This window comes from Pinus tabuliformis, chromosome X, assembly GCF_031772625.1.
Source record: "Pinus tabuliformis cultivar Carrire ecotype Pingquan chromosome X, CPIR1, whole genome shotgun sequence".
NCBI classification, from domain to species: Eukaryota; Viridiplantae; Streptophyta; class Pinopsida; order Pinales; family Pinaceae; genus Pinus; species Pinus tabuliformis.
In genome coordinates this window covers 1590507793-1590579881 of record NC_142308.1, presented here as the reverse complement: position 1 = coordinate 1590579881, position 72089 = coordinate 1590507793, and positions in this window count along the sequence as shown.

The window sequence follows — 72089 nt, the reverse complement described above, 5'->3', positions numbered from 1 at the left end:
AAATCTTCCTTCTGGTTTGATAGCTATTGAAGAACTTGCTCCAGAAGAAGAAATAAGCGTCCCTATTGTTATCAACCAGGTTGTTCCCTATGACTCCCAAGGGAATACGGCTGGGGTAACCACTAACCAATCTTTGGATTACAGCTTCTAGCCAAACTGTAATCAGAGAGGGCTCTCTCTTTATAATTTGTCTCTGTTCTGATAGTATTTTAGGCTAGCTATGTTTGTTCAAACTTTTGTTTTGTGTTTGGTTGGATAATGTTTCAGTCAAGATATATGTGCTCTCATTAGAATGTTATATGTCATTGGGCAATGGAGTCAGCGGTCCTTTAACTGTTTTGAGGTGTTGTAGTGATGCTGTAGAGCAAGGTTAGTGTCTGAGAAACAAACGTTCATAAAGTGATTGGGTGGGTGTATCCAGTTTATGCAAGGCAATCAAGAATCTTACAGTAAACTGCTGGAGAAAGGCAGTGAGAATATTGACCTAGGAGCATTTAAGAATTTCTAGGTAATATTCATACATATAGAATTAACAGCTACATGAGCAATTAAGAATTCATGTTCGTGGTTAATCCTGAAGACAAACATTCACAGCAGTAACAAATTGAGTACAAGGTGTAGTGACAAATCTTGCACTATTCTTTTTTCTTTACTGCTAGTTTAGCGTAACATGAATATGATTTGATAAATATAAGAAAGACAAGAACAGAGATTAAGGAAAAAACTTGTTATCTCATCAGACAGCACAGGAATTCTGCATCAACACATGAATCATCAGCAAGACACCATAGTTCCAGGAAATCACTGAGCTGATCTAGCTCTTTGTATTAAACAATTCTGAAGGTGAACAGTATACATGCCTCAGAGTGAAAAATTACCAACCCCTTATGCGTTCCTAAGGGGAGTATATATACAAAGTTTACATAAGAAAATATCTGAATGGAGTGTAAATGCTTCATTAATAGTATGCCAACCGCTGGAGTGTAGCAGCTGAGAAAGTTAATGCTGTAATAACTTTTGTTCCCTTAGCTGTCAAAAAATGGTCAGAGCCTGTTGACTTGGTGGCAGTTGGAGTCGGCTGAGGGTACGCTGTCAAAATTTGCGCATTTCTTTTACCTTTTGGGCAACCCGTCGTTGTCTATGTGCTGAGTCACATTTCAGCTGCTTTTAATGCTGACTTTATCATGTTGTTTGTCTTGTAGTGACCTGGAGCTGGCAGTGACCGAACAGCTGAAGCTAGCGTGGCAGAATTTGAAGCATTGCTTGCCACCAATCCTCTTTTGGCATTTGATGCCTCCTAATCTTTATCAAGGTCTCATCAGCCTCTGTATATCTGTAGAAATTAGGAGGAGTCTCAAAAAGATGATTCACTTCATTCTCAATAAAGAACAGGCCTTCCAATTTGTCATACAAGCTCTGTCCTGAGGGAGGTCCTGTTTGTTCAGATGTACTGCTAGATGCAGTAATCTGATTCTCAATGTATGTTGCCATTCTGTTGGAAAATTGATCCCGGGAGACTAGTTTTCCTGCACCAGTTAGGAGGCTGGGCAGGCCTTTTGCTTGCAGCACTGCCAACTTGACTTTGAATTCCTCCACATCTGCTGTGATCTCATAGCACTTCCTCTCCAAAGTTTGCACATAGTTCCTGAGAGTTAGCAACTTCTTGGCAGTGAGGACAGCCTCTGTTCTGTTGGGAATGCCTATGGCTGCCAGTTCCTCCTTTTCCTGCCTGTTCAGGAAGTCTATCATTCTGTTGGCCTGCTCTGGTCTGTTTTGCAGCAGTGTTTTGGCCTTATTAATTTCTATTTGTGCCTGGCCCAACAAGTCCATCTGTTCATGCATTGTTTTTATTGATCTCCATTGTTGGGTGATGGATTGGCCTATTTTGGCCCATATAATCCTTTTTATGTCGGCCATGGCTGTTTCTAGATTCAGCTCCTTTTCTAGGGCCTTTATCTTGTCCTTGAGGGCCTTTATCTCTCTGCCCTGTTCTGCCACAGTTACCTTAGACTTGTCGTATTTGGCATCTAGTTCTGCCAACTTTTCCTTGGCCTTATTTATTTCATTGGCCTGGAGCTCCATTTCTTTGATGGCCTTGGTCAATTCCTCTACACTTTTGCTGGCTTCTGGAGCTGTTGTTGTTCCTGCTGCTTCTGTTGTGGGGGCCACTGCTGCCCCTGAAGTTGTTGCTGTTGTTGAAGTAGTTGGAGGAGCTTGGGAAGTGGATTCTCCCTGTTTATCTTGTAATGCTCCTTCCAACTCTTTCTCCAAATCCCTGATCCTCTGGTCCTGCTGCATTAAGAGGTCTAATTGGTCATCAACCTGTTTTTGCTTTTGAAGCTCTGTTGTTTGAGGGTGCTCTGTGGGCTGCAGCTTCAACCTCTTCTTTAATGCATTCAGGTCATCATCTTTCTTCTTCATAAGGGCCTTCACACCCGTTGGATCACTACGATCATGTCCTAGATCAATGATGATCTCCTCAAGAGACTTTATTCTATTTTCTTTGGCCAAAGAGGACATTCTCTCAAAATCCAACTGGGTGTTGGTGTTTTTTAGGGACTCTTTCAGCTCATGGGCCATGGTGGCCTTCTCTACCAAGGTTGCATAAACCATCTCCCCAGCTTGCTTGTGGAGTTCAATCTGGTCCATGGGATGTATATCTCTGGCTAGGACCTCCACCCTTGTCTTCACAAAATCTGCAGCTAACTTAGGCTGCTGCCCTTTGGGCTTAAAGTGGCTGAGGAGCAATTTTTCCTCCTGAATGTCATATACCGACATTAGCCTTTCTTGCTGGGTTGGTGTTGCATCTATGAATTGCTTGTAGACCTCAGCCCTTAGCAGATCATTCTGAGCTTTTATTTGTTTGAAAGAAGCCTTAGTGCTCTTGGGCTTCTTGCTCTGCTGGGAAGAAGAGGACACCTCTAAGCCAAGCTGCAATCCTTGCTCCTGCTGAAAGGAGCTTGTTCCTGTGCGCTGGCTGTCCTCCCTGTTTTTCCTTGCGCTGTCGAGGAATTCTTCAGTAATGTCTTCCACCTCTGGGGAGTCTAGCCTTTGCCTTTTGGCTTCTGTTTGCTGGGAGGATCCACTAAGAGGAGTGGACTCTTCTCTATCTCTTTTTGTACCCCTTTCCTCATGTGCTGGGGTCTGCAAAATTGGGGCAGTCAATGGCTCAGTTTGAGGTGGTGGTGTTTGCATTATTGGAGCTGCTGGCAGCCCAGTTTGTGGTAGGACAGTTTGCCCTTGCTGCTGCTCTGCTGCCCTGTTTGCTGCCCTGTTTGCTGCCCTGTTACAGGGGCAGGCTTTTCTTTCACTGCTTCTTCCTCTGCACCCATTATGCCTTTGTCTGTCACCGGTGCTGATGTAGAGGGTGCCTGTGGTGCAGTCCTTGTGGCCGAGGTCCCTTCTCCTGCTGAGTGAGGCCGTTTGAGGGGTACCTGCTGCACAGAGTCTAGGTCAAAGGTCTTTTCAAGCTCCTTCATATTCTTAAGCATTATTTCTTCTTCAGTTAGCTTTTCAACTAAAGAACCTTGTAGCCATTCTTGCTGGTTGGCATATTTCTCAATATGTGGGTATTGACAATGCCTATAACCTAGTAGTCTGTATTTGGTTCTTCTTGCAGTGATGAAGCCCTCAGGGTCATAAGGGACCCACCGGAAACTGTATGACAGTTTATATTTGTCCTTGAGGATGAGGTCAGCATCTTCCCATCCTTCTTTTTTATTCATGATGAATGGGCCCAACTGGTGTTTGAACTTGAGGTGAGCCTTCTTCCTGGAGCTGTGGAAATGGGTGAGGTCAGACTGAATCAATTGCCTATAATATTCCAAGGCAAATATCCTCATGGGCACATACTTTGGGAGTCTGAAAGGACAGAGCTCACAGCCATAGACCCTGATGACTGTGTGTTCCTCATATAGGTACCAATCACCTATTTTACATTTTTTAGAGAGCTGCAGAGCCTTCTGTATCTCTGTTGACATTCTGGGAGGAGGGGACCTCATTAATAGGCAAGAGACTGGATACACAAATTGGTCAACAAACTCACAATAGGAATAGGGCGAGTTTGTGACATTGTGATAGACAGAGGTCCAGAAGATGACAGATCTTCTTTCCCCTCTATAATCCAGCTTTTTGATATAGCATGGAAAAGCCTCAGACTGATAATACATGAAGAGATGATAAATATAGGCTGAGTACTTGAAGACACCCTGCCTGTCCACTCTGCTCAGATGATCATGAATCTTATTAGCAATGAACTTTGCAAAGTTGTATTTGCGGGCAGGGGGTTGGCCTGGGCTGTAAACAGCCAGCAACACTAGCATGGTTTGATCCACATGCTCACTGGTGTTGTACCCCAGCACATAAGCAATCATGTCCAGGAGTAATCTGCCTACTTCAGTGAAGTGGACATTTAAATAAGGAGGTGGCCCTGTAGGCTGGCACTCAGGTCTCATGAATGTCCTGGTGACCCTTTGAATCTCCTCACTGGTCATTTTGGTACCAGTGTCCAGTAGATAGTTCATAGAGAATGGGAACAACAACTCTGTCTGGTCAAAATGCAGCATTTTGTTGATGGTCTCAGGATTAATGTAAAAAAGGACCGTCCCAGATGGGGTGCTGATGGCCCTGTGGTGCACATCATAGTTCTCAGCACATAGGCGAATGATTTCAGGAAACACATTTACAGAGGGGAGACAATAGTATGGCAGGTTTGACTCCCAGATGCCATATGTGTCATGACCCATCAGATAGTCCTCTCTCAACTGTTTGAAGGTTTGCAGAAAATCTCTGTCTCCCACATAGTCTTCAATAAGGTAGTCCTGGTCAGCAAGAGATAAAGACTGCAGGTCTTTATTGGGTGGATTCAATGGAGCAACACTGAGAGCTGTGGGTACAGGGGCAGCCATTGTATGGTTTGATTTGGAGTGATATGAGTGCACTGGTTTGCAAAGCTTTTAAGAGCTTAAGTGTTAGGCCAACTATGGACTAAGTCTGAAATGCTTTTTATAGTGAAAACACAGGCTTGCTTCTGCAGTCTTGGTAGGTTCACAGAGATTGTGAATTGCTAGGGGTGAACTGCAGAGGGTGAGTGAGATTTACTTTGGTGGAAAAATGTTGTTGGTCTACACCCGGCAAAAGGGAACAATGCCGGGCACCTCGAAGATAATTTCACAGTTTTGGCCCGCGAATTGCCTGTTTGAATGCTGAATTTGTGGTTCTGAGGGTAAGCAGGTTAACTTGGCTCACTTTAGGTAGTAGGTGCAGAGTTTATGTGGAATTCAACAGGTATTTTTATGGCAATTTACAGAGAAATGGTATGCATGGGCCAAACAGAGGAATTACGGTGAATACCTGGATGAAACGCTTGAAAAGCCTACGGGCCGAACTCTGGAGGTTGAATTGATGAATTGGACCGGTTGGATTTTGAATTTGGAGGCCTGGAGGTGCTTTGGCAGCTGCAACGGCTATCTCGTCCTTTACGCGAAAATAATATAAAAACTGCCCAAAACATGACTTTAACGACAAAATTCGGAAAAAAATGGGTAATTGGCGCCTTTCCGCCGATGACGTCATGGCGGGCCCGGGTACGGAGGATGACGTGGCTGCTGAGGTGTAGGCCAGGGTGGCAGGACACGGTGGCGGGTGGATGAGGTGGCAGGGCTACGTGGAGGGCCATACGGCGCGGGGGCGGGGGAGGGCGCTACGTCATGCTGACGTATTGATGACGTAAGGGAAGGCGGTAAGGGGATGGTGGTAAGCGGGTTCCCCGCACCACCTTTGGGCAAAGGCGGTATCGGGGAGGGGGGCTCCGAACAACCCCACCGCCTGCCACGCGTCCCTTGTACGGGGCGGAAAACCACTTTCCCCGGACGCTAAAGGTCGGCAGGTCGGGGAGCGAAAATTACCGCCCACCGTTAGATCTGGGCGGCGGAGATCGGACGGCTGGCGGGTCCTCCGACGGATCGTGCAGGTTGGGGGGGTCCCGCCGGCCTTTTTAAAATATTCAATTAAATATTTTGGGCAGAGAACCTTAGGGTTAGGGGTTTTTGCATGTGTTTTCGGGATTTTTGGGTTTTTCAAGGGTTTTATAAGGGAAAAGAGGTTTTTAGGAGTGGGTTTAGCAGGGGGAAAGGGGTTTTCTGTGTTTTTGGAGCAGACGGAAGGTGAGGGCTTAGGGGAAAGGTTGTTGCTCATTACCAGAGGTTAGAGCAGCCCCAAGACAGGGTTGACCACAGCCCCTGGTGGACTGAAGTCTCCCTAAACAACTTATTCAGCTATAGTGCCAAGGGGAGGGATATTTATACCATGTTTGGGGTTTATACACCATGGTGTTATACTAGTAGGGAAAAGGGCAGTTTAGGGGATTTAGATAATAGAAGTTAGGGGTTAATGTGAATGAGGAAAGTGAATGAGGAGTGATTTCATCAAGTGTATTTGAAAGTCACTTAGTTTAGGGAGTAGATCAAAATGAAAAGATTTTTAGACAAGAAATGTGGCTTTTAGATGAATAAGAACCACCATAAAACCTCAGATCTTTTCATCAATCTCCATAGATGAAGGGATGTTAGTAATAAGAGTGAAAGGGGAAATTTGGGAAGTTAGACATGCTTCCTTTCTTTGCTGCAACCTGATGGAGAAGGGGAGCTTCTCAACCATTGATTTTCCTTAGTGGACATTTCAGCACACATTTATTTGCAAGGAATGATATTTCTGCAACCCCAACTGCCTACCCATCTACTTGCCTAGCATTTTTTTGTTTCTTCTTGGAGGGTGCACTTGGACTTGCAGACCCCTTTTTGCCTTTTCTTTTCTTTGGCTTTTTCCTTTTGATTTTCTATCTACTGCTACCCTTATTGCTTCCAAGGTCCCAGATTAAGCAGTTGGGAGCCTTACTTCTCTACCTAAGCTACTTGTCTGCCAAGATTAAACAGTTTGGACAGACTTCTTTCTCTATTCTACAACTGAAAATTTAAAACATGGCATGATCCAGATTAGGCTGTTGGACCATCCATCAAAATTTAGACAACATCAAGCTATATACACAGATTGTTTTCTCTTGGAAATATGTGATCTTTGCATGATCAAAGCAGAGCATATTTGGAACTTTCCATTGTCAATCATGAAATATGAAACCTATTGGTATAGGTAGCTAACAGTGGCTCCACATGGGGATGGTTTTTCATTTGAAAGACCAAGAACAGCAGGTCAGAATGCCTTGGCCCTTGACTGCTCTTACCAAACTTGAAGTTTGCTGCTTTGAAATGCCAAAATTGTGTACTTCCCTTCTTGGTAGACCTCTGATCCTATTTACCTTTTGCTGATAGTTAAGAAAACTTTGAGAAATCGCATTTTTACATCTTAACAGAAAATAATATATACATCTCGATATGTACAAGGGAAAACTCAGGCTGCACTTATGGGTGGTAGTCAAAATAGTGCTTGAGCATCCTGCCATTCACAGGACCTTCATCCAAATCGGTTTCATTAAGACTTTTAAGGAAATAAGTGTTGTTTCCTTGTACTGCTTGGATAGCAAATGGTCCTCTCCAAAGGGAATCAAATTTTCCATGTTTTCCCTTATCCTCTCTTCTTGAATCCCACTTGAGGACTTTGTCACCAATGTTGAAATCTTCTGCCTTAGTTCTTCTGTCAAAGGCCTTCTTTAATTTTTCTTGTAGAACTTGAACTCTGCTGAAAACTTGGTCTCTAGTTTGCTGTAAACATATTATTTGATTGATCCTTCTTTGTATATCATTTGGTTCAGCTTGGCTTTCTTGAAGAAGTTTCATAACAGGCACCCCTAGTGATGAAGGGAATTTGGCTTCTAATCCATAAACCAACTCATATGGGCTGGTCCCAATTGATCTCTTAGTTGTTAGTCTATCTGCCCATAGGGCATTCACAAGCTTCTTATGCCAATTCTTTTTGTTCTCTTCTAGCACTTTCTTTATAATGTTTACCAGGCTTTTATTTGATGACTCAGCAAGGCCATTTCCTTGGGGGTAGTATGCAGTAGAATGGCCTAAGGTAATGTGAAATTTGTGGCAGAAATTCACCATTTTCTTGGATCTGAAAGCAGCAGCATTGTCCGTTATTATTTTGTCAGGACAACCAAATCTAGCCAATATGTTATTCTCCAAAAACTGAATGATTGTTGAATCATTTGCTTGTCTGCATGGAGCAGCTTCAATCCACTTGGTGAAGTAGTCTGTGGCTGTTAAGATCCATCTATGTTGGCCTGAAGATGAGGGATGAATTTCCCCAATGAAATCCAAGCCCCATTGTTGAAAAGGTCTCTCTGTTGCAATAGGCTTTAAGGGAAGTGGTAGTAACTGTCTCTTTCCATCAAACACTTGACATTTATGACATGAGATGGTGAATTTCTTGATATCAGAGAACATGGTGGGCCAGTAGTAACCAGCCCTTAGTATTTTATCCACAGTGGACTTCCAGTACAAGTGTCCACCACAGTCACCTGCATGAAATTCTTTTATGATATTGTCAGTTTCATTCTCAATTAGGCAGTTTAGCAATATCCCTTCATGGTTTTTCCAAAATAAATTTCCATCCATAACACAGAATTTAGAAGCTTTCATTTTTAAGAACCTACATTTAGTTCTGGACAATCCTAGGGGGCACACAGGTTTTGCAATACATAACATATATCAGAGTACCAAGGGGATTGTTCAAAGGCTACGTTGATCTTTGGAGTCGCCAGCTCCGGTTCACTGTCCAGCTGGTTGATGTCTAAGGCTTGGAAGTTTGCTTCTGTCATTAGTTTGGCCAAACCTTGCCCTTTTATTAGTTTTGTAGGTTTAATCTCAATATCAAATTCCAAAATGTTGGCAATCCATTTTCCTCTTCTGCCCTCTAGGTTTTCTTGAGTGAGTATGTCTTTTACAATAGGACTTGGCACATACGCTACAACATGGGAATAAAGGATGTAAATCCTAAAGTCTTTAATGGCTTTGACCAAAGCATAAGCTTGTTTTTCCATGATTTGATATTTTAAAGGTGCATCTCTAAGAGATCTGCTAAAGAAAGCAATTGGCTTCTCATTTCCTTGGTCATCTTTCTGTAACAAAACAGCAGCAATAGTATGCTGGGAGGCAAAAGAGAAAATAATAAATTCTCTGTCAAATTGAGGATTGGTCAAGATCGGGGTTTGGGTAAGGGCCAGCGTTATACCTTCAAAGGCTTGGTTTGCTTCAACTGTCCATTTTACTTTTGAATCTTTCTTTAGCATGTTTTTTTCCCGAAGAAAGCGAGCGCGTAATTTTCATTAATTTAGAATTGCAGAAAATTACATGTTGTAGATGCCGAAGCATATGCTGTAGTGTGGGTATACCACTTACAATAACCAATACTTCAGAGAAGTATGCAGATAGGCCCTGAGACAGGGCAACCAGAAAGAGGGTATGTAAACCCCAACAGGAGTGAAACCCTACCCATATAGCTAATAAACAGAAAATAAAAGCAGTAAATATCGATAGCTCCTTCGAAAGGCAATACCTGCCTAACTAAGCTATAAAAAACAGCTAAATACAATGGCTCCAGTGGAGAGCGCAGTAGATCGAAAAGCCACCAAGAAGAGGCACGAAATAGAAAGGAGCAGCCAATAGCCACACCCCCATCCCCTCAACTCTCCAGCTGTGACTGAGGAAGATACCGCCCAAAAATCCAAAGAAACCATAATAAAAAACCACCAGAAACAGCCATTGAAGATCCGGCACGAATCGGTGCAGAGATAGACTCCACACCACAGATCCCTCAACGCACCCGATGACTGCCAAGGTAGCCAGCAAAGAAACCAAAAAATGAAAACCACACCTCAACAAGGGAACCCATCAGGGCTCAACCATAGCAGAGGCGTTTCGGGTCTGATTAGTTCTGCTAAGTTTGGGATAAACCTTCTCAAGAAATTGATTTTTCCCAAAAATCCCTGCAATTCTTTGATATTTCCTGGGTGGGGCATTTGTAGGATAGCTTGTATCCTATCTGGATCAATTCTTATGCCATCCTTTGAAATGATATGTCCTAACAGCTTACCTTCTTCCAAACCAAATAGAGACTTCTTGGGATTCAAGGAAATTCCATATTTCCTACATGTTAAGAAAATCTGCCTCAAGTGTTTTAAATGTTCTTGGTCAGATTTTGAAAAAGGTGTGAGGTCATCTAAGTAAATGACTAAAAAGTCATGAATCTCCTTTGCAAAAGCAATATCCATTGCTCTTTGAAAAGTTGCCCCTGCATTTTTCAATCCAAAAGGCATTTTTACATATTTGAAAGTTCCCCATGGGGTTGTAAATGCAGTTTTGTCTTGATCATCAGGGTGTAATAAGATTTGATTAAAGCCTGAGAATCCATCAAGTAATGAGATCCTTGAGGCCCATACCACTCTTTGGAGGATATGATCCATCTTGGGTAAGGGATAATTGTCTTTGAGGGATACTTGATTCAAGTTCCTAAGATCCACACAAAGCCTTATTTCTCCAGTTTTCTTTCTTGTAGGGACTAAGTTTGAAATCCACTCAGAGAATCTGATTGGTGCTATGATGCCTACCTTGAACATTTTCTGTACCTCTTGTTCCATTGCTGGGAGAAGCATAGGATTGATTCTCCTCAATTTTTGTTTAAAGGGTTTTTGATCAGGTTTGAGAGGGATAGTGTGCTGGATAACTGAGGTATCATAGGACTTTAGATCCTCATAACTCCATGCAAAGACATCCTGGAACTCTTTAAAGAGGTCAATGTATTTAGGCTTTTGATCAGGAGGTAAAGATGCAGACAATCTTATTATTTTGGGCTTGTCACTGGTACCAATGTTGCATTCTTCAATGGCTGCATTTAAGGGCTGCATTTTTGGTTTTCTGGGAATATCATTTGAATCAAAGATGTCTTCTAGCGGAGTTAGGCCTGTTGGCAGAAAATTGTCTTTCAGCTCTATGATTTCATCCTCTACAATAGTTGCTTCCTCATGATTGGTTTGTTGAATTTGTTGAATGTTCTCCTTGTTGAAAATAGTTGGATTCAGCATTTGTTTTGCTGTTCTAGGTGATATTGGGTGGTTGATCTGTTCAAACTGTATTTGTGATTGACTTGCTCTGTCAAGTATTTGTGACTGACTTGCTCTGTCAGTGTCAATATTTAATCCTGCAAACTCTTGTTGCAGCGTTAAAAAATTGTTTATTTGCATATCATCCTCAAATACTTGCAAATCTTTAACATTGTTTGGAATGGAGGGTCTGTGTTTTACCTCAGCTGTGAAACAATTGTTAGGTTCCAACGGTAATTTGCAAGTACTAGCAAATGTGGCCAAACTATGAGCATGCAGATTGTGGGTTCTAGGAATTTTAGTGATTTGGAATTCAGAGAAAAAGTTTAGTACCTCAGCAACAGCAGACCTATAAGACCTTAGTCTTTTGTCATTGGTGACAAAATTTCCCTTCACTTGTTGGATAACTAAATCTGAATCTCCCATGATTGAAACCCTGGCAGCTTGGAAGAGTTTTACTAACTTGAGGCCTAGCAAAAGAGCTTCATATTCTGCCATGTTATTAGTACATCTGAAGTTTAATCTATAGGCTCTGCCTTCTGCATGACTGTTTTCTTTATTGTGTACCCAAACTCCAGCTCCTGCCCCTAATTTGTTGACTAAGCCATCAAATTCAAGGAACCATAGAATATCTTGTTGTGAAGGAGATTTAATGATCTGTTCATGGGCTGGCAATGCAAGTTGAAGTTCTGGTTTTTCATCTAGCTTGCCTTCTAGGACAGTCTCATCATTTGATTGAATATGCTTGACAACTAGAGCAGCAGCAGTGTCTAGTGATTGATTGACTGTTGTTTCATGGGTGGTAGTTCTTTCATTAGAGTCCTCCTCTTGTATGAGTATCTCGGTCTCAACATCATTATTTGAGAGAGTTGTATTGTCATTGAAGAGAATATATGAGTCTATGTCAGAATGGACAGCATATATGGGAAAATTTTGAGGCTTTTCTTCACTGCTGACCATGTATTTCATGAGTGTTTCTCTGTATAATCTTTTTGGTTGCCCAAAAACAGAGATGGTGGCATATGACATGTCTAATTGTAGGGAACCTTGGAGTTTAGCTCCCCATGATCTTGATAACAGCATCCCATACTTGGGTGGGATATCAGCAACTACTACATCCATTAGAATTGTTTTGTTTGGGTATTGAACCAGAGACACACATAAATCTTTTATGAGACCTAAACACTTGACTTGGCTGGAGTCAAAGGAAAACAGGTCCTTGTATGGTCTTGTTATATCTAGATTCAATCTCTCCATGATTGCTTTTGGCATGAGATTGTGAGAGGCACCTGAGTCAAACATTGCATTATGTAATATTTTATCATGAATATGTAAGCTGACATAAAAAGGTAATACCCCTGTGACTACTATTTTTCCATCCACTTCTAGGCCAAACAGTAATTCTGGGGTATCATCCAACACATTAACATCATCTTTGTTGCTAGTGAGTTGAAGGGATTTCTTGATCTGTTGTTTATAGATGTCATGCTTAGCTAGTTCTGAGAGAGGAACTGCTATCTTTAGTTTGCCAATTTCAGTTTCTAGGTCAAAGGGTTTTTCAGATTGGGTCTTAGGGTTGTGGATAACAGTCCTTTCCTTGTTCACTAGATCTTCTTCTTGATTTTGGGACTTGTCTTTTTTACTCATCTCTTGAGGAGTAATATTTAAATTAGGGTGAGAGGATGAAGTAGCCAAAGGCTGCTGTTTTAAGGACAATGGTTCAGTGATCTCTTCAATAATTACTTCTTTCGCAGGTGAATTTGTTTTGTCATTAGGCTCTGTGACTATGGCTCTTTTAGGTTGCTGATCATCCTTTATCTTTTTAGGCTGATTTACATTCACAGTTCTGCTCCTTAGCTTGTATTGCTTATGGACTTCATAAACAGCAGTGTCATAGCCTTGTTTAAAGTCAAAGGATTCACCTGATTTAGTTTGGAACAGTTTGATTTCCTCATCCTCATGATCTTCTTGTGTTAAGAAAACTTGACTTTCACCATCTAGACCCATTAGATTAATCTGAGAATCTTCATTGGGTTCAGTTGATGTGGAAGTCTCTGCATAATTTTCTTGGAAAGGGGGTCTTATATCTTGGTCAGCACTGGGCTTGCCAATGCCTGGGTTTTGAGTTCTCCTAAAATTTGGATTCCTAGGAGGGTTGTTTTGTTGTGCTTCCCATGATGATTTTCTCTCAACCGATTCCACTCTATCACCCAATCTTTTCATTCCATTGAGTATTGCATCCAGCTTTTGATCAAAAGCAGAGGGTTCCTCTTTGAAGGCTGTTCTCTTTTCCAACCTTGCTCTGTTTCTTTTGGCAATCAGGTTAGCTTCCACTGTGACAGCAACCTTTTGGGCCTCTGCAAGGGTTTGAGGGTCTCTCTCCTTCAACTGATAGGCCATGTCAGGGTCAAAACCATCAGGGAATTTGTACAAAGCTAAATCAGGAGGGGGTCTTAAATTTTGTGGGATTGCGTTATATACATTGTTGAATCTTGCACAATACTCCAAAACAGTCTCTTGGGGACCTCTTTTGATAGTGTCATATTCCCCAAGTATGTGCAGAGGATCCTTCTTCTTCTCCCATCTGCTAGTAAAGGCTTGATAAAGCTCATCAGGAGTTGTGATGGAATTTGCGTTCAGGGATCTAAACCAAGTTCTTACATCCCCAGTTAGGCTTTGAACGAACATCCTCATTCTCACACTGTCATCATCTATTTCATAGGTCTCAAAATGGTCTTGCATCCTTTTGGCATGCTGAACAGCTGTCAAAGGGCCAGTGGAGTCAAAATATGAGATTTTGGTTTGGTAGTCTTGGGGCAGAGCTGCAGCATTAGCTGGTATTTGCAATGGTGCATATCTGTTAGCCATATTCACAAGGTTTGGGGAATTTATAGGAGCAGCTGGGATAAAAGGAACGGTGTGTACTACAGGGGTAACAGGTGTGGCAGCACCTAGAGGATTGTTCAAGGGGATATGTGCAGTGGGTGAAGATGTGCAAGGAGGGCTTTGAGATCTAGATGGTGAACTGGGGGAAACAGGAGTAGACCGAAATAGAACCTTAATAGGGGTTGGAACTGGTTCAGGATGGGCTGTCTCAGGACTCAAATCACTAGGATTTTCCTGCCATTGATGCTTCCTAATTATTCTAGGGATTATATTAGGATTCTCAAAAACTGCTGGATTTGGGTCAGGGTTTGACCTAGTGTGTCTGGTTTCCCTTTTAGGAGCCAGCTTCTGAATTTGCTTGTTCTTGGTATTTTCTAATATATTTTTAGGATTTCTTAAGGGACTGCTCAAGCTTTTAAACCACGGTCTTGGCAGACAACAGTTTGAAAAACAATATGCTCAGATCCCAGTGGAGTCGCCAATTATGTTATCACCCAGGTTGTTCCCTATGACTCCCAAGGGAATACGGCCGGGGTAACCACTAACCAATCTTTGGATTACAGCTTCTAGCCAAACTGTAATCAGAGAGGGCTCTCTCTTTATAATTTGTCTCTGTTCTGATAGTATTTTAGGCTAGCTATGTTTGTTCAAACTTTTGTTTTGTGTTTGGTTGGATAATGTTTCAGTCAAGATATATGTGCTCTCATTAGAATGTTATATGTCATTGGGCAATGGAGTCAGCGGTCCTTTAACTGTTTTGAGGTGTTGTAGTGATGCTGCAGAGCAAGGTTAGTGTCTGAGAAACAAACGTTCATAAAGTGATTGGGTGGGTGTATCCAGTTTATGCAAGGCAATCAAGAATCTTACAGTAAACTGCTGGAGAAAGGCAGTGAGAATATTGACCTAGGAGCATTTAAGAATTTCTAGGTAATATTCATACATATAGAATTAACAGCTACATGAGCAATTAAGAATTCATGTTCATGGTTAATCCTGAAGACAAACATTCACAGCAGTAACAAATTGAGTACAAGGTGTAGTGACAAATCTTGCACTATTCTTTTTTCTTTACTGCTAGTTTAGCGTAACATGAATATGATTTGATAAATATAAGAAAGACAAGAACAGAGATTAAGGAAAAAACTTGTTATCTCATCAGACAGCACAGGAATTCTGCATCAACACATGAATCATCAGCAAGACACCATAGTTCCAGGAAATCACTGAGCTGATCTAGCTCTTTGTATTAAACAATTCTGAAGGTGAACAGTATACATGCCTCAGAGTGAAAAATTACCAACCCCTTATGCGTTACTAAGGGGAGTATATATACAAAGTTTACATAAGAAAATATCTGAATGGAGTGTAAATGCTTCATTAATAGCATGCCAACCGCTGGAGTGTAGCAGCTGAGAAAGTTAATGCTGTAATAACTTTTGTTCCCTTAGCTGTCAAAAAATGGTCAGAGCCTGTTGACTTGGTGGCAGTTGGAGTCGGCTGAGGGTACGCTGTCAAAATTTGCGCATTTCTTTTACCTTTTGGGCTAGCCGTCGTTGTCTATGTGCTGAGTCACATTTCAGCTGCTTTTAATGCTGACTTTATCATGTTGTTTGTCTTGTAGTGACCTGGAGCTGGCAGTGACCGAACAGCTGAAGCTAGCGTGGCAGAATTTGAAGCATTGCTTGCCACCAATCCTCTTTTGGCATTTGATGCCTCCTAATCTTTATCAAGGTCTCATCAGCCTCTGTATATCTGTAGAAATTAGGAGGAGTCTCAAAAAGATGATTCACTTCATTCTCAATAAAGAACAGGCCTTCCAATTTGTCATACAAGCTCTGTCCTGAGGGAGGTCTGTTTGTTCAGATGTACTGCTAGATGCAGTAATCTGATTCTCAATGTATGTTGCCATTCTGTTGGCAAATTGATCCCGGGAGACTAGTTTTCCTGCACCAGTTAGGAGGCTGGGCAGGCCTTTTGCTTGCAGCACTGCCAACTTGACTTTGAATTCCTCCACATCTGCTGTGATCTCATAGCACTTCCTCTCCAAAGTTTGCACATAGTTCCTGAGAGTTAGCACCTTCTTGGCAGTGAGGACAGCCTCTGTTCTGTTGGGAATGCCTATGGCTGCCAGTTCCTCCTTTTCCTGCCTGTTCAGGAAGTCTATCATTCTGTTGGCCTGCTCTGGTCTGTTTTGCAGCAGTGTTTTGGCCTTATTAATTTCTATTTGTGCCTGGCCCAACAAGTCCATCTGTTCATGCATTGTTTTTATTGATCTCCATTGTTGGGTGATGGATTGGCCTATTTTGGCCCATAGAATCCTTTTTATGTCGGCCATGGCTGTTTCTAGATTCAGCTCCTTTTCTAGGGCCTTTATCTTGTCCTTGAGGGCCTTTATCTCTCTGCCCTGTTCTGCCACAGTTACCTTAGACTTGTCGTATTTGGCATCCAGTTCTGCCAACTTTTCCTTGGCCTTATTTATTTCATTGGCCTGGAGCTCCATTTCTTTGATGGCCTTGGTCAATTCCTCTACACTTTTGCTGGCTTCTGGAGCTGTTGTTGTTCCTGCTGCTTCTGTTGTGGGGGCCACTGCTGCCCCTGAAGTTGTTGCTGTTGTTGAAGTAGTTGGAGGAGCTTGGGAAGTGGATTCTCCCTGTTTATCTTGTAATGCTCCTTCCAGCTCTTTCTCCAAATCCCTGATCCTCTGGTCCTGCTGCATTAAGAGGTCTAATTGGTCATCAACCTGTTTTTGCTTTTGAAGCTCTGCTGTTTGAGGGTGCTCTGTGGGCTGCAGCTTCAACCTCTTCTTTAATGCATTCAGGTCATCATCTTTCTTCTTCATAAGGGCCTTCACACCCGTTGGATCACTAGGATCATGTCCTAGATCAATGATGATCTCCTCAAGAGACTTTATTCTATTGTCTTTGGCCAGAGAGGACATTCTCTCAAAATCCAACTGGGTGTTGGTGTTTTTTAGGGACTCTTTCAGCTCATGGGCCATGGTGGCCTTCTCTACCAAGGTTGCATAAACCATCTCCCCAGCTTGCTTGTGGAGTTCAATCTGGTCCATGGGATGTATATCTCTGGCTAGGACCTCCACCCTTGTCTTCACAAAATCTGCAGCTGACTTAGGCTGCGGCCCTTTGGGCTTAAAGTGGCTGAGGAGCAATTTTTCCTCCTGAATGTCATATACCGACATTAGCCTTTCTTGCTGGGCTGGTGTTGCATCTATGAATTGCTTGTAGACCTCAGCCCTTAGCAGATCATTCTGAGCTTTTATTTGTTTGAAAGAAGCCTTAGTGCTCTTGGGCTTCTTGCTCTGCTGGGAAGAAGAGGACACCTCTAAGCCAAGCTGCAATCCTTTCTCCTGCTGAAAGGAGCTTGTTCCTGTGCGCTGGCTGTCCTCCCTGTTTTTCCTTGAGCTGTCGAGGAATTCTTCAATAATGTCTTCCACCTCTTGGGAGTCTAGCCTTTGCCTTTTGGCTTCTGTTTGCTGGGAGGATCCACTAAGAGGAGTGGACTCTTCTCTATCTCTTTTTGTACCCCTTTCCTCATGTGCTGGGGTCTGCAAAATTGGGGCAGTCAATGGCTCAGTTTGAGGTGGTGGTGTTTGCATTATTGGAGCTGCTGGCAGCCCAGTTTGTGGTAGGACAGTTTGCCCTTGCTGCTGCTCTGTTTGCTGCCCTGTTACAGGGGCAGGTTTTTCTTTCACTGCTTCTTCCTCTGCACCCATTATGCCTTTGTCTGTCACCGGTGCTGATGTAGAGGGTGCCTGTGGTGCAGTCCTTGTGGCCGAGGTCCCTTCTCTTGCTGAGTGAGGCCGTTTGAGGGGTACCTGCTGCACAGAGTCTAGGTCAAAGGTCTTTTCAAGCTCCTTCATATTCTTAAGCATTATTTCTTCTTCAGTTAGCTTTTCAACTAAAGAACCCTGTAGCCATTCTTGCTGGTTGGCATATTTCTCAATATGTGGGTATTGACAATGCCTATAACCTAGTAGTCTGTATTTGGTTCTTCTTGCAGTGATGAAGCCCTCAAGGTCATAAGGGACCCACCGGAAACTGTATGACAGTTTATATTTTTTCTTGAGGATGAGGTCAGCATCTTCCCATCCTTCTTTTTTATTCATGATGAATGGGCCCAACTGGTGTTTGAACTTGAGGTGAGCCTTCTTCCTGGAGCTGTGGAAATGGGTGAGGTCAGACTGAATCAATTGCCTATAATATTCCAAGGCAAATATCCTCATGGGCACATACTTTGGGAGTCTGAAAGGACAGAGCTCACAGCCATAGACCCTGATGACTGTGTGTTCCTCATATAGGTACCAATCACCTATTTTACATTTTTTAGAGAGCTGCAGAGCCTTCTGTATCTCTGTTGACATTCTGGGAGGAGGGGACCTCATTAATAGGCAAGAGACTGGATACACAAATTTGTCAACAAACTCACAATAGGAATAGGGCGAGTTTGTGAAATTGTGATAGACAGAGGTCCAGAAGATGACAGATCTTCTTTCCCCTCTATAATCCAGCGTTTTGATATAGCATGGAAAAGCCTCAGACTGATAATAAATGAAGAGATGATAAATATAGGCTGAGTACTTGAAGACACCCTGCCTGTCCACTCTGCTCAGCTGATCATGAATCTTATTAGCAATGAACTTTGCAAAGTTGTATTTGCGGGCAGGGGGTTGGCCTGGGCTGTAAACAGCCAGCAATACTAGCATGGTTTGATCCACATGCTCACTGGTGTTGTACCCCAGCACATAAGCAATCATGTCCAGGAGTAATCTGCCTACTTCAGTGAAGTGGACATTTAAATAAGGAGGTGGCCCTGTAGGCTGGCACTCAGGTCTCATGAATGTCCTGGTGACCCTTTGAATCTCCTCACTGGTCATTTTGGTACCAGTGTCCAGCAGATAGTTCATAGAGAATGGGAACAACAACTCTGTCTGGTCAAAATGCAGCATTTTGTTGATGGTCTCAGGATTAATGTAAAAAAGGACCCTCCCAGATGGGGTGCTGATGGCCCTGTGGTGCACATCATAGTTCTCAGCACATAGGCGAATGATTTCAGGAAACACATTTACAGAGGGGAGACAATAGTATGGCAGGTTTGACTCCCAGATGCCATATGTGTCATGACCCATCAGATAGTCCTCTCTCAACTGTCTGAAGGTTTGCAGAAAATCTCTGTCTCCCACATAGTCTTCAATAAGGTAGTCCTGGTCAGCAAGAGATAAAGACTGCAGGTCTTTATTGGGTGGATTCAATGGAGCAACACTTAGAGCTGTGGGTACAGGGGAAGCCATTGTATGGTTTGATTTGGAGTGATATGAGTGCACTGGTTTGCAAATCTTTTAAGAGCTTAAGTGTTAGGCCAACTATGGACTAAGTCTGAAATGCTTTTTATAGTGAAAACACAGGCTTGCTTCTGCAGTCTTGGTAGGTTCACAGAGATTGTGAATTGCTAGGGGTGAACTGCAGAGGGTGAGTGAGATTTACTTTGGTGGAAAAATGATGTTGGTCTACACCCGGCAAAAGGGAACAATGTCGGGCACCTCGAAGATAATTTCACCGTTTTGGTCCGCGAATTGCCTGTTTGAATGCTGAATTTGTGGTTCTGAGGGTAAGCAGGTTAACTTGGCTCACTTTAGGTAGTAGGTGCAGAGTTTATGTGGAATTCAACAGGTATTTTAATGGCAATTTACAGAGAAATGGTATGCATGGGCCAAACAGAGGAATTACGGTGAATACCTGGATGAAACGCTTGAAAAGCCTACGGGCCGAACTCTGGAGGTTGAATTGATGAATTGGACCGGTTGGATTTTGAATTTGGAGGCCTGGAGGCGCTTTGGCAGCTGCAACGGCTATCTCGTCCTTTATGCGAAAATAATATAAAAACTGCCCAAAACATGACTTTAACGACAAAATTCGGAAAAAATGGGTAATTGGCGCCTTTGCGCCGATGACGTCATGGCGGGCCCGGGTACAGAGGATGACGTGGCTGCTGAGGTGTAGGCCAGGGTGGCAGGACACGGTGGGGGGTGGATGAGGTGGCAGGGCTACGTGGAGGGTCATATGGCGCGGGGGCGGGGGAGGGCGCTACGTCATGCTGACGTAAGGGAAGGCAGTAAGGGGATGGTGGTAAGCGGGTTCCCCGCACCACCTTTGGGCAAAGGCGGTATCGGGGAGGGGGGCTCCGAACAACCCCACCGCCTGCCACGCGTCCCTTGTACGGGGCGGAAAACCACTTTCCCTGGACGCTAAAGGTCGGCAGGTCGGGGAGCGAAAATTACCTCCCACCGTTAGATCTGGGCGGCGGAGATCGGACGGCTGGCGGGTCCTCCGACGGATCGTGCAGGTTGGGGGGGTCCCGCCGGCCTTTTTAAAATATTCAATTAAATATTTTGGGCGGAGAACCTTAGGGTTAGGGGTTTTTGCATGTTTTTCGGGATTTTTGGGTTTTTCAAGGTTTTTATAAGGGAAAAGAGGTTTTTAGGAGTGGGTTTAGCAGGGGGAAAGGGGTTTTCTGTGTTTTTTGAGCAGACGGAAGGTGAGGGCTTAGGGAAAGGTTGTTGCTCATTACCAGAGGTTAGAGCAGCCCCAAGACAGGGTTGACCACAGCCCCTGGTGGACTGAAGTCTCCCTAAACAACTTATTCAGCTATAGTGCCAAGGGGAGGGATATTTATACCATGTTTGGGGTTTATACACCATGGTGTTATACTAGTAGGGAAAAGGGCAGTTTAGGGGATTTAGATAATAGAAGTTAGGGGTTAATGTGAATGAGGAAAGTGAATGAGGAGTGATTTCATCAAGTGTATTTGAAAGTCACTTAGTTTAGGGAGTAGATCAAAATGAAAAGATTTTTAGACAAGAAATGTGGCTTTTAGATGAATAAGAACCACCATAAAACCTCAGATCTTTTCATCAATCTCCATAGATGAAGGGATGTTAGTAATAAGAGTGAAAGGGGAAATTTGGGAAGTTAGACATGCTTCCTTTCTTTGCTGCAACCTGATGGAGAAGGGGAGCTTCTCAACCATTGATTTTCCTTAGTGGACATTTCAGCACACATTTATTTGCAAGGACTGATATTTCTGCAACCCCAACTGCCTACCCATCTACTTGCCTAGCATTTTTTTGTTTCTTCTTGGAGGGTGCACTTGGACTTGCAGACCCCTTTTTGCCTTTTCTTTTCTTTGGCTTTTTCCTTTTGATTTTCTATCTACTGCTACCCTTATTGCTTCCAAGGTCCCAGATTAAGCAGTTGGGAGCCTTACTTCTCTACCTAAGCTACTTGTCTGCCAAGATTAAACAGTTTGGACAGACTTCTTTCTCTATTCTACAACTGAAAATTTAAAACATGGCATGATCCAGATTAGGCTGTTGGACCATCCATCAAAATTTAGACAACATCAAGCTATATACACAGATTGTTTTCTCTTGGAAATATGTGATCTTTGCATGATCAAAGCAGAGCATATTTGGAACTTTCCATTGTCAATCATGAAATATGAAACCTATTGGTATAGGTAGCTAACACCTATCCCTGAAAATCAACCTACTATTGATCTAAGGGAGCGTGAATCCATTTTTTACAGTCCACCTAGAAGTACTACTTGGTATCTTTCTTTAACTAATTATTTGGACAACTCAGGGTTAAGTTTTTCTCCACCTCGTGCTCCTTATCCACCTGGAGGTATTTATACTCCTGTAAATATGTCAGGTCAGTCGTCTATGTTTACTCAATCTCCTGAATCTTTTTTGTACAGCGGTCCTTCTGTTCCCTCTGGGTATCAGTCACTTTCTGGTACTTTTGCGGGAGCATCTCCTCAACCCATTGAACATGGGTTATTAACTGGAAACAATGGTAATAAACCATTGGGCATAGGAGACATTTACATGATGTCAGGTTCAATTCCCAGTTCTCAACCTCAAGGTGGCCAGTTACCACCTGGGGGGCAACCTCAAGGTACACAAATTGCGTCTGGGGGGCAACCTCAAGGACAGTATGTACCCATGGTGCAATACATTCCTCAAGGTCAACCCCAGCCTCAATATGTACCCCAAGGTCAACCTCAGTATCAATTTATACGCCAAGGTCAACCCCAGTATCAGTACTTACCTCAAGGGTATCTACCCCAAGGTCAGTACTCAAGTCAAGGTTACCAACCACCCCAAGGTCAATCTTATGTTCAAGGTACGGGAAATGTACCTTTCAGTTATCAATCCTACCCTCAATCCGGTTATGGATCTCAATATCCTCAACCTATTATGGGTCAATACCCTGGAATGAACATAGTGTGGGATCCATCGCAAGTTCAACAGGTATTGCAGCCAAGTGTACAGTTGTCATCTCAAACTGGACAACCCTTAGTTTCTGGTTCACCCCAGCAACCAGTCCAGTCTAATGTTCAAACTTCTGTACCTTTGGTAGTTTCTCAGTCTGGGCCTATTGCACCTAGTACTCCATCTCAAATGATTTCTGCAACTACCGCAACATCTGTTCAATCTACCCCACTTACTTCTGGAGTATCGACAGCTCCGGTTTCTACTGTCTCTGTAACTACTCCTCAGACATCTTTACCATCGTCTGGATCCACAATTCAAACTACGGTTCAGATGCCTGTAGGACAACCTGGTTTAAGTACGGTTGTCACCAGTCAACCACAATTCACTTATCAACCGTACCAGGGACAGTACCAATACGGGCCTGCTGTCCAACAGCCAGTTTACCAGTATCAACCGTATCTTGGGTACACTTATCAACAATCACAACAACCCCAGTACGGTCCAGTTAATCCTGGTTTTCCAGGAGGATACAATATCCCGAACGCGATTCCTATTCCTAGTTATCCTGGATATCCTCCTCCTGGGACTGGTCTCGTGACCCAGAGTTTTAGGGATCCTAATCGGCAATTGTCATTTATCGCAACTTTGGATTTACCAGACTTGTCGTGCCTAACGAACGATCCAATAAATTATCTTCTGTTTTGGCCGTCAATGCCAAATAAGTTGCCCAGTGACATACCCAAGTTCGAAGGTAAGTCTGGAGAGGACCCGTCGAATCATGTGATGACTTACCACCTCTGGTGTGCCTCTAATTCCATCTTGAATGATTCGATCCGCTTACGTCTTTTCCAGTGTACTCTCATTGGTCTCATGGCCAAGTGGTACATTGAGTTACCACGGGCCTCTTTTTATAATTTTAGCCAGTTAGCTACTTCGTTTTTAACTCATTTTCAATTGTCGGTCAGATATGATAATGGTACGGAGTTACTAACTTCATTAAAACAATCGACGTCCACTTATATTTCTGATGATATTCATGAATGGAGACGTCGAAGGTGGTTAGTGAAAGTTTTTATCCCGGACCAGATCTTAGCTGAATGGTTTGTTAAATCATTGTTACCGAAGATTACTGAATACGTAGCTAAGGCCGGAGTAGTTACTGAGGAGCAAGTGATTGCTCAAGTGCAGTACCTTGACTTAGTTTATACTCATTCAGGTACGTTACACGAAAAGATCCCAGATCTTCCTAAGTCAAATCAAATCGCTGCTGCTCCTTCGGGGTCTCATGCCGCTGATGGTATGATTGGTACGGTAAACACTAAAAGCAAGAAGAAATCCTCAAAGAATTCTTCGCCTATTATAACCTTACCAGACTCCCCGACAGGAGATTCTTCTGCTAAAGTTTTCGTCGATATTCACACTGTAGAGTCATCTACGGCTAAATCAAAATCCGGTGGGAAAAAGAAAGGTAAGAAGAAGAATAATGCAGACAAAACTCCAAAGGAGAAAATTGAAAAGTCGGAAACCAATGACGAAAAACGCAAACCTCGATATCCTTGTCTTATTTGTGAAGAGGATCATTTTACAAGAGATTGCCCTCATCGGGCCGAGGTTGTGAAAATCATCAAGGGTTCCCCAACTCCTGCTGTTTTGAAAGATCCATTTCCAAAGCAGGAGAGTAAGATGATAGGTTCTTCCTCGAGTGCCAATGAAGAACCCATATTGATGATGTCTCATGTAAGGATTGCGACTCGATCGCAAGATTATGGTAGTAAAAGTCCTGTTGATGGCAAAGAAGCAGAATCTTCTCATTCTAATCCATCAACCTCAGCTCCCGGTTCCGATCCACTACAGATCGAGAAACCTAACCCGGACTTAGTAATCAAACCGCCCGCCAAGGGTGTACTTCGAAGGCTTGCTTTCAATCCACATGCGAGAGCGGCCCAGAATTACAACATTGTTGAGGATTTAGCTATTTCACCCTCAGCAATGTCGGCTTTGGAAGTGCTGCAATCATGCCCAGCACAACGCAAATTACTTTTGTCGGCTATAGGAGTTGTTTATGTTCAGGACCCGAACCTAATAATCTTTGATCTAGAAAATAGTACATCACGTTTGCCTCATCAAATGGCTTTCCAGATCCCAGTGATAGTCAAAAACAGGCCTATTCATCAGACTGTAATTGATGAGGGAGCTTCCATGTGTATTATGTCGATCCAGTGTTGGAGATCGCTTGGTTCTCCTTCACTAAATCAATCCCCGACAATTCTTAAGGCCTTTGATGGCCGTGGGTTTCATCCATTTGGTATTCTACAGGATTTGCCTATAGGGGTCGAAGGAAAAACTGTTAGTCTAGATGTGGAGGTGGTTGATGCCCCTCTAGACTACAACCTTCTCTTGGGTCGAAGTTGGTCTTACGCTATGACAGCGGTCGTTTCATCGGTCTTCCGAGTAATAAAGTTTTCATATAATGGCAAGATCGTAACAATAGACCAGCTAGCTTACTTTTCATCCGACCCAGCCTCTTCAGAGAGTATCCAGCATGTCGGTAAAACGACTATCCCTTATAAGGATGTTGGAGTAGGATTAGTTAAAGATGCCGGTTTACTGGGAACTTTTCCTTTTCCTCCAATCAACGCCTTGTCTTCGTTTGCATCCATTCATATGATTACATCAGATACCATTGTTTATGACGATCCTTGGATCGTTCCTTCTGAATCTGAGATAGACTCATTTGGTGATGCTATGCCTTTGAGTCCATATGAAATTGCCTATGAAGCCGTGCAGTCTTTAACCGACCCGCGTTCAACCAAAAGTGACCAAATGAATGTGGTCCATGAGGAATCACTTTTCACGTCAACCTCGGAGTTAATAGCGTTTCCCGAAGTTGTGTCATCTGACGAGCAACTTCGTGAAGTCCTGTGTGTATACGATTTACCATGGGAAGATCTCCATCACCAATCTTCATTTTTACCTGAGGAGGATCGTTTTGAAAATGATTTCTCATCAATCTTTACAGCTGAATATGTCAAAGAAGCTCAGAATCCAACGAAACATCCTGATTCAGAACTGAATTTGGGAAACATTTCTCGAACTATTCCCATTGACATTTTAGTCAAGCCCGGAATTGTTGAGCACATTCATATAGGTGCCTCGTGTTCAGATGACGAAATTCAGACATACAAGGCCCTATTTCAAGAATTCCACGACGTGTTTGCCTGGTCTTATGAGGAAATGCCAAGAATTGGTCCCACGATTGTTGTCCATGAGATCAAGACTTACCCGGAAGCTAAACCCGTCCGGCAACATTTGCGTCAGATTCACCCACGAAAAGCGGCTGCAATTAAAGCAGAAGTCGAGAAGTTGTTGAAAGCAGGTTTCATTTATCCGATCCCGTTAACGGATTGGGTATCGAATATTGTTCCGGTTAACAAAAAACAGGGAACAATAAGAATATGCATCGACTATAGGGACATTAATCGAGCTTGTCCAAAGGACAACTACCCAACACCCTATATCGATCAAATAATTGACGATTGTGCCAGCAGTGAAATATTTTCCTTTATGGACGGTTTTTCCGGTTACAATCAAATCAATATTCTACGTGCCGATCAACCAAAAATGGCTTTCATTTGTCCATGGGGGACATTTGCTTATTGCAAATTGCCTTTTGGGCTTAAGAATGTCGGAGCAACTTTTCAAAGGGTGATGTCTTATGCGTTTCATGACATCAAACACATTGTCCAACCGTATCTCGATGATTTGCCCACTCATTCATTACATCGAGCTGATCACCTTGTCCATTTACGAGCAATCTTCATGAGGTGTAGGCATTATCGTATTCGATTGAACCCACAAAAATGTGTCTTCTGTATAGAAGTGGGATGATTGCTGGGATTTGTAGTTTCAAAAGCCGGCATTCGCGTCAATCCCTTGAAGGTAGAAGCTATCATCAAATTGCCTCCTCCTTGGAGTCTTCGCCAACTCCAAAGTTTGCAGGGGAAAGAAAACTTTTTACGACGATTCATTCCTAACTACGCCGAGGTTACAAAGGGTTTTACCCAGTTGTTGAAACAGAACGCTCAATTCTCTTGGGATGAGATAGCTCAGAAATCTTTTGATGCACTCAAGCACGCGTTGACCCATGCACCATTGTTGCATCCCCCCAACTACAACCAGGATTACTTTTTGTACCTCGCCGCTGCTCATTCCACCATTGGAATGGTCTTAGTATAGGAGGATGAATTCGGAACGGAACATGTGATATATTACCTTAGTCAGACGTTAAATCCAACTGAACTTAAATATTCACATGTGGAGAAATTGGCATTGGCAGCCGTTCAAGCTGTCCAACGTTTTCGTCACTACATTCTACTCCGTAAAACTACAGTCATTTCGGATTGCAACCCTATGATCTACATTTTGACTAAACAATTGCTAGGGGGCAAGTACTCTAAATGGATCGTTATCCTGCAAGAGTTCGACTTGGAGTTTGAGAAATCTAAGTCTAAGAAATCTTTAGTTTTTGCAGAGTTAATGTGTGACTTCTCGCGTGCTGACACGGAAACTGTGGCAGAGGAACCCATTGCGGACGAATCTTTGTTTCTCATCAGCACTTTAGATCCGTGGTATGGGGATATCATCGTCTATCTCCAGACCCAATCCTTTCGGCCCGAGGTTTCAAAGTCGGAACGTCGGAAAATTCGATTCCAGTCCCAACAATACAAAATTATTGGCGATACTCTTTATCGCCGTGGGGCGGACTTGGTTTTTCGACGTTGCTTAACTCACGAAGAAGCTGAAAGGGTTTTGAATGACTGTCACTCTGGAGCGTGTGGAGGTCATATGTCTGGGTATGCCACAGCCCAAAAGATATTGCGCGCTGGCTACTTTTGGCCGTCCTTGTTTAAAGATTGTATTACTGCGGTCCGGAAATGCCACAACTGTCAAGTGTTTGATCACAAGATGCACGCTCCACCTGCTCCTCTCCACCTTATAATTGCCATTGGTCCTTTTGCCAAATGGGGTATCGATTTTATTACATGTAACCCTCACTCGGCCAGGGGGTATGCATATATCATCCTTGCGGTAGATTATTTTACGAAGTGGGCCGAGGCGATGCCTACATTCGAGGCAGATGGCAAGACAGCTGCAATTTTTGTATTCAATCACATTATTGCTAGGTTTGGTGTCCCACAAGTGATAATCACTGACCATGGGTGCCATTTTCGAAACGTTATGATGACAGAACTTACAGGCCAGCTTGGTTTGCGTCACGATAGCTCAACTCTTTATTATCGACAAGCGAATGGTCTGGTTGAGTCCATCAACAAAGTTTTAGTTATCATGATCCGACGAATCATTGGTATTCATCGGTCGAATTGGCACAACATGTTATTTTCCGCGCTTTGGGCGTACCGAACCTCAGTGAAAACATCAACAGGGTTCACTCCTTTCCAACTAGTTTATGGTTTGGAAGCTGTGCTGCCCATTGAATGCGAAATCCCGTCACTGCAAATGGCCATCGAATTACTTCCAGCTACTTCCGAAGAGGAGAAGCGTTTATTATACTTAGCTCAATTAGATGAGACTCGACGTGATGTTGCATTGGCGATCAAGACTCATGCAAAACGTATGAAAGCTCAGTATGATAGAAATGTGACCCCTCGAAATTTTTCGGAAGGAGACCTAGTGGTATTATATGATCAAGCTAATGATAAATTAGGTGCTAGAAAATTTGTTCCTATGTGGCATGGGCCCTACATTGTCAAGCGAAAGCTAGCAAAAGGGGCCTATGAGCTGGTAGACTTTGACGGGGACTCTTTGGGTAAACCCAGAAATGGACTTTACCTAAAGAGGTATTATGCTTAAATGATGGGTATGGAGATTTTAGTTAGGTTAGGTTTTTCTTTCTAGCTGGTGTGTTTGTTAGTTTAGACAGTGTGCTTAGTTTAGAAAGTGTGTTTTTCGTCGTTATTCTGCTTATCTTGGTTTTACTCTTGATATTTCAGATGTCGATGCCTCTCCAAACATACATTGGATTCGCTGATGGTGCTTGTCGTAGTACACGGAATATCTCTTCCGCAGCTTGGGTTATCTATTCGCCCTCTGACGAGTTAGTTTCTATGCATGGGGTGAGCCTCGGCCAAACAACAAACAACATTTCCGAGTACAGTGCAGTGATTGAGTTATTGTCTGAATCTATTTCATTTGGGATTCGGAGTTTGATAGTGAGGTTAGATTCTGAACTCGTTGTATTACAGCTTAATAGAGTGTATGCCATTAGAAATCCAGTGTTATTAAGGTTATTTTTTAGAGTGCGTCTCTTGGAACGTGAATTTGATTACATTGAATATCAGCATATTCCAAGGTCTTTAAATACATTAGTAGATGCAATTGCTTCTCGAATGTTAAACAGACATTTGCAATAATCATACATGTAAATTTAAAAACATTTCATCACACATGTTTAACAAGATAAGCCAGTAATAATGATATATATAGATAGGAGTGTGTCAAAAAATACATCGTCTTCGATCATAGGTTGAAAAATACCTTATGATCGGCAAAAATGATAAGTACAAAAAACCAAAATGTCACATGTGTCTACAAAGTGACCATCTAATCACTGGTGATGCTCTCTATACGACACCACTGCACGAGCCACCCTACACAAGAACCTCCTAAAAGGTCCTGGGACTGCGACTACATAGCGCTGAAGCCTGATAGGAATATCATCTATAGTAGTCTCTGGTATGTCTGATGTAAGACGCTCTAGGTCTTGTTCCAACTCAGCTAGGGTCTCTGTGGCCTCGTCCCGTGGGGCCGGTGCCGCTGCAACTGGTAGTCTCCTCTCGAAAGGCCAGAGATTGGCTAGACGACGTGGGCCTACATCTGCATTTTGAAAATTATTACTGTCAGTTTTGAGACGATATAAAAAACAAAAAAAAAGTAGATAATTTAAAAACTTGTGAAAAATGAATTACCTGTGTCATCCCATTGTTCTCCCAGTGGAAGAACCATGTCCGGATCTCCACAAAAATCAACTCCAGCATAAGGAAGATCATGTATAGAAAAGACCTGGTCCTCTAACCAGTGAAAGTACTCTGGAGTAAATCGGACAACCTCCGTTCCCTCATCAGGATGACGGGCCATAACCGCAACCCATCGCATCAATTTAGGCTCTCGGGGAGGCCCAGCCTCAATAGTGAGTTGTTGTGGGATCAGCATCGGAACCCTCTCTAAAGCAAAACTCACAACTAAAGACCCATAACCAAAAGTATTTAGCTATCCGTTTTTGGTTCTAGTCAGTTAGCCCTTTAAATTGGCCAACACAGCATCACACCAGTTGAAAATGGTGCCTTGATAGCAATCAATCGCCATCCGCATCTGGGATCCAGTGGCAATGTGTAAAGCGGCAGCCCCACAAAGTCTGGTAACTGTAAAAGCAATCACCATAAGTTCAGGTCGGGATATAGTTTTGATCTCTATACCCTTCTCCTGAGACTGAGTGTTACACCACTCTAGTCGGAGACTAGCGATGGACTGGCCACCCGGCCTAGTCCCGAACAGAGTCAAGTGTTCGCCTCTCTTGGGCAAACCAGTAAGGAAGTAAATATCTGAGGGCTCTATCTCGAGCTGGTGCCCTCCAATGTAAAAACACTGGTCCTGGATGTTCCATCTCTCTACCAGCCACTCTAGAAAGCGCACCTGGACCCTCATGCCAGGTATGGCCCAGTATTTGTAAAGGTCGCATGCCTTCAAAGCATCAATGGATGGTTGATGATTAATGGCGGCCAAATCAACATCTTCATGCTCTCTCTCGCGCCAATCAAGCATGGTGGGAAATCTACACACCAGAAAAACATCCATTAGAATCCATGAAATCAAAAATTGTTGGTCCAATTTGGAGAATTTGGGGTTTGTAAACCCTTTGCACGGAGTACGCACCCCGCCTTTAGGAACAGAGCGTGGGTACACGGGTTCCTTTAAGGCAAGCTGCGTACACCCACCATTTTCCCAACTGAGAAAATGTCGGGGTACGCAGGTCCCTAGTGTGGCACCTGCGTACCCCGAAAGGCGGATCTTGAAACCCCAAAGCCTCCAAAAAATGACATCTAGGGCCTAAAAACAAATTCTAAACGAATGAAAATGAAGAGGAGGATGTTGTAGAATACCTGAAAGAGATGGCGTTCGATTTCGACGGTCGGATTCTCCGCAATGTCCACGGGAAGTTTCTTGCCAAAAGCCCTTTTTCTCTCCTCAACAGTAAAATGGTAAAAATGAATTGGTAAAAGGCCTTTTTATAGGTTTTTTGGGTAAATAAATGGTAAATTTGTTTATTTTTCACCATGAAAAGGTATTTTTCAAAGTATTTTTATCTATCTTTAAACAGGTATGAGTAATGTGTTGGTTTTTGTGCAGGATAAAAGGATTTTCAGGGAAAATTGTCATTTTTTACAAACAAAAACATTGGAGTCATCTTTAAGCCCTTTTCTGACTCCTAAAACGTGAAAAGATTGCCGAGCGTTTCTTTTACACTCGTTAAAACGGAATTAAAAGACGGTCCTCTTATAGCCCTTTTCTGACCGTAAAAACGGGAAAAGATTGCCGGATTTTTGTCGTTTCAAATTCGATATTGGAAATAAAACGACGTGTCCTTGATCGCTTTTTACTTTTCAGGTCAAAGACACTAATCATGAAAGTACTCCTTGGTCGTAAAGATCAAGCGGTTGTCTCAAGTATTATTTTATACTTTTTCAGGCTTGGGAGACACAAATTTACGAAAAAGGTCAACCCTGGAGTCTTCTTAAGTTTTTTCAGACTCTCTAAAATTGAAAAACGTCGAGTTTCTCCTATACTGGACTCGTTAAAATTTCACAGTAAAGGACCTGTTCGATTACAAACAGGAACGGACCACTCCTTCTTAGGGTTCGAATCTAAACTAAGTTGGACTCATCCGAAGGATGAGCTTATAATCAAGCATATGTTATCCTCCTCAAGCTTGTAAAAAATAAAGAGGTACTTGCCAGAAATGGTGGACCTGATTAACTTCCTCCAAAGAGGGGCTTATCCCATTGATGGTGGACCTGATTAACTTCCTCCAAAGCATTATAAATACAGACATTGGGTCAGAGGGAGAGGAGGTTGAAAGCTGAACATTCCTAAGGGTAGATGCTGCTGAAATTAGGACTCCCTTATAGAGCTTGAGAGGAGAGATTCCCATCCTTTCTTAGCTTCATTTGGAAGTGGGTTAGCTGATCAAAGTAAAGGAGAACTCTTTCTAGACCCTGGGAGGGACCTGCACAACACCAAGGCACTGGTTGTAATGGTTTCTTTTGTTTCCAATTAATGAAATTAAGTTCATTTTTCTCAACAAGTTGTTATATATAATTTGTTTCATATACTCCTTGGTCTTTATGATGAATATGTTTTATTTTATGAGTTATTCAGGTGCTATGTAATCGTTTGCTTGTTAGTGAATGCAGGTTTCAAAGAGAAGGAGGAGCTCATCTGGATCAGAGAGGTTGGACTGCTACAAACAGCATTGGACTAAAGGTATGCTTTAAACACCTGGTTGCTTGTATTTTAAATGCATATTTAGGGAAAGATAGTGCTTGATTGTCTTGTTTGTCACTAGAAAGCCTTAGCTTCTAGGGAGGTCGGTTTTGTCCGCAAAATTGACTCTTTCTGCATGACATTATTTTTCCTCGTACCCACAGCACCCCAAAATTTGTTAGGAAGTGTCATGCATCCTATTTTCCAAGCCAAAGGGCCATCATTACCCCCACTAGAGAAATTTGGTTTACTATTACTCCTCAATCCATAGACCAGATGCTGCAAGTCCCCAAAATAGAGAATGCCACCCCTTTTTCCTATGAAACACTTGTTGAGTTATACCAGAAACTGGACTTTGCCAAGAGGGCCAAAACCCTTGAGTTGTTCTTGACAAAAAATACCCCATTTCCAAGGAAAAATCCTCCCTATCCCTCCTCTATTTTTTTCAGAGAGCCAAACAAATCATCAGAGTTGTCTCCTACCTCCTTGGATACTACTCTAATCGGTGGGTAGACGAGGCCATCATTTGATTTCTGTCCATTTTCTCTGCTAATTCTAAGCCCTCCATTATGTTTAACTTTTTCCAATTTCTTGCAGAATCAATTCATTAGCAGCTTATCAAATTCCCAATTGAGGAGGTATTCAATTATTCTTTTGTATTAGTTTATATGTTCTTATACTTTGAGGGAGACAACATCAACCTTGTTTGCAAAAGTTGGATGCAGAAGGGAACCAACAGTCAATCATCTTTTGGACTACTCTGGTGATGAAGGAACAAAAGGAATATACATATAAACAGTTTACAAATATGTTTATGCATCTAGCAATCAGTCTCCTAAGTAGCAAAATAGAACTAAGGATGGGTGAGGAAATTAGAAAGGTGTTGCAACTATCGGAGCAAGTTCAGACAGGGGATTGGTACCTCTACCAAAACTATGTAGAATTGAGAATATTTGGGTGTGATATTGCACCTTATAAGCTACCTAAATTCCTCCCAATGAGGATTTTTACTCTAGATTACATAAGGCAGATGTTAAATATGGATGAGATCCATTTTTTAGCTACCAAAAAGAAGTCCCAGTTCAAAATCAAAACATAGATTGGGCCTTTCATTTGCAACACACGAGCAACATGGGAAGAAGCAGACAAGCTACTAAAGGAAATGTAGTTTAGCCTAAGATTTACCTGGTCATATGATCCATTAGGGATCATTTCTAAATTAAGAGTAGAAACCAAATCTACTCCTTATTTTCACACATCCAGACTGTGATGCAGGATAGTTCCCTTGCGGACAGAGACAACCCCCCTAGCCCTAGAGTGGGTCTAGTCACAGGAAGACAAAGACAATAGCTAATTCCTTAAATAGTTATCATTGAAGAGGCCTACCTTATACCAGTGTTTGATGAAGTCTTCATCACGTCGCTTCAGCTATCGCTTTCTTCTCCTTAATGAATGATTCACCTGAAACAACATATGAAAACGACAAAACACATAATAGAGCACAACAACAAACTATCTGCTTATAGATTCAAGGAACCATAAGCTATCAACATACATTTCATGCATGATACAAGAAATAACCATTGATTGTATTAATATAAACAACAGTAAAGCTTACAACCACGCCTTGATGTCGCAAGCTTCCTTGAAGGGTTCGATCAATATGTCTCCATAAGCATTCACTCTGTTATCACAAAACCAGACCCTGATAGGTTGCTGATTAGGAAGAATTTGAGTAACTATTTCAAACCAATCTTTTGGCTAAGGCTTAGCCTCCTCAACCTGAGAGGGCTCTCTCACTGGGTTAAAGATTTTAATTGGAAGATTAGATGGCTAACTCTATGGAAAATTCAAACGAAAATGTATAAATGGTTGAAATACCAATCAACAAACATCTATTGGGCTATGGAGTCAAAATATGTTTTGGTACAATAGCAAGATCAACTTAACATGGAAGTCAGGGCATAAAGGGTCTTGATATACCAGCAAAACAGAGACATAATGTAAGGAACACAGTTTATGAACACATGAAGGAAATTAGAGAATTATCAATGAATTCTAATTAACATGTTTTTATACCACTGCAAGTAAGTAAATGAGGAAATCCATGAGAAAATCAAACATTAAAATCCTCTCTGAATCCTGAGTAGTGAAGCCAATATCTCTGTATTAACATAGAAACATACAGTCTACTACAATAACACAGTGTGCTTGTTTCTTTTGAAAATTGCCAACCATGAGGCATTCCACCTCTTGTCTTTTATAGAGTTATCATTACAATCTTGGATTCCCTGATCCAACATGATGGGAATTCGAATTTCCTAGCTTGACACCTATTCATACCTAAAACAGACTATTAATTACAAGTAGCAGTTAACTGACTGCCTTAGAGTCCTAATAAAATTAGGAGTACAACTCGTTATTATGATAGCAACAACCTAATATAGGAATTAAATTCAAACTTGACAGCTGCTTCTCCTTAACTTCGACCTTCGTGATTTCCATGACCCTCCTGCTGGCCTTTAGTAACTTCGCCTTTGTATGTCCTGAAAACTAGGAAAATGTCCTCTGCACTATAGCTTTGATCCTCAAATGATGTTCCTCGAATCTCCTGCTGACAAAACCAGCTCCTTTAATCATATAACATATGTTGCATTAGCCATAGAACCCTGCTCTTATACTTGTGAAAAAATTAAACTCCTTGAAGGTGCATGAAGAAAATCAATCTTGATGTGCTACGAAATAAACTGTTGTTTTTGTGGCACCAAACTTTGTTTTTGCATATATCCTTCATTCTCTGAGTTTTTTCCTTACTTGAGCTTTAAACCTTCACAAGTGACCTCCTCACATTCTCTAGCAGCATCCTTCTCCAAAAACACCCCCTTCTTTCCTTTGAATATTGATAAAAAAAAAACCAAAACTGCACCTACAGCAGTTTCGTAGCGCGCTACAAAATTGTTGTGTGAATCAATTTACATAGTTTTTCCAAAAAATATTCCTTCTAAGGATGCTTCACAGATGTTTCATTATGTACATATGCCACATATACTTCCTTGTTCATTTGTGCTAAGGCTGACCTCCAGATTTGCTTAGCTGAATTTCTAGGTCTTCAATTTGTCTTTTCATCTTTCTGTTATTAGTTCTTAGTCTGCCATTGATCCGTCTGACATACCTTGCTTCTTTTTTTACAGGGATAGTCCAGGTGAAGTATTGAGCCTTTCTGCTAACTACTTGAGGTTTTGAAGCTTTTTCATCTTCCCATAGAGCCTTCATTCTGTTGAAATTGGCTTTCTCAACTGCATGTTTCCTTGCTCTTTTCTTAAGTTTGGCAATCTCAAGATTGGAAAGCTTCAATTTCTTCTTGACTTCCTCATATTTATTTTCCTCTTCTTGGGTATTGACTGCTCTGTTTCTGTCATCTTTGTGCATGGATGATGGTTGAACTACTGGAACTACGGGCTCTTCACGGAAACCTGATATCTCCCCTGTTTCATCTATCTCTAGCTCTGCCTCTTGTAACCTTTTAGAGCACCTAGTTACAGGCCTTCTAGGTTTGAAGACAAATTCTAAAACTTGATCATCAAACTGTAATTTTTTAGAGGATTTCATCTTCTTTGACTTTCCCTCACCTAATTCAATGAAGTCTACTTGGACCAGAGGGGACTCTTCAATGTAAATAGCCTGAAGAAGATCATTCAAATTGCCCTTTGAGACTAGGATTTCATCAATGACCACTGTTTTATCCTTTTCTTTGGCTATTTGACTTCTAGTTACCCTTCTCTAGATTGTTTCACCAATGGACTGCTCTTGTAATTTGAACTTTCTTCTTCTGTGAATGCTGAGGAGTATCTTGAACAACCAATGGTGTTCTAGTCACTGGCTCCTTAACTTGCTTTATGGCCTTTAGTTTAACAAACCTGCTTGACCTTTTTTCTGCAGGGTGACTAGTCTCTGGTGATGATATTTCCTTAGCCCTAGGGCTAAGCCCTGTTTCAGCTCTAAAACCAAACATAAAGAGGAACGAAGACCATTCTCTATCTACCTTCTGAAGTTCATGCAAGACAATTAATTTAACTAAGCCATGATGGAACAATGATGTTTCACATGCCTCTTTCTTCAATTGTATTTTATCAAACATCTTGCCTAAACTTCGAAACAGAAAGAAAGGTAGATCTAGAGAGATTATCCCAGTGAAATGCAATAGGAGTTTGAAATGATACGAATACACCTTGTGGTATCTTCCTTCACAGGTGAAGTACCTTTGTATGCATGAGAGTAGGTTGGCATATGTATCTTTGACATAACCCCTTGGCACTGCTTTAGTTAAATCTGTGTCTACAAATTTTGGCTTCAAGAATATCTTGCATGGTGCCATTTCAAACTTGAAATTCTTAAACCACCTTTCTTGACCTCTAGGAATTTCTGTCACTAAAGATATAACTTCAGGAGAAATTGGCAATTCTAAAACTCCAATCTTTGTATGTAAACCTGTGAAATTTAGAGCAAATTCCTTGGTCACTTGGTTATGTCCTCCCTGTAGTTTTTCACAGAACCTCCAGCAACCTACTTTTTTGAAGGCTTCTTCAACTGTTTTATCCTTCGTGAGAACATCTAAGCCTTCAGGTTTAGTTCTCAGACATCGACCTAACCTGTGATTTCTTCTTTCTTCTGACATTTCTCCTTTGAAATTCTTGAGGATAGAAAACCTGGAGGAAAATTGCCTTACTTAACTGAAGAGCTACCTCGCTTGAACCCTCCGGAAGAACTCTGGTTTCTGCTCACCCTGGGCTTGTTCACTCGGGCTAGGAACAACACCAATTGTCTCTTGCATGAATATGACCAAGATCAACACGAATATGATGAAGATCAATTAACCTTTTTTTGAAATTTGAAATGACTACGGACAAATGACCCCTAACAAATCTAATGATGGATATGAATGGTTGCATGTGAGAGGAAAGGTTTGTGGACTGGCACCTGATGATGAAAATCTAATGGATTCTGGTGGATTTAACAGCTAGACAAGATTGATTACGAATCCTTGATTTCGTACGCATCCAATGTAAATTCAGGGTTTTGCGCTACGAAAACACCTAACTACGAATTCTCGATTTCATAGCGCATGTAGTGTAATTTCAGGGCTTTGCGCTACGAAAATGCCTAGACAGTTTCGTAGCGTATTCTAATTTTTGAAATGACTAGACACATGAAACTTAAAACATGATATGGGATCCATAAGGGCCAAAACAAGGTTGTTAATCTTTATTTGATGATGGAAATGAGACTCTAACCCTATGACTTAGACTCTAAAAACATAAAAATGACATTGACGATGTCTAAAAAAAAAACTTAGGAACCATGCGAGTTGTCCCAAAAAAAAAAATTAACTTTTTCAATGATAACACACTCTCAAAGGTCTCCCAGAAAGAATGATGACTCTCTCTCACCCAAAAGCACAAGTATGAAACTAAGGCAATCACAACAAGGCTTCCTTCTTACAAAAACCATTTCACACTATCAATCAACAACAGGGAAGGCTATTCTCATACCTCACAAGCTATTGCTAGGCTATCAACAATCCAAACTGTAAGCTATCAATCCAACAAACCAAGAAATAGCTAACTAAGAACTAGCTAACTATCAACCCAACTCACTAACTAGCTAATCATAGCCATGGAGGATGTTTTTATAAGAGGAGGAGCCTCCATAAATGAGGGGAGAGGAAGCTTATCTTCATGGGAGGTTACTCAAAAGGCGGAACTACCATCTCAAATGAGGAGAGGTGAACTTCTTTGACCCAACAACCAGCTCCAAGACCACCCAGAAGTATTCTGTTTGAACTAATTTGCCATATCTGGGTCGTCACAGGTCAAACACTGAGACTCAGAGATGACATCACGAGGCGTTATTTCATTCTAGGCTATTATCGCAGGCAGGATATTGATGACCTACGACGATCTTGAAACATGGGAGAAAAGGGGTCAACTTCAGGAGTAATGAGCTTACGCAATCTTCTTGAGTAATATGGAAGATTTGGACAGATATTTTAGTATATGACAAAGAGCAAATGTCATTCACGGACCGACACTATCCAGGATTAGGGGATGCGGGGTCGGTGACAAAATATTGTGTAACAGATGTCCCCTAAAGCATGAAGGCTGAGAGAGTCAGAGGGGTGAAATGCTTTACAAAACTATAACCAAACCGGAACACCATCGCGGAGAACCTGCAGATGCAAGTACAACTAATATCTCGGATAGTGAAAGAAGTACATGTAGTCGAGGTATGGGTGCAGCCATGCAAAAGACAAATAGAACTGGTCTGTGGTATGGATGCAGCCATCCAATCGAAAAAACCATATGAAAACACAGGTACAGTCACAGCCATCTAGAAAGACGCGGGTATAAATAATCCACACAACCTGGACTTGTGTAATCTGAGCCGAGGGTCTTGAATCCTGACCTATCCATTGTACAATTTCTAATATGTGAATAAATGTGTTGAAGTCGAGCATACAATAAAATCACTTGATTACTGGCCAATGATGTGAACCATTAACAAGCGCGAGAGAGACCACTAGTAATGTCAATGGTTCTCAAGGTACTGCTAGTACAATCCACAAAGTTTGAAGAATGATCTAGAGTAGAACACTTGTGAAATCACCCGATCAAAGACCAATGATGCAAGTCTGTCGTCGAATGCGAAGAACTTGCCATTGAGGCATGCAAGCTCCAAGGTACTCGAAAGGAGTCTCTAGATCAACTTCCTGTATAATGAGTTGATGTCGATAGGAAGTGATCTGTCGTAGGAGGGCCATAATTTTTTCCACATCAACGACGCAAGAAAAAGGAACAAGATGAAGCTGGATGAAACAAAGAATCAGAGGAGGATGTAAGGGTGCAAACTACAGAAGGATTAAGCTCTTGAACATATCAGCGACATGACTCCAGAATGCGGCAGCATTTTAGTACAAAGGGATCAAAGTTCATGCGGAGACAGTAGGGATCGAATGGAATGAGGCAAAATGAAGAACCCAAATCCCAGAAGGCCAATGACAAAGTGAGGATATCCCAAACCCGGCGAGAAGCAAAAAAGTGTCGATGTTCAAGAGCGACAAGCTGTCGTAGGTAATCAACAAAATATTTCCAAATTTCCCCCACCATTGTTGGCGAGTACCCCAATTATTTTTGAAACAAAAGATTGAAGGGGATATCATATGCTTGCAATATAAGTTTTTCCTTCGGACAAATCCAACCCAGTGAAATTTTAATGAGCCCTAGGGAGGAGAAGCTCAGGTCTCATCATGGCGATGAGTCCAATGTTGTCAGGGATTAACGAGTCCGACATAGGTAAAACTCAGATTATTTTTCATATTTAGAGAGTTTGAAAAAGACACGGAAAAGAAAACTCCAGATGGGCCCTTTTCGTATGTTTGTCCCTTGAATCCGAAAAGGTAGAAAATAATATCCAAGGGAACCTATTGACCATGGAAGATCAACGTATACCTTTTTCATAAATAATCTATCCCAGCCCAAAAAAAGGGGTAAATGTATACTGGGTAGATGATGCTTCGTAGCCTTTAACAAGTTCAAAGCGACAAGAGCTCGGTGATCTTTTCATTTTTAAAGGGTCAGAAAAGAGCTTGAAAGTGGACCCCCCCATTTCATTTCTTTTACGAGTCAAAAGGGAAAAATACTTGGCAAGCTTTTATTTTTTTACGAGTCAGAAAAGAGCTTAAAGGTGACTCGTCCTGGAGGAATGAGTGGTATAAAGGGTAGCAACTGGTTCCGGCAATGGTGGAACTGCTCAAAACACATAATGGTCAAGAGGTTGGCTAATAAAACCACTCATCACTACGGTCCCTCAAGAAAGGAAAAAACAACCAAGTGAAATCATATGATCGGCCAAAGAGATGGTGACGATGGAATGAAACAACCAAGGCTCATCTAGGAGAAATTAGCTGATAAAAATGGTGATCACGAGGGTGAAAATTGGGTGTGGGTTCATTTTTACATAAGCTTGAACCATTGATAACTCTGCTTGAATTTAGTTTCATGTTTACACAAGCTTGAAATGAAAAACTATGCTTGTTATAAGTTTCGCATGCCCCCAGCATAATGATTAAATCAAGGTACATGCCCCCCAAGCTTCATGTGGATGTAACGAAGGTTCACTTTCGAGGTCCAGGAAAGACTCGACTAGGATTTTACGAGATCTCAATCAAAGACTCGATTAGGAAAAGGGAGTTGTTTCATTTTTTTAACAAGGTTGGCACAGTGAAAGAACTATCCTCAAGAAATTTGTTTCATTTTTTAACGAGGTTGACACAAGATCAAGAACTCTCCTCAAGACGCCTTGATTCATTTTTTAATGAGCTTGACACAAGACAAGGAACTATGCTCCACCTCTTCTTTCATTTTTTAACGAGGTTGACATAAGAAAAAGGAACTCTCCTCATAATTGTTCATGGGCCATACGAGAACATGACTCGCAAGAGGTCTTCACTAGATGGAAGAACCATGCCCTGAGAGGAATACATGTCATGGGGCATCAACGACAGATCGCGTTCCAATGCCCCCAATACATGATGTATGAGACCATCTACGTGATCATCAATGGAGGCAGAATGGGTAGCCACATAATTAACCTATGGCGGGGAAGGTACTACTGGAAAACAAGCACCGATAGGGGATGATGGTTGCAAAGGAGGTATCTAGTGACTAATGAATGACAATTGATCAAGAGTCACAATTCTTCCATCATGTGGAAAACAAACCACATGGAAAAGCGAAGAAACAAGAGCTCCCATGACATAAATATAGTTGCGCCCAAGGAGAAGATTGAAATCTAACACACCTTGGACGACCATCACGTCTATATAGACTGTTTTTCCTCCCAAAGTATAGAGAAATTTGGAAGGATCCCTAAGGGTTGACTGGTTCCTCCATTGAAAGCCAACAGATTCTAGGTGACAGGAACAAGTTGTGGGGAACCCAAAGCTTGCCAAGCAGTGGAAGACATGAGGCTAACATATGCACCCTCATCCAATAGAGTGCCAGGTACTGCCATATTGTAGGCGTGCACTGTGATTTGGAAAGGCACATAAGGTAGGAGGCGGAAAGAAGTCAAGTGACTCCAATAGAAAGAAACGACAGAACTACTTGATGGGGGTATCATACGATTGCCCCCATGCTCTGTAGGAATGGAAGGACTCTCTTGATGAGTCGGGATAGGAGGGTTTCTTTTTGATTCAGGAGAATCTAACGAGACGAGAAGAACATGAGTAGTATGATCATTATGCTCTTCCAGAACATAATGAACAACTGGTGGCAAAACCAAGCTGACACTCTCTTCAACCAATGGTTGGTCAGGAACAGACATAACATAGTCAGGCTTAGGAAGAGCAGGACGAGCAAGAGATGAATCCAAGTCAATCTCTTTACCAATCTGGGGAGGATCAGAAGAAAGCCTCTGATAACCAACCGGAAGGTGGGGTTGAGGAGCTGTAAGGTTCTCCAAAACTGTGGAAACTTTATCCATGAGAGGACAAAGGTGAAGAAGATGTTCACATTCACATAACCTACAAGGGAATCTAATCTTCCCTTTCTTCTTACCACTGCTAGCTAAAGGTGTAACATCGACATGATCTTCAGAGGTTGATAAGGATGATCGAATCATATATCGAGACCATACTTCTAAGATCCTGGGAATACCAGGACAATCTCGAAGGAAATGGTCACCCTTGCATAGCTTACAAGGAATTTTACCTTCCGTGGAAGATCAGAAGGTTTTTCTACCGGAGGTGTACTCAGACCAATAGTAGCACAGTTGGCCTTTCACTTATCTACCTTTTTCTTCTTCGTCTTCTTAGCCTCCTGGTTACTAGATTTGGAACTTTCACCAAGCAAAGTAGAAGAGGAGGGTGAAGAAATAGGGGAAGAAGGCAAAGGATCAACCCGAGAATCATCATGATGTGATTTAAATGAAGGAGACGGCGGAGCAGGAGTCAGGATGCTCGGGACCATTGAGGTTGAAAACAACCAAATAGGTAGGCCAATGGTTAACCCAGGCAGGGACAACGTTGCCATATAAGGAGCACCAGCATTTCCAAAAGAAGGAAAAGGACCAGGATTCCCATTTGGGGGGAGACCTTGATTGGTAGACTCTAGAAATGTTTCCATTGGAATTGACTTTGAAAGAAACACGAACTATAACCAGGAATATTTCATGGGTAGTTAATTTTACAACATTGAAACAAAACTTTGCCTTTTCATATTTTAAGAGTCAAGAAAAGGATGAAAGGTGACTCTATCGCTTTCAAAGTTTAATGAGCTTGAAAGGACAAGTGCTTAGATGATCCTTTTACTTTTAAAGAGTTGAAAAGGAACGAAAGTGACTGCTCTGGAATTCTAGGCAAGAGGTTTACTAGACAAATCGTAAAACTGCATATACACCTTGGTAATAAAATGAAAGAGAAATGACCAAGGACTTTCGATACGGTAGTCAATCTTCCTGAATGTTATGTTCGGTGCGTTATGACTCATAAGGCAGTAGACTCAACTTCCTATGGATAATAGGATGATAACCTAGTGGGGTCTCCCAATATATACGTGACGGTACGAGGAGCACAAATACGTACTAGCATTTATTGCATCACAAAGGGAGGAATCACCCAACCTTAGTGAGAAAAATAGGAACTAGGTTTAACGACGTCGGAACACATCTCTAGACTAGACCTCTAAACATGTAAGCGTTAGGTTCCAATGCATTTTTAAGTTCATTCAATAGATTTTAACAGTTAATCTTGAATTAAGTCTCGATTTCAAGGCCTTGTTGAATCTATCTTTAACACTCCTAGAATGAAACTAGATGAGCAAAAAACCATTCCTTTCGATGAACGACTACCTAAATTAGGGTAAGGAGTTCATTTCCAAGCAATGAACACAATAACAAGAAAATGCAAGAACAACAGTGCAAGCAAGTAATCCAATCAATAAGAAACACATTGCATCGATTTCCGCTTATCTCACAACTACTATGATAAAAAAATGAAAGATTTGAATTTCTCTTTTCAATTCTTAATCATAAAGAATCTACTAATGCAAACATGCTTTTATTTTCATATACTATATGAGTGCAATTGTTTTTTATTTTTGGAATAAATAACAAACAAGCTAATGCACAGCCTGACTGATCAAAAGGAAAATGTAATCTATGCTTCAGTAGTGAATGGAAATCAAATCAACACAACAAGCTAGTTTGATGACCAATGACTACAGATCAACTAGGAAGATGGGCAAGTAGCAAGAGAACAGCTTCAAATAAGTCAACAAGATTGTTGTGGATGTAATTCAGAAACTTGAAAAGACAAGCAACCTGAAACCAGCGAATTCTTGACGGAACCCTAAAAGGCCTAGGTCACAAAGTCCAGAAAGTCAAATTTCATACAAATGGAACCAAGAAGGGCATGCCTCAGTAAACACAATCAAAACAAGCTTAACAAGGTGAAAGAAGCAATAAAGGACAAGCTACACTACTCTATTCAGGAGGCAGGGCTATAAAAATTAACCCTACAGGAATTGTCGCAGGTGCAACACTAACAACATGAGATGATCGCTAATCATCGCAAGCACAACATAGTCAACTTGTGACATCGTCACAAGAGTACACCTGTTCTTAGAGATGGTCTGATTTCAGGAATCGTCGCAGCTGTATGACGGGATATCTGCGACGTACATCGAGGGTAAAGATAACAGGAGCAATTCTTCACAGTGGTTAGGAATTAAACAGTGACGATCTTAGTAAAGAAGGAAAACAAGGCAAAAACAGTGGAAAGACACTATGTTTATCACTCAGATAGTGAGGTGGACTACCAGGTACTCAAGTGATCCAAATCACTGATGGTTCAATCCCAAAACGAAGAGACACTATGTAATTCAATCAAAAACTACAAGAGAAAAATCAAGAGACAACACACAAATCACTCCCTACTATGGTCACCAACTTGTGATGCGGGATAGTTTCCTCTATGGACAAAGACAACCCCTCTAACCCTAGAGTGGGTCTAATCACAGCAAGACAAAGACAATAGCTAATTCCTTAAATAGTTATCGTTGAAGAGGCCTACCTTATACTGGTGTTTGATGAAGTCTTCGTCACGTCACTTCAGTTATCGCTTTCTTCTCCTTAATGAATGATTCACCTAAAACAACATATGAAAATGACAAAACACATAATAGAGCACAACAACGAACTATCTACTTATAGAGTCAAGGAACCATAAGCTATCAACATACATTTCATACATGATATAGGAAATAACCATTGGTTGTATTAACATAAACAACAGTAAAGCTTACAACCACACCTTGACATTGCAAGCTTCCTTGAAGGGTCCGATCAGTATGTCTCCATAAGCATTCACTCTCAAAGGTCTCCTAGAAATATTGATGACTCTCTCTCACCCAAAAGCACAAGTATGAAACTAAGGCAATCACAACAAGGCTTCCTTCTTACAAAACCATTTCACACTATCAATCCACAACATGGAAGGCTATTCTCATACCTCACAAGCTATTGCTAGGCTATCAGCAATCCAAACTGTAAGCTATCAATCCAACAAACCAAGAATTAGATAACTAAGAACTAGCTAACTATCAGCCCAACTCACTAACTAGTTGATCATAGCCATGGAGGATGCTTTTATAAGAGGAGGAGCCTCCATAAATGAGGGGAGAGGAAGCTTATCTTCATGGTAGGTTACTCAAAATGCGGAACCACCATCTCAAATGAGGAGAGGCGAACTTCTTTGACCCAAAAACCAGCTCCAGAACCACCCAAAAGTATTTTGTTTGAACTAATTCGTCATATCTGGGTCGTCACAAGTCAAACACTGAGACTTGCAGATGACATTACGAGGTTTTAGTTCATTTTGGGTTATCGTCGCAGGCAGGATACTGATGACCTATGACGATCTTGAAACATGGGGGAAAAGGGGTCAACTTCAGGAGTAATGAGCTTAGGCAATCTTCTTGAGTAATATGGAAGATTTGGACACATATTTTGGTATATGACAAAGAGCAGATGTCATTCACGGACCGACTCTTTCCAGGATCAGGGAATGTGGGTTCGGTGACAAAATACTGTGTAACACAGACCAGAGATAGAGAAGTACAAAAACCAACTAGAATGGGTTGAGAATACCCTAAAAGTGGTAGAAGAGCAGTTGGCATCATCCTCTACAGTACAGACTCCTACCATGCAGGACAAAACAACTAAGAGAATCAGATAAGAAGAGTCCCCTTCAGGGACTAAAATTTTCAATGAAGGATTCAAGATTATGTATAGGAAGAAAGCCAAGCTTAGTTCCAAACTAAGCCTCAGCAAGGACTCAGAGCAGGAGACCATTATCACCACTAATGAGCCACTTGTTTCCTCATTACTAGGTGATCAAAAAACATTGTCTCCCACTACCTCCATGTCTTCACAAGATCAACAACAAATATAGACTAGCACGCCTACTACAGGGGAGACAGAGAAAAGTATAATGGACATTTCAAGGAGATAAAAGTCAGGAATGAAGCCTTAAAGATTAACACCTACAATTAGTTTTGGAAGCAAACTTTTGGTTCTCAAAGCAGGCTGTTGTTAGCCTTTGATTCAGAGAAAGGGAAAATGCAAATGGCATTCCTCCAGGCACAAGTTCCCCATCCCAAGGCAACATCAAACAACAAGAAGATAGCATTTGAGTTTGATGTAAAAAATATACATCCCATTGACCAAATGGAGATGCATAAGAAAATTGGGGAAATGATATTTTCCACTGTTATTAACATTGCTATGGGTTTGTCTAAACTGCAGGTTACATTAGCAAATGTCCAATCACAGCTGAAGATGGAGAAGGTCTCTACACTTGCCAAAGACACCAAGATTAAAACTCTAGAGGACTTGGTGATCAAAGTGGGTTATGACCCGTCAAACATCAATGTTACAGAAGAGCTTATAAAGAAAAATAATTTAGACATAGCAACGTTAAGGAAGCAGTTAAAATTTCCAGCTACAGAAGATCCTCTGGCCAAGGATATTGAAGAAACAGAGACACAAACATCAGATATGATGAAGCTCATCATGGATCAGAGTGCACAGCTGAAGAAAATGGAGATAGAAATGGAAAAGTTGATTAAAGAAAAGAAGAAAACTCCCAAAATGGCTATTGTCCCTTTGGAGCACTCCCTATCACAGCCATTTCTACAAAAAGTACAGGGATGTTGTAGATCAGTTGGAAAATGCAGTACAAAACATGTCTCTCCATACTGAAGAGATCAAAAAGTTGCAGGATCAAGTCAAACTTCTACAGGATCATCAAAAGAAGACTGAAACTTTTCATGCAGTAGAGCTACAGAGAGCTCAAAATCAGATAGAGGCATGGAAGAAGTTAGCAGCTGAGTCTTCTATTGGCTACACATTGGGTCATGTTAAAGAAATCATATGGAACAATATCATTGAAGAAATAGATGAAATATGGCCATGTATCCAGATAATATTTGAGTAGAAGGAATTGATGGAGAAAGCCAAGAAAACCATTTCTACTATCAATGTTGAATTGGGAGAAACGCCTACTACAGCCAACAACATCATAATATTCCTCAATTCCAAAAATAGATATGAGCTGGATGATCTAGGAGTAGATGATAGAACAAAAACCATCCTGGAGGTAAAGAAAGTTCTAACAAAGAAGAACTTGGTTGTACAACTGACAGAGAAGTTTCACACTCTGGAGGTAGCAGTTAATAGGTTTTTCAATAGAATAGATGCATTGAACAAGAAAGGCATGCCTTCCTTATTTGTGATCAATGACAAATTAATGACTAGGGAAGACTACATGAAGAATATTTAGGACATTACTAAGGATACAACTAAGTCCTCCAACATCAAAGGTTCTATGACAAGGAGAGATTTTTACGAAGCTATCAGCAACATAAGTTTTATCCAACATGAGATAAACCAAATTTTTGCAGTAAAACCCACTTTTGCTCGGTACAATGAGGTGGATGAGATCTACTGCAAGGTGACAAAGCTTACTATTCCAGAAGAAGAGCGGTGGGAAAATTTTTGTGAATTCCAAGATTAAAAAGACAGGTCAGCTTCACCATCACAACACCTAAATAGTGGCCACTCAACAATTGTTCACCTCCAAAGCAGGGCCAGATGTTCAGTTCACTTCTATAGATGCATTCCTTCTGATTGTATTGTTTTTTTCTATTAGTTCAAAGTTAATAATAGTATGTCGTGTCACTCAGGCATTAATTGTAATATTTTTGCAAAATTTTGTTTAAATACTTCATTATGTCAAAGTATTCAGGGTGGAACCCTTGAACAAGTTATCAAGCAAATTTTTACTAAGCTGGAGCATTTTTGAGATAATAAAAGATTCTGGATTTGCCTCATATGGTCTGTCTCTCAATGAGTTGTATTTCATCTCATTAATTCATTATGTCTTCTTCATATAAATCATGTCTTTTGCAGTTATCCGATTTAAAATTTAATTGAATTTCAGTTTCATTTTGGATCCTTTGTGAAGTTGTAATTTAGATAAGAAATAAATTTATAGAACTATTTATTATTGTAAATTCCTCTTTGAGAATAAATTGCACTAGATCTCTGTGACGGTTAGTTTATATTTTGTTGATTAAGAAAACACTGTTTTATTAATTTCTGCTTATAAATGGTTAAATACTCAGTTTGAATATTAAATCAATTATACTTCTCCATATTCTACTTATCCATCCCACTAAACTCAAAATAACCATGTGCAGTTAAAGAATAACCTTTTACTTTATTAAGAATCTATCTAATTTTAAAGCACCTATTTATAAACAATTCACTAGTCATCCAATCATTTAAAACAACAAAACATTATAGATGCTTTGGCATAACTAATTGACCTTAGGTTATATGACAACGGGTTGTTCCATATAGACTTCTTCATCAAGATCACCATTTAGGAAAGAAGACTGCACATCCATTTGATACACCTTGAAATCATTGTAGCATGAAAAGGCTAAAAACATCCTAATTGCCTCCAATCTCACGACTGGTGCAAAAGTCTCTTCATAATCAAGTCCTTCTACTTGTGAGTAACCCTTACACATGAGTCTAGCTTTGTTTCTAACAACTTGACCCTGTTCATTCATCTTATTTTTGAATACCCATTTTGTGCCAATGATATTCTTTCCAATAGGTCTTGGTGTTAGTTCCCAAGTCTCGTTCTTCTCAATTTGGTCTAACTCCTCGTTCATAGCATCTAACCAAATTTTGTCTTTACTTGCCTCTTCAAAGTTCTTTGGTTCTATCTGTGACAACATGGCTATATGAACTTGCTCAGATTTTTCTGCTAGTTGCCTCCTTGTTTGTACTCCACTTTTATCTCCAATAATTTGATTTTCAGGGTGATTCTTTTAAGTGTGTCTTGAAGGTCCTTTTGAGGGAGTCTCAGTATCTCCTAATTCTTCTTCTTGTAATTCATTCTATTTACTGATGTTGATGATTTGGAGGATCGATCAAACCTGTGCTCTTGTTCTTATTGGGTATCTCTTCATCAACCTTTACATCTATGCATTTCACAATCTTGTGCAATCTTTTATTATAACACCTGTATCCCTTACCTTTTAACGAATATCCAAAAACTATTCCTTCGCCAGATCGAGCATCAAACTTTCCAAGATTTTCATCATTATTTTTTATATAACATATACTTCTAAATACTTTAAAATTCTTAATTGTTGTCGGCTTCTCCTGTCACAGTTCATAAGGTGTCTTGTCACAATTTGGTCTGAGATGTGCCTTGTTGAGAATATGTACCGCTTCTGCCCAATAGGTTTGTGCAATGTTTTTTTCTTGCATCATGGCTCTAGCTATTTGCTGAACAAACTTGTTTTGTCTCTGCGACTCCATTCTATTGGGTGTGTTTGCAATAGTATATTGTTTTTTAATCCCAAATTAATTACATAGTTTTGAAAACTCATTTGATGTAAATTGACCTCCTATATTTGACCTTATGCACTTTATCTTGCACCTTATTGATTTTCTATCAATGCCTTAAATGTTTTAAATTTATCAAATGCTTTTGACATATTTTTCAGAAATGCCACCCAAGTCAATCTTGAATAGTCATTGATTACCAACATGAAATATTGTTCTCCTTCTGGTGCTTCTATTCTGGAAGGCCGCATAAATCCATATGAACTAGCTGCAAAGGCTTACTACTCAATAATTGATCTTTGACTATGAATGATGTCCGAGTTTGTTTTCCCATTTGACATGACTTGCAGACAGTGTTTTAACACTTTTTTTATTTTTGGTAGATCTCTGATTGCTTTCTTCTTGTTGAGTTCGATGATGTGATCAAATTTGATATGCCCCAATCTCCTATGCCATAGCCAGGATTCATATTGTTTACTGATGTAGCATCATTCTCTTCTTTCAAGATATATACATTATTCTTAGTTCGAACTCCTTTAGAAAAAACCTTCCCTGTAGGTGTTGACTTGATTTCACAGTATTGAACTCTAAAAAGAAAATCACAGTCTTTGTCACACATCTGACTTACACTCAACAAGTTATGTTTTAGACAATATACAAATGGTACATCTTGAGCCTTTAATCTTCCGTTGTTTAGACTAATTGTACCCTTTCCTCTAATTCTTCCTGCTTCATCATTACCGAATGTGACATTTCCAGTTTTATTTTCATTCAGGGAAACAAACTTGCTTTTATCTCCTGTCATATGTCTAGAGCAACCACTATCCACATACCATTTATTATTTTGATCTTGAGCATACAGAACTAAGTCACACTTGTCAAGTTTATTTTCTTCTACCTTCTTTCTCCATTGCATGCATCCAATTGTTTTATAGATATTCTGATATGTTAATCTATTGTCTTTAAGCTTACATTCATATGACTTGTGCCGAAAGTGTGACAATAGTGTAACAGTCCTGGTCGAAATTCCATGTAATAAAAGTTAAAAACAATAACCATGATCAATGGGACACTTATTCCAAGCTGAATGTTCGGCAATACATCCTAGGGGGTGTTCATTTGGTTGTTTATGGCTAAGGAAATTGGCAAAGGCAATGGGTAAGGCATTAAAAGGCAAAAAGGAATTTTGACACATTTATTTATGAAAATAATGGAAATTAGGAGAAAAGGGAGGTGAAAGGTCACAGGTTGTACGTAAGGAGGAAAATGAAGGAAAGTAATGGAAATTGAAGAAAATAGAGGCCTCATCCATAAAAAGGCTTATGAGGATCAGTTGGTAACCTTTTTTTAGTTGAGTGTTGGAGCTCTCTCTCATTAGTCAATCAAATTTTCTGATGTATTGTATTTGTTGAGTCTGCAATGAGTCTATTGTATATTGAGTCTGTCAAAGTCATATATCTTGATGAGATCAATTTCTTGTTGATCAATAATTATTGTAAAAAGTCAGTCGATAGCAAAATGTGTCTAGTTGTTAGATTTATCTTTCATTTGCAGACTCAGTAAGCAATCCACTCAGCCAATTTTCCTTTATACAGTCATTTGCAGTAGAACAACAAACCATTCATTACAGTGAAAATATATAGTTTTGTAGCAAAACTGACCTAGGTACAACAGAAAAATTCTTATAGAATCAGAAAAAAAAAAAAATAAATAAATAAATAAATAAATAAATAATTTAATAATAATAATATTCAATAACACGAAATCAAACACGCAGAACACACACATGAAGAGTTGAACGTTCAAAATGATGACACCATTAAAAGAATGAATGAATTAAACCCTCTGGTATAAATTTGCAAAATTTCTCTTGGATTGTGACAAAGGTCAAAAGTGGGATGGTTTTTATACAGATAACTTACTTATTCTATGATTGGTGGAGGACCCCAAGAATGACAATCACGGGTTGGACTCGTCCATAGAGAGAGTGAAAAGGATGCCCCGGACTAGAGAGGAGTTGCCAATGCTTACTAGTTGGACTAGTAGTCCATTTGATTGAGAAGATTGCAAATAACATGAACAACGGACATGTGCAAGAAGTAACCATCAGATATGAAGAAGTCACAATGAGCTTTGTCTTACATCCAAGACTTTATTCCATCCTTGCTTGGGACAAGCAAGGAATTGAGGGTGGGGGAGATGTTGTAAGTGTCTCTTAGTCCTAAGATTGCCATCATATATTATGTATGTGTAAATTCTAGTAACTATCAGTAAATGTGTAAAGTAAATTAAATGAAGGTTGGTTGTGAGAAAGTACAACTGCTCCAACTATCTTATCTATGTATAAATATACCCTAAGTCTAATAGAATGTTGGTTGGAATACTTTCCCGATAATCTATTTTTCTGTGCCTTTTTGTGTATGTTCTTGTTGTTCCCAATGTAGCATGTTATTGTTTATGTTCTTCTTACAATAGTGGGGGATCAGTCAATCAATAACAATAAGAGTATTAGGTTTCTTAGTGCGTCCATGTAAATTCCAGATTTATCTGATCGTTGAAGCAACATTGTTTGGAAAAAAATGCATATTTGAGACATTTTAATATAAATGATGTTTTCATGCTTCTGAGAACCATTTTTGGTGTGGATTGTGCATAATTCTATAACTTCCTAGGCAATGTGAAATTAGTTGGGAGGGCCCACCAACTCAACCCATGTTGCTCAACTTATTTTTCCTCTATAATGTAGTTTATTCTAGCTCGCTCTTTTACACTTTGAATGGAGTTTACTTCTTTTGAATCCATAACCAAACTATAGTTCGTTTCCTTCGAGTACATAATATATTTATTGCTCTACGCATTGCTTGTTTTATTGTTTACTGTAGAAATTAATGTGTAGATTCTAAATTCACGATCGAGAACACAAATCATTAACATGCATCAAGGTTCAATGCACATATACAGAGATTTATCTAGGGGAAAGAAGCTACTCAAAACCCCTTACTATTTTTATTGCATTAATCAAATAATCTGGATGAATACAGTATGCTCTGCTCAAGCTTGAGCTCAACTTGCACCTGTATCTTGTATCCTCTACCTGAATGAATGACCTTGGCCAATACTTAGCCAAAATTTTGAGCTTGCGAGCTCCTATTTCCTTCCATTGTTTCCTTGGGAATTAGGCCCCTATTAATTAGGAAAGTCCCTCATCTAGATTGCACAATTCCTTTAGATAAATTCTCTGAATGCATACACCACCTGTACAACTTGTAATAGTTTACAATTGATAATACACTGCCCTTAAACTCCAATCTCAAATGGGTAATTCGAATTCTCTGCATGCATGAGTTAATTTAGGTTGATTGATTAGTTATTTGGATGATCACTCAGTGTGAAAAAAGTTACACACCCTTAACTTGACCTCCACTAGTTCCTATAACAATTAGAACAAGTTTAAGTGACCATAACTCAATTTAACTGAATTAAATTGTTACAATTTAAATTATCTCATCCTAGGCTCCTAAAATTTAGGAACCCACTGTGCACAACTGAACTTCATGCCCCTAACTCGAACTATCTGAGCTAGTCTCCTATTTTTTAGGAATCAACACAAGTAAATTGAACCTCAACTCATTAACTAGAATTAAGTGTTCTTAATTGAGTGACAAGTGCCATGTCACCTCAGTTAACTCCTCCAAGTTTTATGTTGATATGGAATTTCGAATTTCCTTAATTTAATAAGGCAAAAATCAAATTGATATTTTTCTTGCTGCATTTTCAACACTCCTTCTCAGCAAGAAATGGATTCACATCTACCCTTATCTAGCACCTTTGGAACGTACTGCTTGTAACACTTCTCTTTGTTGTTGTTGCTACCACAACATCTAAAACTGAGAAGCATATAAAAAATAAAAAGTAAAACAAACGGAATCAATTGTGTCTACAATTGTCAACTAGAAAAACTATGTTGTTGTTGACTCTGCTTCTGAGCCTCCTGCTTTGTTGTCAACGCTCCTCTCCACTCTTCATTATCTGACTGAAACTGATCCTCCTGCTACTAAATATTGTGGGTCCATGTAGCAAGGGTAAAGATTCATGAGACACACACACCTCAATGGACCCTACCCAAATTTCTGCATTCTTGGACTAAGGGTCTACATTGCTCCACCTCTCTCTTGGAGTTATAGTTGCATGTGCTCCCTCTGCCCACTCTCCCCCTACTGGAGGTCTCTAGTTGAGTAGATGTCTCCACTCTACCTCTTGTTTTCTTCTCCATTTGTGGCTGCTCCACAACTTCCTGAGGTTGCTTTTAAGGCTGCATGTTGAGAGGTATAACATGCTCCCTCTTGGCCACCAAATTTGCCTTGCTCCTCAAGGCTTCGCATGTATCTTATACCTCAAGTGCATACAGGTTCTTAAATCAAACTTCAATCTGCTTCACATGTCCCGTGGCTATGTGTCTCAAGAACTCCTTTCCTTTGTTGAATATCACATCGTAGGCACGATCTTCCAAAACTGCAACAGAGAAAATATTATTCTTTACACCCGGAACAAACATCACATCCTTGATTCTGAGAGGGGATCTCGACTCCCTCTGAAAGGTGATTGCACCAATCCTGGTCACAATATACTTCTATCATATCCAAACTTAATGTTCATATTGAGATCTTTCTCCTCCAAGTCATTGAAATTTTTTTGATCCCTATCATGTGGAACAAGGCACCACTATCCAGGTACCACATTCTCCCCATCACTATGCTTTCCATGCATTCTATAAGAGTGAATTCGACCTCGAACTGTGAAGCCAAAGCTTCACCTATTGCTGCTACTACATGCTCCTTCTTGCTTTCCTTTTTCTGTGGACATTTCGTGGCATAATGCCCAAATTCATGACAATGAAATCACTTGATTTCGGAAAAGTCTTTCTTCTTTCCCTCTTGGCCATATTCTTCTTTGGATTGGGATTTACCCCCTTTCCCTTTCTTTTCCTTTCTAGCCAAGGCACATTTCTCTTCATCCACGCCCTTATATGAAGTCCCATCTCTGTTGCTCCACCTTATTTCATCCTACACTAGATCGGACCATAACCGCTCCTAGCTTGGTAGTTTCTCTCTACCATTTATCGAACCTTGATAACTATGCAAACTCTTGGGAAGGCCCAAGAGGGCTAGAGCTACCAAATCTTCTTCAAAGACAGTAACACTGACCCTACCAATTTCATCATGACACTGTGTAAACCTTCTCAGGTACTGCAGAATTGTTTCATTCTTTTGCATCTTAGTACTTCGAAGCTTGTCCTTGAGTGCCAGCTTCTTTCAGTCACTATTGTTCTCAAAAAAATATGTTAGTGTTTTCCACATAGTGAATGAAGTATCTTTCCTGTGGATATTCAAGACAATATGATCCCTAACTCCCTCCAATATGATGCTCCTTGCTTTAGCCACATCCTTCTTCCACTAAGCAAGATCCTGGGCATCAAATCTTGAGGGGTTTTTCTACATCTATCTTGATGTATTCTAGCAGCCCATTATCATCCAATACCACCTCCATGCAGATCTTCCTTGCCATAAAATTTGTGGTTCCTTCCAAAGCATACTCAAGCCTAAGTTCATTGAAAGTCATCTTCTCAGTCCTGAAGAAAACTTGTAACACTAATCTTCAAAATTGAACCTCCTGAAATGACAACTTTGAAATCCCTTCTCTAATTTGAATTTATATTTGATACCATGTAGAAATTAATGTGTATACAGGGGAAAGAAAATGCTTAAAACCCCTTACTATCTGTATTGCATTAATCAAAGAATTTGGATGAATACAATATGCTATGCTCAAGCTTGAGCTCAACCTGCACTTGTATCTTCTATCCTCTACCTGAATGACTGACCTTGGCCAATACTTACCCAACATTTTGATCCTCCAAGCTCCTATTTTCTTGCATTGTTTCCTTGGGACATAGACCCCTATTAATTAGGAAATTTCCTCCTCTGGATTGCGCAATTCCTTTAGGTCAATTCTCTGACAACATGCACTACCTATACAACTTGGAATAGTTTACAATTGATAGTACATTTCCCTTAAACTCCAATCTCAACTAGGTAACTTGAATTATCAACATGCATGAGTTACTTTAGGTTGATTAATTAGTTATCTAGATGATCATTCAGTGTGAAAAAAGTCGAGAAATAAGTCGATGACAAGTGGTTGAGACGATCAATGGAGTTGCGGAATTGATAGCTGAGGGAAGAATAGAAACTTAAAGATGACTGGCAATTGTGGAATTGATAGCTGAGGGAAGAATAGAAACTTAAAGATGACTGGAAGTTGCGGAAAGGTGGTAGGAAGAAGCAAGGACAATCGAGCGAGGAAAGAGTAGAGGTAGCTAAGAATGAAGGCAATCAAGAAAAATGAAGGTATAACTAGTAGTCTGTTGGGTCCCCATAATACTAGTGATTACCCCATTACTATTGTAGTTATATGCCTTATTAATATTGTTGTGCCCCTATTGCCCCCATATTGTTATTACTGTGCCCCATAGAATCCCTCTATTGTTATTTTTATGGCTTTATATTATTATTGTTAGGTCAGCTGGATTATATTGTGACTCCTTAGACTCCTATATATAGAAAGGAGGTTTTGTCATTTGAATCATCCAAGAATTGTTCATTTATGTAATGTAAAGGAGGTTGCCCCCTCGAAGAGGCTGAATTCTAAGGCGTTGATCTATCTTTTCTATCTTTTCTTGAGCTGGTTTCATAACATAGTCCAAGTTGATGGCAGGGGATAAAAAAGAGAAGAAGGAGTGAAGGAGGGTTGTTGTTAGTCAGTCGAGCGAGCTTGTGATAGTTAGAGTCTTCTTGTGTTGCGGAGTAATGTGAATAACTCCATGGTCCTGTTTGTAATGTTTATGTTGGTTATGTTATTCTTGTTGTTGATGATCAGGCCTTGAGCCTTATGTACCACTTTATGTTATGTTAATGGAGAAGATTGTTTAGAACCACCTTGTGTCTTTAAGCATTGTGTTGACTCTTTAAAATTTTTAATGAATGCATCTGGGTATACAGTTTCCTAATATAGCATGAGTAGATTGTTCTAATCAAGTTAATCTAGATGCTAAGTTATTATGTTTTGGTCTCTTCTATTCAATATGCCTCCCCTAGTGCCTAATTACACCCTCATCTAACTTCAGTCACGACACACCTCGAGTGGGACTCCTTACCCTCTCGGGGTAAGGTGAAAATGTCAGCGTTGCTCTAAACTACAACAGAACCTTGTTGGCCCCTTGTGCCCAAACCTAGTGTCTCAACCCTGCTGACATTTTTGTGCCAACAAATGGTTGCAATTTTGGGACCTAAAATAAAAAATGAGGGTTCAGAATATGGTATCGAGGATTTTTAAGAATGAATTACGAAACTGGTGGGACAAGCAAGTGGATCAATTTATATCTCAACAAGCTCTACTTCGTCGTCAAGTTGTTGCGAAACTGAAAGATGAAGTTCTATACTCAAAGGCTGCAAGTGATCAGTAAGAGATTTTTTGGTGTAAGTTCCCAAAAGAACTGTACAACTAGTTGTGGAGATTGCAGGTGAAGGGTAGGTTGGGAGGATAGACATTGTTGCGTCGTGACTGGACTCCAATAGATCTCACGACATTCTACCATCTTGACACGGATCTGACAAGAGCAATAGATTTCTGGGTGTAGACTGCACTAGAGGGATACGTTGTCGAGTTCACAATAGAAAGCCACTAGTCCTTTTCAAAATCTGATGTTGTGTTTCAAGTGGTGTTAAGAGGGAAGTTGTTGAAATAAGTAACTCTCTAGATTAAAGTCTTAATGGTGGAAGAAGGCCTGCTTCTATTCCAAAGTCCAAGCACGACAGCATAAACCCCTAGTACTGGGGGAAGGATCTAAGGGGAGAAATGTTACCTGGGGGGATCATGAGGCCATTATAAGAATGGATGTACAGGATTCACAAAGGGCCAGGGAAGTGAGAGCGCAGAGGAGGGCGCAAATAGTGGAGAAATGCTAGGAAAGGGTCATGCAGGTGATTAAAAGGCAGCCAAAGGAACTACACCAAGAAGGAGTAGTGCTGAGGAGACTGGAAGAGGAAGACGGGATAGAGAAGAACTCGTCCAAAGGGATAAAGACATCTAGGATTGTTAGAAATCCATAGGATGATAGGAGCCCTCCCTCACCAAATGCAGAGGAAGGGTCAAATGGAACTGGTCATATTGGCTCAGAGGAAGGCATGGAGAATGGGATGTGCTTTGTGATTAGGATACTGTTCACAGAGGATGATGCGTTCAGAAGAATCAAAGGTCCAACCCACCGAGGCTCGGGTACCATTCCCCCCGACCTTCCCTTGGTACTCTACAACAATCCTGGTAAATTTATTTCTAAGCTACTTAAGACAATAACAGTGCGTAGTGTGCATGTTAACTATAATATTAGTACTACTAGTAGTAGTGGAAATAGTGGTAATAGTAATTGGGATTACAAGGATATCAATAGCCAGGATCACAAGGTTTTGTGATTTTAGCACAAACCCAGTATATAATGGCGAGGTCATTTACAAGATATCTGGAATTCTCCGGTAGAGGGAATGAAGATGTAGAGAAACACTGGTACCTATGTGAGGCTATCTGGAGGGCTCACCAGACACCTGAAAATGATAGAATTCCATACCTCTCTCAGGTAAAGGGCCTTGAGGTGGTTCATCAAGTGGTCAGAGTTACACTAGAACCCGATAGTGCATGAGATTAAAAAAGAGTTTGTACAGAAATTCAAACTTCCCCAGATGAATCAACAAGGTTGTCAAAGTTGTGGGAAATCAAGCATCGGGAGGGAGAAAATACCTGGGAACTAATGCGAATATTTAAAGACGCGATTTCTAAGCTCAACTATACTATAAACCCAAATCAATATAGGGATCGGTTCATCAAAGCCCTGTTACCCCTCACCCGGACGCCGCTAACACAATAGAAAATTGAGACACTACAGGATGCACTAGAGCAAGCAACCTGAATAGAGGCTATGGCGGGGTATCCACATGAATATAAGGGGGGGCCACTTGACATGACCCCTTTATCTTAGGTCTTCAACACCAAATTACAAATTTAAGGGAGAAGATGAAAGATCTACAACCAGCCCGCCCAGCAATACCGAATGTGTGGTGTACCAACTGCCTAGTGGATGGTCACATTTCCATGGAGTGGTCGAGGCTGAGCGGTGTGGGTGCCACGTTATGGCATGGGGGACCATCGAGGGCCCCACCTATAGCAGGAGTCACAGCGATAGGGTCGCAAGGCACATATCCAAGCCGCAACCAACTAGAGTACTGTGAAGTGTGTAGGGGGTATGGACACCCACCGCGCTTGTGCCTGATATTGCAGAAGTATTAGAATGTCCTGAATAACAACTATTGTGAGTTATGCACATCCACCACCCACCAAGCTAAGCAATGTCAAGTGCTAGATGCACTATTGGATCAGTTAGATCGCTCGAACTTCAGGATCAACAAGACTTCTTGCGGCGAGTGAGGAGGAGAAAGAACGAGAGGAGAAAGGGTAGGGGGCAGGGGACCCATCCATTGTTACAACTATGACCAGGAGGGAAATGTCGCATGGGACTACCTCCTAGCAAGGATACCCTAGTGCTCACAGTGCACGGTCAATGCCCACGCAATGGAGGATTCCCTAGAGCTAATCGCAAGATGGGAGGAGTGGAACAGGCAATGGGGGATGAATCTGATCAATGCAGAACCCAAGGTTACAAAAGTAGCCACACTTTCCAACATAAACATAGTTACATGCAGCAGCGAGAAGACTAGAGTTAACCAAGGTGCTCCAAACCAACCCACAATCATCTGACTAGCCTCGCCAAAGCGACCATATAACTCTGAGCAACAAAAACAGTACTACAAAGAAGCAACCAAATTATTTGACAATCTGACTGAAGGCACAGGACCATCAAGAGAACAAACAGAGTCTCGTAAGGACAAGCATTCAAATCTTCCAAAATCCACCAATACCAAACCTATTGAGGAATGGTTTATACTATTCCTGCATATTGTCAATGATGAGCAGATGTTGGGGCAACTACGGAAAAGCCTGGGGGCAGCCATACCAAAAGAAGAAAATAAAAGGAGGGGGTGGGGGGGTATTCTCTGCCAACTTTCCTGAAAGGAACACAAGGAGAGTAAGGACAAATAAGAAGAGAATGGGTAGGGAATTAAAAATTGATGCTTAGATTGCCAGATTCCAAATCAAGGACACTATGTTAGACCTGGGTTGCGGCGTCAACATCCTACCAAGAAATACATGGGAGGAAATGGGGAAACCTCAACTAATATTCTCACCAATCCAGCTGTAAACGGCCAATCAATATTGTATACTTTTGTTTGGGAGATTGGAGGGCATGGAGGTGGATATAGTAGGGGTAAAGACACATGTGAATATTGAAGTGATCAATATAATGGGGGACAAAGATCCTTACCCGACATTACTAAGCATCGACCGGACCTATGAAAATTATTCCATTATAGCTATGAAGAAGGAGCTTATGATGTTTAAAGTAGAGGGAGTAAGATTCATCCAACCACTAGACCCATACTAGGGGCTTAGATTCACAATTCATGTAGATGACATAGAAGATCCAGGGATGTTAGATCAACTTTACATACTAACAACATGTAATAGAGAAGATTACATAAACCCAACAGCTAAAGGATCGGTCAGCTGGAGGAGTATCCAGAGCTCTGAGGTTGGTTCTATTGTAGCGGCTACAACCACCCTCCAAAATTTTTCCTTCGCTTTGTTTTGGATCCTCTCTCCTCGAAATCACACCAATTATCCTACATCGATAAGGTACTTGTGTTTATTTTATTTTATCTATTGCCTAACAATTTGTGTTTACTCACTTGTCTGATTGGTCAACCACAAGCTGACCCAACACTTGGTTCACATCCAGTCATTGGGCTGTCGGGAAAAATTACATAATCTTAGAGGGTATTTTATCTTCCCCTCAGGAATTGTGCAGAGTAGCCCAACAGCTACCCTGCACTCAAAAATTGTGCAGAGCAGGCCAGCCAGCCTTGCTCTAGAAACTTGCACAAAGCAGGCGAGCTAACCTTGCTCTGGAAAATTGAGCAGAGCAAGCCAACCAACACTTCTCTTCAGAAATCCATAGAGAAGGCCAACTGCACTGCTCTAGAAAATTGCGTAGAGGTGGCCAGCCATCTAGGGCCACTCAACCCAGAAATAGCACATAAGATTTCCCCTTAGTGTTTGTTCGTTGCATGTGCCAGTAGGTTGCCTAGTTCCCTCCAAAACTATGCAATCCTTCTTTGCATGTCGGGCAGCTTTTCCCAAAAAAGTAAAAAGAAAAAAAAATGAAAAAGCATCCCTAGATTTTATGGATCTATTTTTGGCAGTAGGAGTTACATGCAAAGTTGATTTTAGAAACTCCCCACCAAGTGTCGTTTTTTCCTAGATTTGTGGCATGTGCATCATAAACCCTAATTTCACCAAATCTATTTAAATGAAACCTCAAATTTCATTGTTCACATTTGATATTGGAGCTCTAACATTCCTCAAGCATCTAGGAACCTTTGGCACAATCGACACAACTTTTCTAGGTAAGTTTTTCTTTTCATGCCTTTTGCTGCTTTTTCTGTCACTTTTTATTTCTTGGCTTGTATGAGTGTTGTTTCCTTTGTTTTATTAAATGATTGCTGGAATTTCAATGCGTTTTAACTTGTAGAAGTATCATTTCAAGTTTTGCATCACCTTTCCTTAGTGTCGCATCATTGTTTCTGCACTGGCAGTCGTTGTTGCGGCGAATCTCTTCATGAGCTTCATGGTTTTACCATTTGACTGATTTCTACACTTGTTTGAACTGCATGTAGTCTATTCACTTAGATGTGCACCAAATTTGTACACACATTTAGTCCTTGGACCTTCGCATTTTCAAGTTGCCATTGGGCAGATTTGGGCTGCCTTGGCCTAGATCTTGTCTCTCCTAGCACGCTCTATGCATTCCTAGCAAGCAAGACTCTGCCTTGCCTCCAGGAATTGTGCAGATGCTACTCACACTCGTTCCCAGCTATGCTTTGTACAATCCTAGGAGGTAGTGCCCAGTGCTACCCACTGGAACTACACAATGCATAGTTCCAGCTAGTAACCCGGCCTGACTAATTTGCGCATTGTGTAGTTTCAATCAGCAGTCAACCTCACTAGATTGCGCATTGCACAATTCCAGTCAACAGTCAGCCTCACTGGCAGCTGAGACTACATAATGCATAGTTCTAGCTGACAGTCTCCTAGCCTCCCAGAGTCAATGTTGCGTAATCTTGCCCAGAAGTCACCAGTTTGTTGCTTGATTGATTCTCGAGTTGCTTTATGTTTTTAGCTGACATTGTCTTGCTATGAGTGTCTTCTCTATCTCCAGGTACCATAGGTTTTTGAGCAGCTTCTCAGCAGTACATGTATCATGGCCTCCAAGAGAGCTGGATCAAAAGACACAGTTGAAAGTAGTACTGGAGATGTGGTTGAGCAGGGGTCTATGAGCTTGCCTGTGTACACAGACACACACCTATTCATTGAGAAAGACATCAAGATCACATGGCAAGACATCAACACTATTTTCGTAGGCAACTTTGAGGAGAATATGGAGGACCGACAAGTCTATGTCAATATTCATAAGTCAGGATTATACAAGGTTGCATGCAAGTATCCCAACTTCACATGCGCAGACGTGATCCACTGGATTGTCTCGCACACTGATCCTGAGATGATGATACTGAGCAATGTCAATGGAGTATAAATTCTTCCTTTAGGATGGAAGATTATCAACATATATATCATTTTCCACAATCGGTGAACAGGATGGATTCACTGTTCTATACTCCCAACAGTAGCACGAATATAAGAGATGTATTGAAGCATTGGGTAAGGGATCCATCACAGTTTATGATGGAACCTAACCAGATATACAAGACGAAGACAATCATGAAGGCTTATCAATTCTTGGTCATCTTTTCATGCCACTTGTATGGCCAAGAAAGTACGAAGACCTTCTCAGAGAGTTGGGTTATTATGTTGGATCAGTTGGCAAGAAAAGGAAAGCCTTTCAACTGGTTCGACATGTTTCCTCTCCAGCTAAAAGTGCATGTATCCAATGCCTGGAGTCCGCCCAAGGATCAACAAGCAAGATTCTTCATATCTGCCTACCTACTCGATGCAATCTGTGCCAGTCAACAGTTTCCTGGCATGGGTTGGGCATAGACACCTCCAGAGAATTTTGTGAACGTATATTGCAAGTTTCTCTCAAACTGCAGCTACCAAGGAGTCATGGCTAGACTATCCGACCACTTCATTTCTCCTCTGTATACGATGATATTTAAACAAGATCCACCTTGCATGTCCCAGACAAAAATGGAGGCGTTGCTAAAGATTACAAATTGATACGCCTCACCCGATGGCACCTTCATCAAGATTTACAACGCAAAGAAAGTTCCACATGTGTTGTTAAAGTTTTCCATGGACAAGCTGGTCATACAAGAGGTTGCATACCACATCTCAACAAGGTTATCAGTTGGGTTGCACTGGAAGAAGAAGGCACCATGGCCTATGCTTCCTTTGTGAATTGGGTTGTACATGATCCAAAGTTTGAAAGAAGTGGATGTCAAGGTCAAGGACTTCAAGAAGTTTAAGTCCGGCATCAAGAGTTTCAATCCATACAATCCACATGTCTTATCAGGGACCACTGTGCAAGAGTGTACTATTCTTGGATCCACAGGGCGTGTCATTGGCCAGAGGAATACCCATGGAGATATTGATATAACTCCTCTAGGCTCAATGAACTAGTTAGCATGGCAGTAGAGTGGCTAGCAACACTCAAGGCAGCAGCACCATAGGGAGTAGCAACAACAGTACTATCAAGTAGCAAACCTGTGCAAGACAAAGGCAAGAGGAATATTGCCGAAAGCACAAAGATGGAGCAAAGCTACAAGTTTAAGGAAGACCCACTTGGGGAAGGAGTAGCTTTGGAGATAGATGTAAAGAGGCAACAGTGTGACAGCATAATAGCGCAAAGAAAGAGGGAGAAGAAAATACTGGAAGAAGCATAGAGGAGGTTACAGGAAGTAGAGAAGAAGCTCAAAGAAGAACAAGAGTTAAGTAGAAGAGAGAAGGAAGTGCAATAGTAACAAGAGGAAGTGAAAGGTGCACAGACAACACAAACTACATTGATATAGGTTGAAGACTCTGAAGTAGCAGCAGATGAGGAACAGGGTGAGAAATGACAAGAATAGGAACTTGCTCCACAAGATGAACCACTAGTAGAACAGATGGACATGGAGATGGAGCAGTCATAATAGAATCAGGACACTGACCTCATGCCAAAAGAAACCAAGGTCACCCCACAGGCTTCACCAGCTCTAGCAGTAGAGCAAGTCCCGAGTGAACAAGGGGATACTATTCTCCTTAACGATAATCTGGGAACGGATGTGTACAATATAGCCTTTGATGAGTCACAACACAGAGTTATTGTTAGGTCCCTATAATACTAGGATTACCCCATTACTATTGTAGTTGTATCCCTTATTAATATTTTTGTGCCCCTATTATCCCCATATTGTTATTACTGTGCCCCATAGAATCCCTCTATTGTTATTTTTGTGCCTTTATATTATTGTTAGGTTGGCTGGGTTATATTGTGACTCCTTGGAATCCTATATATAGAAAGGAGGTTTTGTCATTTGAATCATCAAATAATCATTCATTTATGTAATGTAAAGGAGGTTTCCTCCTCGAAGAGGCTGAATTCTAAGGCGTTGATCTATATTTTCTATCTTTTTGTGAGCTGGTTTCATAACATTTGGTATCAGAGCTTTGGATTCTAGGGTTTAGTTGCTCCAAATAGGTCATCGTGGAATTTTCGCTATAACTTTTTTCTGTGACGTTTCAGAAGCAAAAAAAAAAAAAACCAATTGAGGTAAAATCGCACTGAACCTCGGGTCTGAATTTCAGAGATTTTCGCACTATATTTGCGGAGATATGATCTGAGGAAGTTGGTCTTTTTTTAGACTCCTGAATTACATTCCAAACAGGTGACCTGTGGAAAATAATCATAACTTTCTCTCTGAGCATTAGATTGAAATTTCATAAGAAGGTACAGAAGGAGGATGGACTCTAGTTTCTTGTATATATTTTTTAGAGCCAAAGGTCGAAACAGGGACTCGTGGCACGTCGTACAAGTTTGCTCTTCTGAACTAGTCTATAATCAGGTCGCTGTGGGAGATTTGGCATAACCCTTCCTTGGAGAATCCAATTGGGATCAGACTGGTGGCATTGCAAACAAGACACAGAGGGCTACTTTAGGTCGCAATTTCAGAACTAGATGATCCGAAATTACAGAGATACATCAGAAGCAATATCGAGCTCCTACAAAGTGAAAAAAGATGTGTAGATTTTTTTAAATTTTTGCTTAAGCTTGGTTTGAAAAATTATTTTGAAGGAATTCAAAGGGCATAGTAGAGAATTATTATCGGTAATTGATGCCTCGAGGAAAGAAAATGTAAACACCTAGTAAGCAACCTGAAATCTCTAGCATGACTCATGAAGAAGAGGAAGAAATGCTACATGATATATCAAAATTACAAGACCAAGAGCAACAAATTTCACTGTCACAAAAGCTAACAGAAGCTAATATAAATGGTGTAGAATCTAAGATAAAGGGCGTGGAAGCAAAGAAGCTAAGATTGACGATTTGAAGATAAATTTGAAGGCAGATTTGACAAATTTTCTACAAGAAATACTTACTAATGGTGAAAGGGTAGTAAAGGAAACTCATGATGCGAACAAAATAAATGTTAATCATGATGTCATAGACTCTAATGTTGGATCGAAGACCCACCATATTCCAAAAATCGATATGAGGAAGTTTGATGGCAAGGATCCCGCAACATGGATATTATAGATGGAGCAATTTTTCGATCTCAATAATGTGCAAAACACACAAAAGGTACATATTGAAACTTTATATTTGGAACCAAATCAGTTTGTATGGTATCAATGGCTTTGCTCTCGTAAACAAATTATCACTTGGGCAATTTTTATGGAAGAATTGACAGCACGTTATGAGGATACAAAAAGCAACACTTTTTTTAGCCAATTGATAAGTCTCAAACAAAAGGGTTCAATAATGGAGCACATTGAGGAGTTCCAAAAATTGAACATAAGGGTAAAAAATATTCTAGAGGAGCATAGGATTGATGTGTTCATAGGGACTTTAAATGATAACATCCAACATGATGTTCACCTTTGGGAACCTGATTCATTAGAGAAGACATTCAGGTTAGCAAGAAAAATGGAAAGCAAAATTATAGCAACCAGGAAGCATACCACTCACAACTATAAAGATGGAAGTGTTGTTGCCCCTAGTCTTCCACAACCTATAAGGTTGACACCACAACAATTGGAAGAAAAAAGAGCAAAAGGGCTTTGTTATAGTTGTGATAGCAAATACACTAAAGGTCATAAGTGTGTTGAGAAGAATTATTCTACATAGATTGTGAAGAGGAAGAAGAAAAGGAGCAAGAAAGGTCAAAAGAAGAGGATATTCTCCAGGAACAAAGCCTAGATAAAGAAGAAATGAATCTGACCATATCTTGTAATTCATTGGCTGGAATTACCACTCCTCAAACCATCAATATAGAAGGACAAATCAAGAAGAAAAAGGTTATAGTGTTGATTGATTCAGGAAGTACCCACAATTTTATTCATTGTAAGGTAGCAAAAGAATTGAATTGCTTCCCATATCCAACGCCAGAGTGTCAAGTGATGGTTGCAAATGGAGGAACAATAAATTGCTCTGGAAAGTGCCATAATATCAAGCTATCCATGGGAGAATATGTATTTACTAGCCCAATGCTTTCCATTCCAATGGGAGGTGCTGATGTTGTACTAGGAGTCTAATGGCTACAATCCTTGGGTACAATAGCTTTTAATTTTCAAGAACTTTTCATGAAATTTTCTGCAGAAGGAAAGGAAGTCGAATTAAGGGGTATTGCAGGGAAACCAGGAAAGATAATCAGCTCTAACGATATGAAAAAGCTTCTAAAAAGGGAACAAAGAGGTGTAATTGCACAATTATGTTCGCTAGATGTTTCCACATTGAAATCATCTATTTCTCAAGATCTCCAAAAAGTCTTGGACAATCATTCCAAGGTATCTGAGACTCCCAAAGGTCTCCCACCTATTCATGATCATGATCATGCTATTCATCTGATTCCAGGAAGTGTTCCTCCAAACATCAGGCCGTACAGATATCCCTATTCCCAAAAGAGTGAAATTGAACGTATGATTGCAGAAATGCTAGAGGCTGGTATAATTCAACCTAGTCAAAGTTCTTTCTCTGCTCCAGTAGTATTGGTGCACAAGAAGGATGGATCATGGCGCATGTGTCCGAATTATAGGGAGCTCAAAAAGCTCACTATTAAAGATAAGTTCCCCATTCCTGTGATTGATGAATTACTGGATGAATTGCATGGATCAATTTACTTCACCAAGTTGGATCTTCGTTCAGGATATCATCAAATCAGAATGAAGATTGAAGACATTCGAAAAACAGCATTTAGAACTCATGAGGGTCGTTATGAATTTTTGGTCATGCCTTTTGGCCTTACCATTGCACCTTCAACATTTCAAGGTTTGATGAATTCCATTTTCAAACCATTCCTTAGAAAATTTGTGTTAGTATTTTTGATGATATACTAATCTACAGCAAGTCTTGGAAGGATCATGTTGAACATGTTGACAGGGTGCTACAACTATTGGAGGAGAAACAATTATATGCAAAAAGATCCAAATGTTTCTTTGGAGTACAAGAGGTGGAATATCTGGGTCATATTGTATCTCATGAAGGAGTTAAGGTAGAACCTAGTAAAATTACATCCATTAAGGAATGGAAAATCCCCACATCCATAAACCATCTGCGAGGATTTCTCAAGTTGACAGGGTATTATCGCAAGTTTGTTAAGAATTATGGGAGAATAGCAGCACCTCTAACAACATTATTGAAGAAAGATGCATTTTCACGGACTCTAGAAGCAACAAAGGCCTTCGAACATCTTAAAGAGGCAATGTGCCAAGCACCGGTCTTAGCTACACCAGACTTCACAAAAACCTTTATTGTGGCATGTGATGCTTCAAGAAATGGAATTGGTGCTATTTTAATGCAAGATGAAAGACCCATTGCTTTTGAAAGTCGTCCAATCAAGGGAACGTTTTTACACAAAGCTATTTATGAGAAGGAAATGTTGGCAATACTACATGCACTTAAGAAATGGCGACCCTACCTAATGGGCACTTCAAGGTAAAAACAGATCATGCTAGCCTTAAATACTTTTTAGAACAAAGATTATCCTCTGAAGAGAAACAAAAGTGGGTCACAAAGATGTTGGGTTATGACTTTGAAATCATCTACAAAAAAGCGAAGCAAAATGTGGTGGCAAATGCACTCTCAAGAAAGGATGAGGATGTGGAAGCATTGTTATGCACCATTTCTATTATCCAACCGGATTGGATAAACAAAGCAAGGGAGGAATGGAAGAATGATGAAGAAGTGTGGGAACTTATTAGAAAGTTACAACAAGATTACAATACATCTGATACATTTAGCTGGCAAAATGATTCGTTATGGTACAAAGATCGCTTATACCTCTGTAAGAATTCCCAACTCAAACAAAGATTCTTATGGAATTGCACACTTCTCCCTTAGGAGGGCACTCGTTTTAAAAACTTACCACAGGGTAAGAAGGAGTCTTTTTGGGATGGCCTTAAATCGATATTCAAAAGTTTGTGGTGGAATGTTTGGTTTGCCAACAAAATAAAGTTGAAACAATTAAGACCCTGGGTCTATTAGAATCTTTATCCATTGCAAGCCAACGTTGGTAGGAGGTTTCAATGGATTTTATCACAGGTTTACCCAAGTCTGAGGGAAAGAGTGTCATCATGGTGGTAGTTGACAAAATTACCAAGTATGCACACTTTTGTGCATTATCACATCCATTTAAAGCCAGTACAGTTTCTGTTGCATTTATGGAAACAATTCAAAAGCTACATGGAAATCCAAAGATTAATGTAAGTGACAGAGATCCCATTTTCACTGGAAATTTTTGGACAGAATTATTTTCTTGTCACGGTACTCAATTAGCTCATAGATCATCTTATCATCCTCAATCTGATGGGCAAAATGAGATAGTAAACAAATGTTTGGAAGGATATCTTCGTTGCTTTGTATCTGATACACAAACACAATGGGTCAAATGGTTGCCTCTGGCTGAATGGTGGTATAACACTTCCTTCCATACCGCAACAAAAATAACCCCATTTATGGCACTTTATGGATATCAGCCACCATCCATCACATCATATTTAAGAGAAAGTTGTAAGGTTCAAGCAGTGGAACATCACATCGAGCATCAACAACAATTCCTCCAACTCTTAAAGGATAACCTCGTGTTGGCGCAGAATAGAATGAAACAACACGCAGATCAACATTGCAGCGAAAGAAGTTTTGATGTAGGTGATTGGGTATTCCTACGGCTACAACCATATAAACAAATTTCCCTCAAGCAAGCTAAGAAGGATAATATCACCAAAGTATTATGGTCCATATAAGGTGTTGCAAAAGATTGGTACTATGGCATACAAATTGGAGCTTCCTACAGCTTCTCGAGTGCACCCAGTTTTCGATGTTTCATGTTTAAAGAAGGTTATAGGTGACAAGCTCCCAGTTCAAACAATATTGCCAGAACTTGACGAGGAAGGAAAAATCATATTGGAACTGGAAGCAGTCACAGGAACAAGAACTCGACAGTTATGAAATCGATCAATTTCACAGTATCTCATCAAGTGGAAAAGCTTATCCCCAGAATATTCCACATGGGAGGATGAGAATTTTATACAGAAGCATCCAGAACTACTCAAGCATTGAGGACAACACTTTTTTGAGGGAGAGGGGCATGTTAGGTCCCTATAATACTAGGATTACCCCATTACTATTGTAGTTGTATCCCTTATTAATATTGTTGTGCCCCTATTGTCCCCATATTGTTATTACTGTGCCCCATAGAATCCCTCTATTGTTATTTTTGTGCCTTTATATTATTCTTGTTAGGTCAGCTGGGTTATATTGTGAGTCCTTAGACTCCTATATATAGAAAGGAGGTTTTGTCATTTGAATCATCAAAGAATCATTCATTTATGTAATGTAAAGGAGGTTGCCCCCTCAAAGAGGTTGAATTCTAAGGCGTTGATCTATCTTTTCTATCTTTTTGTGAGCTGGTTTCATAACAGTTATATAAGCGTGTAGAGCGCACACCCCGGATGAGCATGCATCACCTACACACTTTGAAGAATGGGTGATTGTGTTAGATGTACAAAGACATCCATTTGCCTTGGCCGATGCTACAAAGGCTTATGCCAAAGCCACAAGCTTGAGTGTGAAATTCTTGATAGCAGAAAATGAGCTTATGGCTAAGGAGTTACAAGTAGCCAAGAAGAGAGAGGAACAATCAACAGGTTCATCACCGTGCACAAGGAATTTGTTCATGCACATGGTCATCAACAGTGCTACACAAGATAGTGCGAACACTCATAGATATACATGTCATTGTTGATCATGTACAGACATGGACAATGATGTATAAGGTCGCCCTGCTTCACTTGCACAAGATGATGAAGTTGAAGGTAGAGTTGGACAAAGCACGTATCCAGAGTCTGATCTGGAACTTCGAGGAACTCCTGTCGCTCATCACTAGCATTGAGGCTTCGTAAGCATGGTTGTTCATGAGTTTGGATGTCTTGGTGAGAAAGTATGGCACCCCATCGATCGGTACCCTCATCGAGGCCAAAGAGAAGAACCAAGTCAAATTGGAGCTCGACACATACTTTTATCAGTTGATGCTCATGGCCACCAATGCAAATTTGCAAGTCAACGTAGATAACATGCAGATGTACATTGCTTATTCGGCCTTGCTTAGGACTAAGTTATGCATGTTATAGGACGAGTTGGACAGTGGTTCCAAATCGATTACCCAGAAGCAATGGAGGCAAGAGTTCATTTCCAAGAAGACATCATCAAAGAGTATGCAGACACCATTGTGCACTATCAAGCATGGCATTAGTTCATCACTAAGGATCATAGGGAATATGTTGATGAGTTGGTCTTTCTACAGCCGTTCGAGTCTTAGTGTTGTCTTGTTTGGCTGGCTCAAGCCTATTTTTTTCCTACATGGGTATATGTGGAAAATGTATCATTTTTGTAAACATGATGTAAAGTGAAATTCAAAGTGTCATTAGTGGAATGCAAACAGTCATATGTAATGTAAAGATTTATGTAATGAAGTTGAAGAGTCATGAGGGTAGTCCAAGAGTCACAAAGGGGAATGTCAAGGGTCACCCCACCCTTTGTTATAAATAGAACCTCATAACTCATAGAAGAGGCTTTTGGGAGCCAAGCTTTTGCTAGACATTGCTTAGAGAGGGATTGGAGAGTATTGTGACAAGCCTCAGCTTCTCCACAGTGCAGAGCGAGTACATCTCTTTGGAGGAGCAGGCGGTGTTGACTGTAACATTCCACTATTGGAGCTAGTGGTTGTCATGGTTGTATGTACGGATGGAACATTCACTTTTATATAATATAACGGAGTCGACACGTATTCACACATATATTGTTATTGTAGTTCGATTATTCTAGTTACATTAGCAATGTATGTTGTTTAACTTATGCATTTGTGTGTGAACTATTTCGTATGTGATTGTATGAATCTTGTTGAAGTCGTGTTGTTGGTTTAACCCATCACTTTGGATTGTCGACTATTCTGCTTTCCAGCTTGTGATGTCATCCTGCTCATGTGTTCCTTTCAGGTTACGTACTATTATAGGCTTCTAAGGGGCACACTTCCTTTTCCCCTTCACATGTTATAACCTCCCCATGCATCTCTCCTGACTCGCCGCAAGGTCACACACTTGCTTCCGACAAGGATATCCTGCTTATCTTTGTGCGCTATCGCAGTCAAGGCATAAATTTACTGCCCACTGTTGGGACTCCTATTCCAAATGGTTTGAGGTCTAGTTGGGACTTCTTACCAGGGAGATCCCCTGACATGTTGACGTGTCCAGCACATCAATTGGTTCAAAACCTGCATGGGACGCTTGGCAGAAAGGTGAATATGAGGTCGACACCAGACACTGTGCTGTCACATCAATTGGATTAGAACGGAGGTAAAATACTTTCCCATTTTCAATGGTATAAACTCAGTGAACTTATTCCTTAATAAATTTTACGTAACCGTAAGGAAGGAACATAGAATACCATTATTAGACGTTGTGCTACAAGTGACCCCAGCACTATGGTGGGGGGTCCACTATAACTATCTCTAGGATTGGGAAAGAATCAAGAGAGATATGAAGGAAAGATTCAAACAGGCGGGGGAATACCCGCAGGGATTTGCAAAATATAGGGGGGAATCTGATCCCCAACAACACGTAGAAAACTATAAGGAAAGATGGAACCAAGAGGGGGTTCCAAAAGAGATTTGGGTGCACAGGTTCACACACACATTGGGTGTATTTCCTAAAGCCTGGTATATACAAGAAGAAATAAGGAGGCAAACGGGAGATTGGGACGCCCTGGTAGAACAATTTATTAGTAGTTTCTCTTTCAGGGACAGTGATAGAAGGCTAACCAAGTCATTGTATGCTATCAAACTTGTCTTCCTTACATCAGGCCAACTTTAAGATGGAGGCATGGACCAAATAATCTTATAGTATTTCTATGAGTCTAGATATCTAGAGGTGATGTCCGTGGGAAGGTGGACAAAGAACCAGATGAGGATGACCTAGAAGGGTTATAGCACTTGACATTCCATGAAATCGAAGGGGAGAGATATATACAAGAGGGACCCGTAACAGATGCTCCTCACTTGCTCCTAGTGAAGTTGCGGAAGCACAACATTGGCACGGACAATAAACCTAAGTTGGAATCAAGCAGAGACTATTGGGATGAACATACGACAAAATAAATTTTTGATCTCCTAAGGGAGTACGAAGATTTATTTCCCTCGTCAGTTGTGGAGCTAAAAGGGATTAAGGGAGACATAGGAGAAATGAAAATTGTGTTGAAGCCCGATGCAAAGCTAGTGAAGCACAAGCCATATAGGTTGAACCCAAGGGTCAAAGAGAAGGTAAAGAAAGAAATAGACAAGATGATATAGGCAAGACTTATTTTCCCAGTGGACAAGGCATAATGGGTCAATC